This window comes from Bactrocera dorsalis, chromosome 6 (assembly GCF_023373825.1).
Source record: "Bactrocera dorsalis isolate Fly_Bdor chromosome 6, ASM2337382v1, whole genome shotgun sequence".
Taxonomy (NCBI): domain Eukaryota; kingdom Metazoa; phylum Arthropoda; class Insecta; order Diptera; family Tephritidae; genus Bactrocera; species Bactrocera dorsalis.
Genome location: NC_064308.1, coordinates 13,357,473 through 13,429,561, shown reverse-complemented (window position 1 = coordinate 13,429,561; position 72,089 = coordinate 13,357,473). Strand labels below are relative to the sequence as shown.

At 37.3% G+C, this 72,089-nt stretch overlaps 2 protein-coding genes across 3 annotated transcripts; one reads left to right on the top strand and one right to left on the bottom strand.

Annotated features, from left to right (window-relative positions):
• The first annotated feature begins 21,671 nt into the window (after nt 1-21,671).
• Nucleotides 21,672-23,059, top strand: LOC125779146 (putative nuclease HARBI1). 2 transcript variants are annotated; one of them, XM_049459787.1, is made up of 4 exons: nt 21,672-21,799; nt 21,856-22,288; nt 22,349-22,493; nt 22,556-23,059. In XM_049459787.1, exons 1-4 carry the CDS (start codon nt 21,672-21,674, stop codon nt 22,846-22,848), a joined length of 999 nt encoding a protein of 332 aa, XP_049315744.1. In that variant the 3' UTR covers nt 22,849-23,059. The 2 variants fall into 2 exon arrangements, with proteins under 2 accessions (XP_049315744.1, XP_049315743.1); XM_049459786.1 differs by having other exon boundaries at nt 21,856-22,291; nt 22,556-23,055.
• Nucleotides 23,060-29,244: 6,185 nt separating this feature from the next.
• On the bottom strand, nt 29,245-53,217 carry LOC125779101 (ephrin type-B receptor 1-like). The gene is made up of 9 exons (XM_049459629.1): nt 52,400-53,217; nt 52,256-52,335; nt 52,017-52,197; nt 51,861-51,965; nt 51,420-51,800; nt 50,799-51,358; nt 50,414-50,726; nt 49,872-50,056; nt 29,245-29,508 (listed from the first exon to the last, which is right to left on the bottom strand). The coding sequence occupies exons 1-9, from the start codon at nt 53,079-53,081 to the stop codon at nt 29,437-29,439; spliced, it is 2,559 nt and encodes an 852-aa protein (XP_049315586.1). The 5' UTR covers nt 53,082-53,217; the 3' UTR covers nt 29,245-29,436.
• Nucleotides 53,218-72,089: the final 18,872 nt, after the last annotated feature.

Below are 72,089 nucleotides of genomic sequence, written 5' to 3'. Positions count from 1 at the left end.
CTATATGGTGCAGAGGCCTGGACGATGTCAACAACAGATGAGTCGACGTTGCGAGTTTTCGAGAGAAAAGTTCTGCGAAAGATTTATGGTCCTTTGCGCGTTGGCCACGGCGAATATCGCATTCGATGGAACGATGAGCTGTACGAGATATACGACGATATTGACATAGTTCAGCGAATTAAAAGACAGCGGCTACGCTGGCTAGGTCATGTTGTCCGAATGGACGAAAACACTCCAGCTCTGAAAGTATTCGACGCTGTACCCGCCGGGGGAAGCAGAGGAAGAGGAAGACCTCCACTCCGTTGGAAGGACCAAGTGGAGAAGGACCTGGCTTCGCTTGGAATATCCAATTGGCGCCACGTAGCGAAGAGAAGAAACGACTGGCGCGCTGTTGTTGACTCGGCTATAATCGCGTAAGCGGTGTCTACGCCAGTAAAGAAGAAAAAGAAGGCAATTTAAAGAAAACAAAATAACAACGTAGAATCGTAAATCAGGGTGAAAGAGTAGTGAAAGAATTGGCGGCTCCGTACCGAGGTAGTGGTAGAAACATCTGCATGGATAACTTCTTTACTACTGTAGCAGTTGCTGAACATTTACATATTGTTGTGGAATATTACCATTGTTGGCATGCTGAAAAATAATAAACCTTACATCCCTAGTGTTATGGGAGCGAATAAGACACGGGAGCAGTATTCGACAGTTTTTGAATTTCTTGTATGTGCACCCGCAAACATACTAACATATTAAAACACACACACGCACTTGTATGTGCACCCGCAAATAATCAAACACACTCATGTACTTGTATGTGCACCCGCAACCAAATTACCAAAACACACACGCGCTTAAATAAACACCCACAAGATAAAAACTCATGAAAAACAGAACTGCACTTACCCAGATATAATGTCGGTACAGCATTCCCTTTAAGATTTCTGGTTCCAATTGCATCTCTTTCGAAATGTTTTTCACAAATGAATGAGTTGGTGGGTGGAACGTGGTCAGTGGGAGAAATTTTTAGATTCTCCTTCCACTTTTCAGCCAGCTCCCTTTCATTTGGGAAACGAAATAGGCGTAGTACCCCACCGTTGGTACTATCGCACCCGCGCACGCGACACTTACGAATTTTCGGCATGGTTCACTTTTTAAAATTAATTAATACAAAATTCACGACTTAACCGCACAACAACAGGTCTTACCTGCACAAAATCAGAAAACTTTATGAAAATTGGCACAATTATTGGCACTTCAATTTTATATAAAGTTTAAAACATATTTACATAAGAATACATAATATATTTCATTTTGACGCAATTATCGACACTTGTCAATTGGGCCAATATATATGTAAGTAGGAGAAAGAAGGATGGTTACTTTCATATGTGTGTACAATACTTATTTGCATATCTATACTAATATTATAAAGCTGAAGAGTTTGTTTGTTTGAACGCGCTAATCTCCGAAACTACTGGTTTGAATTGAATAATTCTTTTTGTGTTGGATAGTCCATTTATCGAGGAAGGCTATAGGCTATATAGCGACCAATAGGAGCGAAGAAACAGTGGTAAATGTGTAAAAAACGGGGGAAATTATTTATCTTTGAGGGCTTCCGTTCCTTGCGCTGCGAAAGCGATTTTGAACCGAGTACACAAAAGTTATGTATGAAAGAATTATTTCTCTTTTAATGATCTAAAAAACAATCCGTGAGTTATAACTAATTTGGTAGAAATTATTTGTTAGAGTTGTATTAACATAATAATATTAATTTTACTATATTTATTGTTATTTTCTTCTGTCGTTACATGCAGTATAAAACTATTCAAATTTTTGAGGTAATCCGTAATTTTTGTGGTTAGCAGTCATTTCATTATTTTAGATCTTACTCGCTGATGTTAATTCTTACTCTGCTTTTCTTAGAAAATGCCTCGGAAGCGGAAATCTGGTATATCCAAAATGGCATGGTAGTTTTATTGACTGGTGATTTCCGTCAAACCCTCCCAGTGATTCAGAAGAGGACACCAGCAGATGAAATTCAAGCGTGAATTAAATCAGCACGCTTATGGTCGACAGTTGAAAAACTCCGCCTGAAAACGAATATGAAAGTGCATCTTCATAATGACGTGGATTCAGGACTTTACGCAGAAATGTTGTTGAAAATTGGTGATGGTTGTTTAGATGTTGACGTTGAAGGCTACATATTATTGTCAAGAGAATTTTGTAATTTAGTAGAAAGTGATGTGGATTTCATTGCTAATGTTTTTCCGGAATTGCGACAAAATTTGTGTAGTGATCAGTGGTTGTGTGCAAGAGCAATATTAGCACCAAGAAATGAAATTGTTAATAGGATCAACACTGATATTTTAAACGCGGAAATGAAGGAATATTTGTCAATGGATACAATTATAGATACGGAAATAAGTACTTCATATCCTGTGGAGTTTTTAAATTCACTTGAACTATCGGGTGTACCGTCACATAAACTTCAATTGAAACTAAATGTACCAGTAATGCTTATGCGAAATCTAGATGCTCCTCTGCTATGTAATGGAACAAAGCTTCGGATAACAAAATTGGGACAAAACATACTTGTTGCTACTATTTTAACAGGTGTCGGTAAGGGAAATAGTGTTATAATACCTCGGATACCAATTGTTCCCACTGACTTTCCATTCAAATTTAAAAGAGTTCAGTTTTTCGTCAAGCTTAGCTTTGCTGTCACTATAAATAAGGCACAAGGACAAGCATTACAGGTAGCAGGAGTGCATTTAGAAAACCCATGCTTCTCTCATGGTCAACTTTATGTAGCCTGTTCACGTATATCTAATGCCCGACGGGAAAACTTATAACATGGTCTACAAGAATATGCTAGATTAACACTCTGTATTTTATTTTTTTAAATTGTTAGAATTCAGAATTATTTATTTTTGTTACGGTGAAATATATTTTAACATTTTTTGTTGCATTTCAATGCGCATATTTTAAGGTGTTGAAACTTCATTGTCTGTAGTAATTTTTAAAAATTGTTGATCTCAGCCAAGCAATAAAATTTAGTTATTATTTTGACTCATTTCTATTATTATACCCTTACCCTTTATCTCTCATACTTATTTAATGGCTCCACTGCGAGCGAAGCCGCGGGTAAAGAGCTAGTGACATATACAAAGAACTTGTAAGAAGAAGATTTTTACAGGTTCCCTGGTATGTGATATGTAAATATTTATTTGATTTCGGCGCAATTATTGACACTTATCTATATATATAAAAATCAATGCCACTTTCTTTGTAATTTCATCACTCATAAACGGCTGAACCGATTTGGCTGATTTTTTTTTGTTGTATTTGTTATTATTAGGAGAAGGTTCTTATGTAAGAAAAAATTACGAAAGTTGCCGAAACCCCTAAAAACAGCCCTTTTCTTTTTCCCATACAAACGTTTTATTTTGTATATACATACATACATACATATGTAAGTAAAAATGATTGTACGTTTGTTAATAACGCTAACGCTCGAGAACGGCGGAACCAATCTTCATGAAATCAGAAGTTGTTCGCTGTGGATCTGGAAAGGGTTAGATATAAAAAAACCATATACTTTTCATAAGGAAAAGTCGAAAAATTGGAAATTTCCAAAAAGTGACTTTTCATACACTTCTTTTTTGTTTTGTTTTTCAATATTTTGATTTGTAAATTATTTGAATCGTTCAATTTCGGTCGCTTACTTTTTTATTCCGGAAAAATTATTGAAAATTATTCAGTGAAAACTTTATGTGTGTTTCAAACAAAGTGATCAATTACAGATTGAAATTTGTTACGAAGCAACGAAGACATCGCGCTAATATCGGTCGGCGTTTTTTTTGCCATCAACGTATGGCAGTTTAAGACACAAGAACTTCATGAGACTCCCACGATGCGATGACATATGTGTAGAATTATGGATCGCTGTCAATCAGCAAGCGATCATCGGTGTTTGATGAACTTTATCTTGAAGCAACGTATGTATATACGAGTATGGTGCAGTCAGATGCTGGATGTACTCTGTTGAGTTGCAAAAAAGAGGTTTGTCCCAGGCACACATTTTTCTTTGAATGGTGGATGGTGGTTACACCAGATCAAATTGATGAAATCATTTCTGCCGAAATTCCTCATGCAGAGAAAGATCCATTATTCTACGAAGCGATGAAAACCAATATGGTGCATGGACCTTGCAGACACCACAATTCCACTTGCAATAAATGCACGAAACACTATCCACGTGCTTTTCTTTCGGAAACGCAAACTGGAAATGATGGATATCCACTCTATCGTCGTAGCTCATCAGACGACAATGGCAGGACATTTACCATTCAACTTAGAGTAGTGAATATCGAAGTTGAGAACATATTGATCGTACTATATTCTCCACTGTTGTCTAATTCACATTCAAAACTCATATCAATGTTTAGTATTGCAGTTTGGTGTAATCTATAAAATACGTTTGTAAGTACGTCATCAAAGGAACCAATATGGCGGTTATTGGTCTTGAACGATACGGTCGATACGTGAATTGCAATAAAGCGCTTTGTAGGGTATTTACTTCTGCAATTCATGAACGTTTTTTGACTGTTGTGCGTCTCGCAGTTTATTTGAAGAATGGCTAAAGAGTGTTTTTCAACCCAGAGAATACAGTACAGCCAGCGGAAACACTTCCAATAACATTGACATTTTCCATAATACAATTGCTAAGTATTTGGAATAGAAGAAAAGAACTGCAACCAAATACGCCGTGAAATAGATTATAAATGGTTCAGTAATCAGTCGTTGAGTATGTATTATACCACGTGCATCCCTAAAGACTGATGTCACAACCTTTCCAGCCGCCTTTTTCGTTTTTCCACGCCTGAAAACCATCACCACCAACTTCATCATATGCAGTCCACTAGAATGACTGTCGATCGGACTCCAGCGGGAAATGATGGAGCTATATTTCTTTATTTATTGCGATTAGAGAGTACTTAAACACTTCTCAGAATTAGTTGTTTTTGTTGGATTATGAACTTGCGAGCACCTACTTTGCAACTCAACGGTGAATTTCCCTGAGCCCAAATTCAACAGTATTTTTCACAAAAAAACAATGCTTTATTGACACATGAAATGCTTTATGATCGATTTTTTTAAATTAACGCAAGTTGCTTCAGAAAAATGCTATATCTCATTAACTAATAGTTATAATCCAACTAATAGAAATCATATAGACGGTAGTAGTAGTATTATCTATGTATCAGCCACAGTGAAGCGTGGACGGGTCCTCTAGTCTTAATATAAAAAATTGTGCCGAAACGAAACAAAGAAATACACAATTACTTTTATACATATGTCAATATGGAAATGCTGACGGCAAAAAAAGCAAAGGCATATATTGCACATACATACAAGCAATTCCTTGGTTGAAAGCAAAAATTGAAGTATGAGAAATAGAAATGCCGACGGCAAAACGCTGGTTGAAAGCTAACATGAATCGTGAAAATATCATAATGGTGTTAGGTAAATCTTTTATTTATTTAAAATGACTTATTATAAAATAAAATTAACATAAAATATTATGAAAAATAATAAATAAAAGTTCTACATACATTTATATTTCCATATATAAAAGAACATATTTTCTATGGAATATCAAAGATATTATTTTTCTTCAATATTCTCTGTTTACGTTCTCTGTATTATCATGGGCATGCGTACATACATATATTTATGTCTCTTCATATTCTCGGTTAGAATATGTGAGAGAATTGTAAACAATGTGTTTATGTTCTCTGTATGAGAGGTATATAAATATAAACGAAAAGCAAAACGAAATTCTTCGTTGGGAGTGTATTTCTGTCTCTTTATATTCTCAGCTTGTGCATATATGCCTTGTCATCATATGCCGAAAATACATATGTAGTTATATTTACTTCTCTTCATATTCTCTGTTTGAGTATGTGAGAGAACTGTTAAAAATGTTAACATTTCACATCGTGAATTCTGAGGTGAATTCCCTTCCAAAATCCTACAAAATGTTCGCTGTCGAACCTGCACCTTCTCTATACTTTACATTCTCTGATTGGGGCAGCAACAGTTTCGACCGCAAATCATACGCATGGTCTATAGTTTCCCTGGGAAGTGCATTCCCGTGGAAAAATAAGCGTCAAAGCAGCGTGGCACTCAGCAGTACAAAAGCCGAGTACATCGCATCGTCAAAGGAAGCAATATATCTACAGAGCTTAATGAAAGGCATTGGTATGAGTGGTTCCAAATGGTCGGATCATTTAAGAGTTTACGATGACAACTTCTGCGCGCAGCAGCTAGCGAGAAATTCAGTATATCATTCCAGGAGCAAACATATAGATAATAAGTATCATTTTGTTAGAGAAGTCATAAATAAGAGAATTATTGAATTGAAATATATATGTATTAGCGAAATGATAGCTGATGTTCTAACTAAGAATTGAAGTAAATTGAAACATGAGAAATTTGTAAGACTTTTATGTTCTAAACAATCATAATCTATATGAACTACTCGTGTTAAGGGCTTACATGGGTTTCACAGTTTCAAAAAATCGAAAAAAATTTTTTTATCTTATTAAATTCTATAACATTTCTAGAATATTGTCCTAAATTTTCAAGTTGATCTGATCAATACTTTCGGAGATACAACCCTGAGAACTTGTGCACTCGAGGCAATCTAGGCTAAGTGCGCCGTCTTTAAGCGCGTTTTTCTCGAAACTGTGTTTTCAAAGACGGTTGTCAAGATTTCTCGCGAACTACTCAACCGATCTTGATGAAATTTTACACAGGTCTTCGAGATATCATTTACAAGATCTTGAACGAAGGATTTTCTTTTTTTTAATTACAACTATTAAAAAAAAACATTTCGAGAAATTTTCATCGAAATTTGCATTTTTTTATAAAACGTCTGCTAAAAATCCAATTTTAATTTTTTTTTCTTTTTCCTTCGTCCAATACCCAGTTTATTGTCTTTACTAAAACACGTATTTTTTATTTTTATTTCTGATGATCCTGAAAGAAGTTCTGCTGACAACGCAGATGCACCACTTTTCCGAAGGACTTCCGGAAATGGCGTCGTAATGATGGCAGTCATTATATTTTTTTTTTGAAAATTTTACAAAATGTTTACTAAATATGAGTCTTTTAAATAAAAAAAATTCATTAAAATATTTTATTTTTTATATGTAAAAAAAAATTATTGAAAAAAGGCCGTTTTTTGCCCGAGGAAACCCATGTAACCCCTTAAGGAAGAGTGTTAAAAGTAAGCAGTTCGGACGAAAGAAAGCAACTCTGAATAAATTATCCTTTCTGCACGTTACCTTTTTATGCTTGCTTGCAATGTCAACACTATTTTGAATACACTCTTTGGATAAAAGCCATTGAATACAGTCGGTCTTGATTATACTGCGGGTAAACATCTCGTTAAGATCTTTTCCAGATAACAAGTGTGGCAGCATTAGGACCGAACGAGTTTCATACCAGTGATCGGGAGTAGCTACTTCATATCCAAAGGAAATCCGTCAACACTTTCGACGAATTTAATGTATAAGCTAAATAAATAAATGTTGTTAATATTATAAAAAGTAACGTTATTCTACAATTTCGATCACAATATTTGATACTTCTTACTGGTTATAGCCGAATTTACAACAGCTCGCCAGTCGCTTCTTTTCTGTTGCTTGGCGCCAATTGCAGATTCTAAGGAAAACCATGTCCTTTTCCACCTGATGTTTTTAACGGAGTGGAGGCCTCCCTCTTTCTCTGTTTCCCCCGGCGGGTACTGCGTCGAATCATTTTTAGTCGATTACGGACACCCAGGCGGCCGTGACGAAGGTACTCGCGGACATCCCAGTCGAAGCGTTCCAGAAATGTTACGAAGCATGGAAAACGCGCTGGAATCGCTGCATAGCTACCCAAGGGGACTACTTTGAATGGGATGGCAGAGTTGTAGAATAATTTTCAAATATACGGTTTTTATGGAATCAGTCTCATTACTTAGTTGTCATACCTCGTGTTTTGTGAGCTAATACGCAAAAATCAGTCATTTTTCATATCAGTTCTCGTTCACGCTTTATCTTGATTGCCAACTTCAATACAAAAGTTAGTAGAATACAAGAAGAAAACAATGTCATTAACTATATAGCAAAACTTGTCAGGGTCATTACTGCAACTACTCGACTTACTTTCCATAAAAAATGTGTACTATTAATCTCATAAAAGTGATTATCAGACAGACCTTGAATAAAACCGAGAAAAATTAAAATAAGACTTATAGCTAAACCAGAGCTGTCAGCTGACATCTAGTAGCAGCAATACAGTTAATGTTACCTACTTTACCGACTACAGATACGGACAGAGCTGCATGATGAAAGCGCCAGGCATTGTGAAACTTTCATGGAAAATCGTTATTATAGTTGTAAAAGATTATTCCACTTATTTCTATTTTACAATTATTGAACGTGATTAAAGCATTACCTTTTAACATTAATTGTCTTTCATTACATGTATTATTGACTACTGAGTTGACATGGTTTTTCAGAATTAACAAGCCTGGTCGTATTTCCCTAGTTTCTACCTTATGATTTTTGATTCTCAAACAAGTTTTTATGAATATACATACATAATTGTGATATTTTTGAACTTTTTAATGAAGATTAAATATTATAATTATACATACTTCCATTAATTTTTATGACTTCTTGTATTTCAAACAAAAGCTCTTCCTGTTTATAATTCGGAATTAGTATAAATAAAGATCTTTTTACTTTAATTATTTCATTTGGTATTTGTATAACAAAAATTATTACATTATTTTTATATTAAGCTGTGCTAACTTTAATATTTTGCATTTTATATAAATCTATGTATATTGTAACGGACTATTTCTTCTCCAGTTAATATGTTTTTATTCATTATATTCATTTTTGCAGCCACAATGTGGTTTTGTATGTGATCAACATTGGCTAATAAAATTTTAATTTTTAACAGAGTATCAAGATACATTATTTTCCTTTCTAGTTGTTGATCACTTGCAGCAATTTGATTAAATTTTCTTGTGAATTTTTCCCTATCTTCATCTATAGCTTCTTTAAGTTTTGCAATTGTTGCATTAAATACATTATTTATTTCTATATTTTGATTTGAATTTTCTATTATTACATGGTTATCCTCGTCTATTGTTTGAAGATGTTGTTCTGTTTCTTCTCTGTCGCTATCGTCCATTGTACTATATAGCCATTTCATACCCGATCCTATGATATTAATTAATCCTCTTCGTTGTCTATGTGAGTTAATAGTTACTAATTTCGATTTAACCTTATTTAATTCTTGTATCTAAAAATGTATTTCCTCATTGTCTGTGATTTGTTCGATACTATGTTTAAGAGTTTCAGTAACTTTAATAATTTTTAACGGATTGCTAATATGTAGTATTGTGCTGTAATTGACTGTTATCTTTGCGTCTTCAAGAGAAATTTCAGCAAAACCGTTTGTACCATCAACGTTTTCTACCATCAGGGTTGCGTTGCTCAATATCAGAAATGTCATTAGTGTTGTAATTGTCAATATTGATTTTACCTGAAAATTCGCGTTCAGAAGTCTAAGTGTACGGTCAACAATCGAGTGTGCTCCTCAATTTGTGTTAACTTACGTGAATTCCAGGCTGTGAAAGCTTACAGGCAGATTCGCTGGAGATCTTCATCATCGTTGGCACCTCGCGCACAACAATTTGCTTGGTGCATTGGTGTTTGGAATCCATAAATTGATTGTAAAATCTTAGAATTATAAAAAAAAAAAACACTCAATTAATTTTTTGCGGAAAAATTCTCCTTCGCATATCTGAAGTGCTTATCAGCTGTTTCTGTCACACGGCAAATCATCTGCCTACGCAGAGTTGTAAGTGATCAGGATCATTTCTACACCCACAGTCGGTAAAGCAGTTGATAAGGCAGTTCATATAACTTAACGTAACCTGAGAACGTTAAACGTTAAACATAAAGAAACACTTACGTGTATCTTAAAATAAAAAAAAAAATAAAAATAAAAAATAAATAAAAATATTAAAAATATATATAAAAAAAAAAAATAATAATAATAAATAAATAAATAATAATAATAAAAAAAAAAAATTAAATGATTCAATGATCATGAGCCAAAGCGATATCCGTGCCCAGAGACAACGCGAACAAGATGCACGCCGGCTCTCCGTCCAGCGCAACAATGCATACTTTTCGATCAGGTCTCAGAGTGACAGTGAAAGCGCAAAATCAAACTCATCGTCCACGCTTCAACCCCCTCCAAATTTAAAAGTCCGATCTTGTTCATCGTCAACGATTCCAACGCCAGAGCTCGTTATGGCTGATGTTCAAGTTGAGGTCGGTGCATGCTCTGACTACGGCAACAAAGCGCAAGATAAGAAAACCCAAACACCTAAAAAAGTGGCTATACATACCGGAATGGATCGGTACATTACCATTAAGCGTAAGCTTAGTCCGCAAAACTCAACAAACGCTAAGCAAAAAATAAGCCGAGGAAATGCATCTGAGCCATTAAGCACAAATCGATTTGCGCTTTTAAGTGACAACGTTGACGGTGAGAGTAACAAAACTCCTGAAAGTCTTACAAAAGTCACCAAACCTCCGCCAATATACGTAAGAGAGGAAAACTCTGGCGCTCTCGTTAAAATATTTACTGAACTTATCGGCAATAATAACTTTCATATAGTTCCGCTGTCGAAGGGAAGCATTCGAGAAACGAAAGTGCAAATATACTCCGAACATAACTTTCGTACATTGTCAAAATACCTAAATGAGAAAAAGATTAAATTCTACACTTATCAACTTAAAAGTGCGAGAGGCCTGCAAGTTGTTATTAAAGGTATTGAGCCAAGTGTAGAACCCATGGAAATTCACGAAGCACCCCAAAAATGTTGCAAATATTTTTAATAAAAAGAAAATCCCACAGCCTATGTTCAAAGTTGAGTTAGAACCAGAAAACAAACAACTTGAAAAAAATTCTGTGCACCCCATTTACAAACTACAATATTTGCTACATCGTAGGATCACGGTGGAGGAACCGCATAAAAGAAACGGCCCTGTACAATGCACCAATTGCCAAGAGTATGGTCACACCAGGTCTTACTGCACACTTCGCGCAGTATGTGTAGCTTGTGGAGAGTTGCATGATTCTGCCACCTGCACGTCAAACAAAAAAGACCCAAATGCAAAAAAGTGTGGAAACTGCGGTGGAAACCACACAGCAAACTACAGAGGATGTCCAGTCTACAAGGAGCTAAAAAATCGGATCAACCAACGTGTAGTCTCCGAACGCAATCATAATGTACCGATTGTATCTTCCAATATGAATCCGCTGACAGCTCCATCAAAAACCGTCACGGGCGTATCGTTTGCAAACGTCCTAAAATCAGGCCTAGGAAAACCCATAACTACTGCAACAGCGAGTGTTATTGAGCCGCAAGAACAGCAGCCCCACGTTCAATCTGGTAGTCAATCGAATATCGATCGATCAATCGAATATCAATGCAAAATAGCATGATGAACTTCATAACATTCATGCAGAACACAATGCAAGAACTCATGCGAAATCAAAACACATTGCTGCAACTGCTTGCTAACCAAAGTCCAAAATAATGAGCTCGCTTAAAATTGTTTTATGGAATGCAAATGGTATACCTCGCCATAAACTGGAGCTGGCAAAATTTCTCAACGACAAGGAAATAGATATAATGCTTCTTGCAGAAACTCACCTAACCAATAAATACAACTTTAATGTATCGGGATATACCTTCTATTGTACGAATCATCCAGATGGAAAGGCGCATGGTGGAACTGGTATCTTAATCAGAAGTCGCATTAAACACCATTCTTTAACTGGAACTGCTGAAAATTATCTGCAAGCAACATCAATATGCGTGCAGACAAAGCAAGGTGACATTACTTTGTCCGCCGTTTATTGTCCCCCACGTTTCCCGATTACAGAAAAGCAATTTATAGATTTCTTCAGCTCGCTGGGAGAGTGCTTTCTTGCTGCAGGTGATTATAACGCGAAACACCCTCACTGGGGTTCCCGGTTATGTAATCCTAAAGGCAAGCAACTATATAACGTCCTTATATGCAAAAGAAACAAACTGGACTACGTATCTCCTGGAAAGCCTACATATTGGCCGACAGACCCGAATAAGCTGCCAGATTTAATTGACTTCGCAGTAACTAGGAAAATTCCTCACAGCCTTATTCCTGCAGAAACAAGAGCAGACCTCTCATCAGACCACTCACCAGTTCTCTTCACTTTGCGGCATCAGTCAGACTATAAAGAGCTACCTTATATGCTCACGTCAAAAGCTACAAACTGGTTAAAGTACAAAAAATACATTAGCACACACATAGAACTCGAACCAAATTTAGATACACCGGTCGATATTGAAAATACCATCGCAGCATTCGAATCAACCATTGTAACAGCCGCCAAAATTTCAACTCCTCAAAAAGGTTACATGGAAAACAAAAAGCATAGCTTAACTAATAGGGAAATTGAAATACTCGTATTACAAAAACGACGCCTACGAAGGGAGTGGCAGGTTCATAGATCACCAGCCTCAAAACAACTGTTGAAAGCGGCCACACATGCACTGACGAGAGCCCTCAGAAGTGAGGAACAGCGTGCGCAGTACCAGTATATTCAAAAGCTGTCACCGACTAGTACAAAGCACCCATTGTGGAAAGCACATCAAACTCTAAGTGCGCCAATAGAGTGTGAAATGCCAATACGTGACAATAATGGCAAACGGAGTGATGCAGAAAAGTCAGCAACTTTCGCTGCTCACCTAAAAAATGTCTTCCAGCCAAACCCAGAAACTAATGACTTTACACTTCCAACCGTACCCTATTTGATGGAATCTGAGCCAGTGAAATTCGTACCTGAAGAGATATCAAAAATAATTATGGAGAAATTAAATCCAAGAAAAGCTCCTGGGCACGACTTAATTACTCCAAAAATGATTATTGAGCTACCAAATTGTGCTATAATCTGTATCTGTATGTTTTTCAATGCAATCACAAAACAAGCTCACTTTCCTCAACAATGGAAAAAGTCAACTATAGTGATGATACCTAAGCCTGGAAAGGACAAAACGCAGCCATCCTCCTATAGGTCCATCAGCTTGTTATCGTGCATGTCGAAATTATTTGAAAGACTTCTTATGCTCCGCATTAAGCCACATCTTGAAACCCACAACATAATACCATCTCACCAATTTGGCTTCAGGGAAAAGCATGGAACGATCGAGCAAGTACATAGGATCACATTTGAAATTCGAACAGCTTTTGAAAAGGGGAAGGGGGTTCTGCAATATTTCTTGATGTCGCGCAGGCTTTTGATCGAGTATGGCTAGATGGTCTTATGTACAAAATAAAAATGCTACTCCCGCAAAACACTTACGAACTGTTTAAGTCCTACCTTTATGATCGAAATTTTGTAGTTCGATGTAACACCACTACATCTGAAGCCCAAACGATTGAAGCTGGTGTACCACAAGGCAGTGTTCTTGGCCCAATGCTATATGTTTTATACACTTCAGATATCCCAGTAAGCGACCGCTTGACTATGTCTACTTTTGCCGATGACACTGCAATAATCAGCCGCTCCAAGTGCCCAATTCATGCAAATGCGCTGCTAGGAAATCATATCGTAGCTGTGGCCAACTGGCTCGCAAACTGGAGGATAAAGGTTAACGAGCAAAAATGTAAGCACGTTACATTTACCCTAAACAAGAGCAGCTGTTCGCCTTTGACACTGAACAACGTACAAATACCACAAAGCAATCATGTTATTTACCTAGGGGTCCATCTGGATAGGCGACTTACGTGGCGAAACCACATAGAGGCTAAAAGGACTTACCTTAAGTTAAAGGCACGTTCTTTGCACTGGCTTATTAACTCTCGCTCAGCCCTGAGTCTGGAGTATAAAATCAATATATACAACACTGTTTTAAAACCAATCTGGACCTATGGGTGTGAGCTGTGGGGCAACGCGAGTAGCAGCAACATCGAAATTCTTTGTCGTGCGCAATTAAAAATTCTTCGTACAATCACCGGAGCACCGTGGTATATCCGAAATGAGAACATCCAACGCGACTTAAGAATTCCAGACGTACGAACTGAAATAGAACAACGAAGCGCGAAGTATGCATTGAAACTTTCGGTTCACCCAAACCAACTAGCAAGATCGCTATTGCGTGTGAACAGGAGCTCAAGATTACGTAGAAACGACTTACCAGCCCAGACGTAATATATTTTAGGCCCAGTTTAACAAAATAATCACCCATGTAGGGTGTAAATTAAGTGAGTAGTTTAAGATTCGAAAACTTATTGTTAGGCTCTTAAGTAGGGTAGATTCAATAAATAATAGGAAAGTTAATAAAAAAAAAACCTGAAAATTTGGTAGTTTCTTTAATATTTGCTATGTGGATGTTGTCGATTGCCATTTTTTGTATCTGGGTTCCTGTTTGTGTCTAACAGCTTTATATTTTTTCACATATCCCTCCCTGTGGGTGTGTTGGTAATTTTCTCTTCTAGTGTTAAGCTTTTCGATTTGTTTTTCTTTTACTGTTTTAAGTCGTTCAAATATTTCATTTTTGTCATAATTACCGTTTGAAATATCTATTTGCTTTTTCCCTGTGGTTGAATGTATAGATTTTTTATACCTTTATATACTTTTTCCTGAACTGACAATTCCGGCGTTTCTATTTCTATTGTTCTAAATCTTTCGCCTATGGAATTTTCGATGTCAGCATTGCCAGTGTGAGAATTAGGTTTCGTATAATGAATTTCTATTCCTTCTCTTCTCATGAAATCCTTTACATTAGTTGAGTTAAATTCATTATCAGCAATTAAGCATTTTGGCCTTGGTTTCAATGAAAAATATAAACGATTTTTTTCTATTATACTCGTAGTTATGCTGGTTCTGTCTTCTAAATAAATCGCTGTAGATAGTTTAGAAAATTCATCTATGAACGTAAAGAAACTGTGATTTTTTTATGACATATGTGTCCATATGGATTATTTCATTTGTATCTGTAGCAGTTTCTGTTAAAAAATATTTTGGTTTATTTGGTCTACAACAAATATCGCAAATATTAATGTATTTTTGGATAAGTTGTTTTAGATTTTTATATAGTATAGTTTTATAGTTTTTTATAGTAATTTAAATTTTTTAATCCTTGATAATTTTCATTGTTCCCGCCATGCTCTGATTCTTCTTTGTGATATTTTTTAATATATCTAAATGTTTCTTTCTCATTTCTCATGTCTTTCGCATGATATGTACATCTGGCAAATTTTATCTATTATTAAACATTTCTATTAGTTTTAATTCTTCTTCTTCTTCTTAATTAGCGTAGACACCGCTTATGCGATTATAGCCGAGTTAACAACCGCGCGCCAGTCGTTTCTTCTTTTCGCTACGTGGCGCCAATTGGATATTCCAAGCGAAGCCAGGTCCTTCTCCACTTGGTCCTTCCAACGGAGTGGAGGTCTTCCTCTTCCTCTGCTTCCCCTGCCGGATACTGCGTCGAATACTTTCAGAGCTGGAGTGTTTTCGTCCATCCGGACAACATGACCTAGCCAGCGTAGCCGCTGTCTTTTAATTTGCTGAACTATGTCAATGTCGTCGTATATCTCGTACAGCTCATGGTTCTATCGAATGCGATATTCGCCGTGGCCAACGCTCAAAGGACCATAAATCTTTCGCAGAACTTTTCTCTCGAAAACGACGTCGACTCATCCGTTTTAATTGAACAATATTATAATCGCTATCCGAGATACCTGAGTATATGCCTACTTTTCCCGTTTTAATAAATCTTCTAAAAATATCGCTCATAAATACGCTTTTTATGTCGTCTAAGCTTATATATATTTTTCGTTTATTTTCAATTATTTCGATTTCTCTGATTTTACTTTCTTGTGTATAATATAACAAAGTGGTTCTTGTTGAGAATGTATTGTTACGAGTTTACTCTTGCTAGTTTACTTTGTTAGGTTTGTATCTCTGGATTGACAAATAAAATCAACACTGTTTAATTTAATTCAACAACTCTTTATTTCACAGCTCGTCTACACTATAGCAGTTTACTCTTAGCACTGATTGATTACGTTGGCGTTGCCACGGCTTATATAGCCACGCACTTCTCGCTGATGCCGACGTGTCCTTCTAGAATATCGCGTCTGGAAATTACCAGAACATAATGCCGCGGCGCCAGACTCTGCAATTGTTCAAGCAGACGGCTGTGGCGCCAGATGTCTATTGTTTCGACAAGCAGACAGTGCGGCGCCAGACGTCTATTGTTTCGACAAATGCTATTCCATATACCTACAACTATTGTTCATAATAAGGGATGCATACAGCAATACAAATACAACTTAATACTACTTTTTGTAACACTGCCCTCCACTAAAGCCTAATCGTCCCGATTAGGCACAAATCCTCTTGAACCAAATGGGGCGAGCCTCTCCAAATGTACTACTTTCATTTTACATCGTGCTTTCCCATTTCTTTGTATGCGGTATACCACGTCATTAAGTCGTTTCATCACCATATAGGGTCCTTCCCAGGCTGTCTGCAGTTTCGGGGACAAGCCTTTCTTTCGAAGTGGATTGTACAACAGGACCAGATCACCTTCTTCAAAACCTTTTGAATTTGCCGCTTGATCGAACCGGTCCTTCATCTTATTGCTCATCAGATGCGTATGCTGTCTTACCATTAGATGCAATTCATTCATTTCTTCCTTTAAGGCAGAACAATAATCTCCATCATTTCTTACAGCTGTAGGATTCGTTCCAAACTTAAGATCAGCAGGGAGTCGCAGATCAGATCCAAAAATAATCTTTGCTGGCGTGTAACCAGTTGTCTCGTGCTTTGCTGAACGATACGCCAGCAGGAACATCTGGATGCACTTGTCGCAATTCCGTTGATCTTTATTAACGATTTTCGGCAGATGTTCTTCGAGCGTTCGGTTGAATCTCTCTACCATCCCATCTGATTGTGGGTGTAACGCTGTTGTCCGTGTCTTGTGGATGCCCAATAATGTACAGACTTCTTGGAAAATGGAAGATTCGAAATTCCTGCCTTGATCTGAGTGTAATTCGACGGGCAATCCGAACCTTGTTATCCAATTTTCTACAAACGCTTCGGCTACTGTCTTCGCTTCTTGGTTTGGTAAGGCATATACTTCTGGCCATTTACTGAAATAGTCCAAGACAATCAGTAGATATTTATTTCCGGCCGTACTGGTTGGGAACGGACCTGCAACATCCATTGCGACTCGTTCAAATGGTGATCCCACGTTGTACTGTTGTAGCCTACCGCGACTTTTGGCCTTAGGACCTTTAGCTGCCACGCACTCTACGCAATTACTTATCCATTCTGCTATCGAATCTCGACAACCGATCCAGTAGAACCGTTGTTTAATCTTCTCTATAGTTTTTGTAATCCCAAGGTGCCCTCCACTAGGTCCATTGTGATATTCTTTCAATACTTTCGGGATCATGGACTTCGGTACTATGATCAGCAGACGAGACTGTTTGCCATCTTCGCTTTCCCAGGTACGATGAAGGTATCCATTAACGAGGTTTATGCTGTTCCATTGGGCCCAATATGCTTTTGCCGTTGGACTCTCGTTACTTATTTGTTCCTTTGGTGGTCGTACCCCATTTTCTTTGGCTATTATCAGCTTTGCAAGATCAGGGTCCTCCAGCTGATTGATTCTGATGCGGTGAGGAGTCCAATCATCCTCAGGTTCTATATTCAGTAATCGCACGTCGATTATACCTTCTTTTCCTTCTGATTTGGAGCAATGTTTAAATTCCAGTGCACAATGGCGACGTGATAATGCATCCGCATTTTTGTGGTGAATCCTCTTTCGGTGTTCTTTTGGTTGTTTCCATTTTGATGGGTTTACTTTTATCTTGCAATTTCGGGCAAAGTGACCCGCTTTTCTACAGTTGAAACATCTGCCTGTTGTATTTACTCGCTGTGCAGCAATTGTCTTCAGAGTCTTCAATATTTCTTCCATCAGCGCCGGTTGTTCCATTTCAACTCTTTGTACTTTGTGTGCTGGTTTACTTAGAAGCGAAGCTGTTTCCTGTGTGAGGGCGTGCGAAACTGTTTCAGCAAACGTTCTTTTTGGCAATGCATATGTGGCGCGTTTGGTGTCCACATCACGAATTCCATTTATGAAACATTGAATTTTTACCCTCTCAATGTATTCCACAGGTGCATCTGCATTTGCCAAATGAGCCAGTCGTTCGATTTCAGTTGCGAACTCTTGTAATGACTCGTTCATTTTCTGACCCCTATTTTGCAGTTCGATCTGGTATATTTGTTTCCGGTGCTCACTACCATATCGTCTTTCTATCGCACTCATCAATGCCTCATAGTTGTCCCGTTCACAGTCTGGAATAGTCTGAAGGATTTCTGCCGCAGGTCCTTTCAATGATACAAACAAGGACGCCACCTTGTCCGCTGCATTCCAATTATTGGCCATTGCTGTCTTTTCAAACTGAAGTTTGAAAATTTGAAATGGAATACTTCCATCGAATGTGGGTGCCTTCAATCTTTGATTATTTGTTGATGGTGCAGGGCCATGTAGTTGCAGTTCTCGCACACGATTACTCAGTTGAAGAAATTCTGATCTTAAATTTTCTTCGTCATTTTTTATTGTGCTTAATTCGTCTTCAAATTTTGAAAATTTCTCTTGCACTTGTGTATTATTTTCTGTTATCTGTTGTACCAAACGCTTTTCTAACTGCGTATTATTTTCAGTTATTTGTTGTGTAAGGCGAGACTCTAACTGTGATGTATTTTCAGCTATTTGCGTTATTTGCTGTGCCAGACGATTTTCTGCCTGCACTGCATTTTCTGCATTTTCGGCCAGACGATTTTTTGTTTGCACTGCATTTTCTGCCATTTGCTGTGCCAGACGATTTTCTGTTTGCACTATATTTTCTGCCATTTGCTTAATAGCCACTAACAACGTGTTCATGTCTACACTTGATGATGTTCGTTGTTCTTCTACTTTCTCTTCTACCCGCTTATCGGCAAATTACGCTCCTCCAGTTCCTTTTTTAATTGCTGAATTCTCAATTCTCCGAATTTAACCATCTTGAATTTGGATTATTTGACAATCCCACTTCTGACACCAATTGTTACGAATTTACTCTTGCTAGTTTACTTTGTTAGGTTCGTATCTCTGGATTGACAAATAAAATCAACACTGTTTAATTTAATTCAACAACTCTTTATTTCACAGCTCGTCTACACTATAGCAGTTTACTCTTAGCACTGATTGATTACGTTGGCGTTGCCACGGCTTATATAGCCACGCACTTCTCGCTGATGCCGACGTGTCCTTCTAGAATATTGCGTCTGGAAATTACAAGAACATAATGCTATACGGCGCCAGACGCAAGCAGACAAGCAGACAGCCGCGGCGCCAGACTCTGCAATTGTTCAAGCAGACGGCTGTGGCGCCAGATGTCTATTGTTTCGACAAGCAGACAGTGCGGCGCCAGACGTCTATTGTTTCGACAAATGCTATTCCATATACCTACAACTATTGTTCATAATAAGGGATGCATACAGCAATACAAATACAACTTAATACTACTTTTTGTAACAGTATGTATAGTTGCACATGTACTCATATTGTCTACTTCGTTTTCTCTTGTGCCAATGATTTCTGAATTTTCAGATTCTATTGTTCATTTAAGTGGGTGATGGTCAGTCATGATGTCAAAATTTCTGACATATACGTATGGTCTGAAATAATTAATGTCCCATACGATAGCCAAGAGCTCCTTTTCTGTGGTTGAATATTTTTTTTTCATGTTCATATTGGAAGATGGTCTTACGTAAAAACTGCACCAATCACAACTTCACTTGCATCTGTACACAATTTAAATTTTTTCTTAAAATCAGGGTAACGAAGAATTGATGTGTCAATTAGAAGTCGTTTCAACTTATAGAAAGCATCTATATATCGTGGGTAATTTTTTCTTAACTTAATATCCTTTTTTAAATACTTTGTCATACCATGTGCAATTTTCGCATAGTCTTTTATAAATTTTCTGTAGTATCCAGTGACACCAATTGTTAATTTGTTTACAAGTTTCGGGTAACTTTATATTTTGGATTACTGCTATTTTGTTTGAGTTGGGCTTGATCCCATCAGTGGTTAGAATATGTCCTAAATTTATAAACAACACACGTTTTATTTATATAGTCCCTTCATACAAAATTCGTTAGCCTCTGAAATGTGGAGGGGGCGTTTTTGAGTCCAAAAGGCACACGGACGAGTTCGTAGTGTCTGTCCTCTTCTTTAATGAGAATTTGGTGAAAACCCTTTGCAAGATCAATTTTTGTAAAATATTGTGCACGTCCCAATTTTTCCAACATATTTTCTATGTTCGGTATTAGGAATTTGTCACTGATCATTCATTTAGGGCTCTGTAATCAATTACAATCCTCCATTTTTCCTTTCTGAATTGTCCAATTTTTTCGGAACAATCCATTAAAGAGAATTGTACGGGGATGAACTTTCTCTAGTGATACCCTGGCTCAACATATCTCTCATTTGCTTATTAATTTCCTCTTCATGGATTTGAGGATTTCTATATATTTTAGAATATATTGGTCTGTCCGTTGTGATTACTATCTCATGTTGTATTTCATGAGTATGGGTTAGTGAATGCCCCTCTTCAAAGAATAAATCTGACCTTTGGTTTATCAGTTTTTCCAACAAGGATTTTTGCTCTGCATTCATTTCTTCCCTCGTTAATTTTTCTAACGCTTCTTCATTGAGTGGTGAAATATTGAACGTTTATATTTCGTTATATTGAAATGGACAACTTTCAACGAATTTAGTTTTAATATTATTTATTTCGACGTACTCTTCATTTAGATTAATAATTGCAGAGAGTGGTTTAAAATATTTGGACCTATTATAGCATCAAATTTTTTATTCCTAAAAATAGTAAATTTCTAACACATAAAATTTTTTTCTTTAAATTCGATTGGCAGGGTAGTTATGATTTCCTTTTTGATACTAAAAAATCCGTTAATAGTGTTAAAAGTCGTATAAGTCGTTTGCGTTGATGTGTAGTAAAGAAGTGGTAGATCCCGTGTCAAGTAAGTAAGTAACCTAATTCTTGTGTTATTTATTGTTATTGTGATTATCGGAAAACTATATTCTCGGCCTGATATTGAAAATTTACCTCTTCACCATTATTAGTTTCAATGTGGTCCACTTCCATTTGTGTTATTTTATTATTTTGACTTTGCCTAGTTCGTTGCGAATTTGGAACTTATTGACGAAACGACCCTGAGTTATTCACCCCTATCATGCATTTCGATTACGTTCCCGCTCTACGCTCCGCCGGAGTCGAAATTAGGTATCATGCGTTACGATTGGATTGAAAGAAGAAGAGGAGCTATAACTCTTTCGAAATCAGCTGTTTGCTTTGAAATATGTGAAACTGGAACATAACAAAGCAAAAATACAAAATTACTGCTGTTCAAAGAAAATAAATAAAAGTAAAATTTTTATATCGTTATTATTTTTATTAAACGGAAATATGGAATCATTATCCGCGGCGATATTACTGGTTGAGGAGGAGAGCAGCGCATCTCAGAATGCTGGGGTGAGAATTGAAAGAAGAAGATTAAGAGATATGTGCGATCCCTTCCAGATGAATGACGGACTGTAAGTAATTTCACGTGAAAGTAGACAATTTTCTTACAATTTGTTTACTCATTTAGATTCAAAAAAAACTTTCGTCTGAATAAGGACGCATTCAAGTATGTCCTTGATGCGTTTGCGGAAGAAACGACGGCAAGTACTTTGTCCTCGTTATCTCCGCTTAACATTGTAGTATCCGCTTTAAGATTTTTTGCGGAAGGCAGTTACCAGCATGGAGTTGGCGCAGATCACAATGTTGGAATGGCACAGTCAACCGTGTCAAAGTGGCTGTCAAATTTTCTGGAAATAATGCAGCAAAAGCTATGCCCACAGTGGATAAAATTTGAGCAAAGTGAAATAGAAAAGCAGGAAGCAAAACAAAATTTTTTTACGAAAGCTGGTTTCCCAGGTGTTATCATGTGCGTTGATGGTACGCACATAAAGCTAATCAAGCCATCCGATGAACCTTTTCTTTATTACAATAGGAAAGGATTTTATAGCATCAATGCTATGGTGGTGAGGATTGTACATATTTCATGAAATCAATTCCATAATTGAATATTTATTTTTTAGGTGTGCGATCACAAATTACGAATAAGAAGCATTGACGCTAGGTATCCTGGGTGCAATCACGACGCCCATGTATGGGGATTGAGCAAGCTTAGGTGCTATATGGAACGACGATATTGTGAAGGTGAAATGAACACATGGCTGTTAGGTATTTGGGTATATATGTATGTTTCTTAGACAATTTAAAATAGTTATTTGCTTTTTTTCAAGGCGATGCTGGATACCCATTACAACCTTGGCTAATGACTCCATATCGTTCCGTAAGTCAAGGCAGCCGACAAAGTAATTATAACATTAAGCACTCAAAAACTAGAAACATTATAGAGCGAACGATCGGTGTTTTAAAGAACCGCTTTCGATGTTTGTTGGGAGCTCGAGAGCTGCATTACTCGCCTCAAAAAGCGAGTCAAATTATAAATGTTGTTTGTGCACTACACAATATTTGCATTTTCTACAAAGTAGAAGATTTGAATACGATAGAATTTGATAATGAAAACCGTTAAGAGGAAGAGGAACAAACCAATGACCCTGAATTTACTTCAACAGCAAATCGTATTCGTGACAACATACTTTCTTCTTTGTAAAGTGTATAAAATTTTATTTCTATACTAGCTGACCCGGCAAACTTCGTTCTGCCCAAAATAGATTTTTTTTCATTTCAAAAGTTACACTGGTATTGGTTTTAATAGAATATGAACGATTTTTCCTAATTTCATTGTGTATACTTTAACAAAATTTTTACAAATCTTTCTTTTGAAAACATTGAACGGGCAGATTTTCGATATGATCCAAACATTCAATATATCGCATCTGTTCAAATCGGTCAGATGTCAGTAGTTTGTCAATATTGCAATGCAGTAAAATTTAAAAATGAACCGCCAGGGTTATGTTGCGCCGGGGGAAAGACGTTGCATTCCATGTATAATACCGAGGCGTCTCCGAGTAAAGCAATGTTCTCGCGAACAGATCACTGGCGCAAGTTGCAAAGAAACTTGTTAAAGTGGTTGCTGGTGGTATTTCCGTTCGCTGTACTATGTTCTCTGCGTTGAAATAAACTCGCTGGCCATTCTCCAAATGAGCTGACAGATGCACAACAGTAGGATGCCGTTCATGAATTGCAAATGAAAATATTCTCCAGATTGCTTCATTGCAGTTCACATATCTGCCCATTTGAAATTTGCTAATTTCATCTCGTTCAACGCCAATAACCGCCATATCGATTTCTTTGGTGACATATCTGCAACCATACTTAATTGATTTTATTGAACTGCAATACTCAACATTTATATGTGTTTTGAATGCCTTAGACAAAATTGGCGAATATGGAACGATCCATGTGTTATCAACCACGAAATTCTTTCCTTTCAATTGAGTGATGAATGTTCTGCCATTGTCAGCGGGTGAGCGACGCCGATAGAGAGGGTATCCGTCGTTTCCAGTTTGAGTTTCCGAAATAAAAGCACGGGGACAGCGTTTTTTGCGTTTACTGTCCGACATACAAACCGAAGATGGATCATGTTCTCCGCATGGCCCATGAACCATATTGGCCATCACCACTTCGTGCAACTCTGGATCTATTTCAACATCAGGAATTTCGACGGAAATGATGTCATCAATTTGGTCAGGTGTAATTTTCTCCACCATCCAAAGAAGAATGTGTGCGTGGGGCAAACCTCTCTTCTGCCACTCCAATGAGTACATTCAGCATCGAACAGTGCCATATACACGTTGTTTCGTAATAAAGTCCATCAAACATCTGAGTTTTTGTTTAAACACGCGTGCTGTAACATCGTGGCGATCGCTTGGTGATTGACCGGGATGCAATAGGTTCATAATGTCTGGCCATTTTGGATTGCAAGTTAATGTAACAAACAAATCCGGCCGTCCATAATTGCGCACGTAAGTCATCGCATCCAGGGAGTACTCATGCATGTGTCTAGGACTGCCAATGTATGTCGATGGTAAAATATAGAGTCGACCAATATCTGTAATATCCGCATCACCATTCATTGCATCTCTTAAGTGAATATACTCTTCAAATCGCAACTTCGACTGATTGTATTGCATGTAATTAAGTCGTTCTGTCTCAACTTTAACATACATGTCAACTGCATACTGTTGAAATAACCGTCCATATCTCAGTAAATGGTTGTCATAGGTTTGGCGAATCATCATTCGATATGCGTAAAACTTCATTGAACTGACTTCTTTATTTGTCTCGACACCTAAAAGCTTAAATTACCTATATGAAGTAGCAAACAAAATTTTTTTTTACTAACCATTCACCGGATTTATCATCTTATATCCTAAGTGATATCCGTCTTCTCTACGGCAGAACATGAGCCGATATTGCATTGCGTCGTAAGACCGATGTGTCTCACTTATCCGTTTTAGTGCGTTTTGATTTCTACATTTGATAACAATATCACGCGACTGCAAATTTTCTCCAACAACAACAACTGATATTTCGCTAACTGTAGGTGCATTATATTGTCTTTCATGTGACCCTGTTGGTCTTTTGTCCGCTTGTATGATTATACTATGATCATCTGTTGGCATACGTTCCAACGAAATCGTAAGCAGTTTAATGAGGCCATTGTGTTCGTGTAACATTTGCTGCAATTGTTCGATTATTTCTCTTTTCGTTGTATTGAAGATAGCACAACGCTGATTTACTTCATCATGTGAATCTCCCAGAAAGTAAATTTGGAGATATTTGTGTTCTTGATCTGGATGCGGCAACAGCGATCCAGCGAGATGAAACATTTGCCCATGAACGTGTATAATTGTAGGAGAGCTCTGTAGTTTCTGTCGAATATTGTTTGGCAAAAATACCTTAAACGTTGGATTGTAGTTTTGTTCATTTACAATTTGCTTTAAGAAATGGCCCGAGTGAGGAGATTCACCGTAAAGCACCTGGAACAATGGCTGTGGTGGTGGAAGCAATTCTGGCAACGGTTCATTTTTAAATTTGACTGCATTGCAATATTGACAAACTACTGATATCTGACCGATTTGAACAGATGCGCTATATTGAATGTTTGGATCATATCGAAAACCTGCCCGTTCAAAGTTCACAAAAGAAAGATGTTGCCGCTGTTGTCGTCGAATAATCGCATGTTGTGATCTTACTTCATCACTTTGGCGAGCACGAACTTCCTTTCTTCTCGATCGTTGTTGCTGATTGTGAACTTCCCTTCTTCTCAATCGTTCTTGCTGATTGTATGTTTGGTTGACATCTTCTAACTGGTGCGTGCTACTCTCCAGCAGTCTATTTTGTGGTGATACCCTCTCAATAACACTTTCCCTTTGACGTGCTCTGCTATTTCGTGTTCTCCTTGCGGCCTGGGAACTCCGAGAAGTGTTACCATACGTACTGATTCTTGACATCGTAACAAATATCTAATTGGAAATGATCATTCATTTGCATAAAGTTCATATAAGGTTTTACGGACCAATAACTTACCTTTGAAAACTCCAAAAATGAATGAATTCAACTAAGGAAGCAGACCAATTGAATGATAAATTCCAATGTACATAAATCGGTATTCGCCAACACGCTAAATCAGTTTCACTAAATAACTCACTTTTTAAAACAAAATATATCAATATATCAGTAAAGCAAGGCGCATTTTTATTGCCCTCTAAATTTTGCGTGTTCGATTGCAAAGCAAAATTGACGTTTAATTTAATTTGTGTTTGTTTCATAAAACTGCCATTTCCATAAACCAAAAATAGTACGTAACACAAAATTGGCGAATATGGAACGATCCATGTGTTATCAACCACGAAATTCTTTCCTTTCAATTGAGTGATGAATGTTCTGCCATTGTCAGCGGGTGAGCGACGCCGATAGAGAGGGTATCCGTCGTTTCCAGTTTGAGTTTCCGAAATAAAAGCACCGGGATAGCGTTTTTTGCATTTACTGTCCGACATACACACCGAAGAATATGGTCCATGAACCATATTGGCCATCACCACTTCGTGCAACTCTGGATCTATTTCAACATCAGGAATTTCGACGGAAATGATGTCATCAATTTGGTCAGGTGTAATTTTTTCCACCATCCAAAGAAGAATTTGTGCGTGGGGCAAACCTCTCTTCTGCCATTCCACTGAGTACATCCAGCATCGAACAGTGCCATATACACGTTGTTTCGTAAGAAAGTCCATCAAACATCTGAGTTTTGTTTAAACACGCGTGCTGTAACGTCGTGGCGATCGCTTGGTGATTGACCGGGATGCAATAGATTCGTAATGTCTGGCCATTTTGGATTGCAAGTAAATGTAACAAACAAATCCGGCCGCCCATAATTGCGCACGTAAGTCATCGCGTCCTGGGAGTACTCATGCATGTGTCTAGGACTGCCAATGTATGTCGATGGCAAAATATAGAATCGACCAATATCTGTAATATCCGCATCACCATTCATTGCATCTCTTAAGTGAATATACTCTTCAGATCGCAACTTCGACTGATTGTATTGCATGTAATTAAGTCGTTCTGTCTCAACTTTAACATATATGTCAACTGCATACTGTTGAAATAACCGTCCATATCTCAGTAAATGGTTGTCATAGGTTTGGCGAATCATCATTCGATATGCGTAAAACTTCATTGAACTGACTTCTTTATTTGTCTCGACACCTAAAAGCTTAAATTACCTATATGAAGTAGCAAACAAAAATTTTTTTTTACTAACCATTCACCAGATTTATCATCTTATATCCTAAGTGATATCCGTCTTCTCTACGGCAGAACATGAGCGGATATTGCATTGTGTCGTAAGACCGATGTGTCTCACTTATCCGTTTTAGTGCGTTTTGATTTCTACGTTTGATAACAATATCACGCGACTGCAAATTTTCTCCAACAACAACAACTGATATTTCTGGCAACGGTTCATTTTTAAATTTGACTGCATTGCAATATTGACAAACTACTGACATCTGACCGATTTGAACAGATGCGCTATATTGAATGTTTGGATCATATCGAAAACCTGCCCGTTCAAAGTTCACAAAAGAAAGATGTTGCCGCTGTTGTCGTCGAATAATCGCATGTTGTGATCTTACTTCACAACTTTGGCGAGCACGAACTTCCTTTCTTCTCGATCGTTGTTGCTGATTGTGAACTTCCCTTCTTCTCAATCGTTCTTGCTGATTGTATGTTTGGTTGACATCTTCTAACTGGTGCGTGCTACTCTCCAGCAGTCTATTTCGTGGTGATACCCTCTCAATAACACTTTCTCTTTGACGTGCTCTGCTATTTCGTGTTCTTCTTGCGGCCTGGGAACTCCGAGAAGTGTTACCATACGTACTGATTCTTGACATCGTAACAAATATCTAATTGGAAATGATCATTCATTTGCATAAAGTTCATATAAGGTTTTACGGACCAATAACTTACCTTTGAAAACTCCAAAAATGAATGAATTAAACTAAGGAAGCAGATCAATTGAATGAAAAATTCCAATGTACATAAATCGGTATTCGCCAACACGCTAAATCACTTTCACTAAATAACTCACTTTTTAAAACAAAATATATCAATATATCAGTAAAGCAAGGCGCATTTTTATTGCCCTCTAAATTTTGCGTGTTCGATTGCAAAGCAAAATTGACGTTTAATTTAATTTGTGTCTGTTTCATAAAACTGCCATTTCCATAAACCAAAAATAGCACGTAACACAACCAAAATTACCATATAACCGCTGCAGCAAGAACAACCAAAATGTCGTGCTAGGTGGAAAATGAGATAAATATATGGTGGATTAACAACCAAAATAATTAAAGATTGTAAGGGAGGTACCACGTCCCCTTTTTCGATAACGCCAAGCTTTATGGGTGAGAATGGTGTTGTTTCCTATAGCTCTATTCCAATTTTCATGTTCCTACCTTAAACACTTTTGAAGATATTCACCTTGAAAAGTTCAGTTTGTATGGGAGGTGCCACGCCCCCTTTTCCGATTATCCCTTCTTTTATGTGTAAGAAGGCTTTTGATACCATATGGGTCTATACCAATTTTCAGGTCCCTACCTTGAACCCTTCTTCCCTTCACAGATATTCTGCTTAAAAAATTTAGTTTGTATGGGAGGTACCACGCCCCCTTATTCGATAGCCCTCGGTTTTATAGGTGAGAGTGGTGTTGTTATCCTGTAGCTCTGTACCAATTTTCATGTTCCTACCTTAAACACTTTTGAAGATATTCGACTTTGAAAATTCAATTTGTATGGGAGGTGCCACGCCCCCTTAATATTTTATTCTGATTTTAAGACATGACCTGCGCGTGGTAATAACAAACAAATCCCCCAAAGGAAGTATTTCATTTGGTTCAGCCGTTTTCGAGTTTTAGCGTTACAACTATACACCATTTCATTTTTATATATATAGATTTCAATATTTTCTTTAAATTCAAAATTTATCTAATTTAAGAATAAAATTCAGTGGACATCACATTTCGTTACATAAAAATACAGTTTATCTTAAAGATAATACAAAACAAAATTCAGTCTTTATAATTAGGATCTAATTTTAACATTTGTAATTTAATATCTAACTTTTCTTGATGAAGTTTTGTTTCGGCATAAAATTCTTTCTGGAGATCTTGTTGCTCCCTTAGTAATGATGCTGCGCTCTCCTTTTCTGGTCGTCTCTCTCTGTAAGCAGCTCTGCTGGTTGACGGCACATCGTCTGATTGTGCCGAAATGTCCATTTCGGAGGTTCGGGCTGCGTCTTGCGTGCTATCGCCATAATCGAAGGTATTTTGTATCCCACTTGTACTTATTTCTAACCCTGTTAAGCGCACAATTTTCTCCTCCAGTGGACTTATGCGTTGTAGACGACCTCCTCTTCCCCCCCCCCCCTGTGCTCAGCATTTCCTTTTTATTGCTGGTCAGCTTGCGTTTGATGTAGCACTTCCAGTCAATCCAAACCTGTAACGAAACGTTAGAATTTAAAAATTCGTTTTCACTTACTTACTTTTCTCCACGCAAGTGAGTCCTTAGATGGTGGACCAAGTGCATTTAAATTAGAAGCCACCTCTTGCCAAAAAGCCTGCACATCTTCCTTAGGTCCCTTGTGAAAACCGTTAGCTATATCTGGCTTTTTCTCCATTATTTCTGCTAATTTTACGTACTGTTGTGGTGTTGTTGTTTTTGACCTGAAAGAATATCAAAAAGTATCATTAGAGCGCAAACTTAGCAAAACGGAGCTACGATCGAAATGCATGATAGGCATAATCGTAAATTTCGAAGTTGAACTGAACGGGAACGGAACGCATGATACCAAAGTTGCCAAACGGAGAAAATTTCAATCCGAGTCGAAATGCATGATAGGGATGATTATTTAGACTATTATTACTTTGCCGTAACTGTCCCAAGTTATAGTTGTTGTTATCCGTATATGTTTGTAAGAAATTATTTTGAGGAACTCTATGTTGTGGTAAATACTATTGTGACTATTGTCTATTGTTTGGTATAAACCTGTTCTGTATATTCTGCCTATTGTCGTATCCTCAGTATATACAGTAGATAACCTTTGCTTTGTTTACATACATAGACTCACCTCTAAGAAATCTTAAGGTGTTGTGTAACACTTTTTTTGCTACTTTCATGGTAATCAGGGTTTTGTGTTAGCATTTGAGCTACATATAAATTTTAAATTTTGATGATCAACACTTTAAAATATATTAAATAATGCAAGTGTTTACGTTATTTAAGTGATTATATTGAATTATTTTGAATCTCTGTTCAATTTTATTAGGATATTACTTGTTGTTTGATGTTAGATCAGTTGTTTTTTTTTTGGGCAATTTTTAAACACGCTTCAAGTATTTCTAAATTTTTGCATGCAGTAGGATACAATCCTGGGTGGTAATTTGTCGTTTGACATATGTGTACAAATTGACAATTCGTTAGCCGTTATAGGAAAACATCAATTGGAAATTGAGTTTAAACCAGAGCTCGCAAATAACTGTCGACCGTTTCTCGTTGTCTGCAAATAAATGTCTCTCCTAGACTCTTTACGAAAAGACTCAGAAAGCAACCGTTTTATGGGTTCTTGAATGAGCTCGCTCGCGCTCAGAGCGAAACCGTTTTTTTTTTTTAATTCTGCTTTGTTCTGTTTGTTCCAAGACCGTTTTGTCGTGTTCAAGGAAGCAAAAAGTCTTTTGAATATTTATTAATATAAACGTCTGTTTTGCAGACGAAATATATTAATTGCGACCGTTAATTGAGTGTGTGAAGTTGTGAAATATTTGCTGTATAAAATGGGTAGAGACATGAATAAAAATGTGCACCAATTCTTTAAATTTAATTTGGAAGAGAACAAGTCAATTTGTAATGTTTGCGGTATTAAATTGTCCGGCAATCATTCAACAAACTTAAGACGGCATTTAACAACGAAACATATGGACATTTTCAATTAGTGGAACAATTCTGTATATTCAAAATTGACTCAATGTGAAGAAAAACGAAGAATATCGTATCAAACGAGCGAAAAAGCAATTGTTTCTTCTTTGATTAAAATGGTAACCATGGACGGAAAACCATTTATATTTCTAGACAGTGAAGGGTTCAAAGAAATAATGGATCCAATATATAATGCACTTGGCATGAACCCTGTAACGTCTCGAAATATTATGAATTTTGTGTCAGTCAAAGAGGAGTTTGTCAAAGAAAACATAAGGGCATTTGTGAAGGGAAAGCTGGTGTCGCTGAAAATCGATGTTGCCACCAGAAAGAATAAAACCATTCTAGAAATAAATTTGCAAATCATCCACGCAAGGCTGGCTAAAACCGAAATTATTGTAAAGACTTTGGGAATGATTGAGATCGGGGAATCTCACACTGGAATGTATATGAAGAACAAAATTCTAGAAATCTTAGATGATTATGGAATTTCACTGGATCAAATCTACAGGTAAAATTTGAACTACATACAATTTTTAAAATATGTAATTTTTTTAAATTTTCATATTCATGCACACAGCATTACGCCTGATAATGAGCGAAACATGATAAAAGCCGTCCAAGTGTTAAATGATGCGACAGAGGAATCCCTTTTTGAAGAAGACATAGAAAGTGAGAATCTTCTGAATGAATTGGATTCTATTGAACTTGCTAATATACACCTTGTGAGATGTGCAGCACACACTCTACAACTGTGCGTATTCGATATGAACAAAACAAAACAAAATAACAAAATATATATAAGTAACGGGTGATTTTTTTGAGGTTAGGATTTTCATGCATTAGTATTTGACAGATCACGTGGGATTTCAGACATGGTGTCAAAGAGAAAGATGCTCAGTATGCTTTGACATTTCATCATGAATAGACTTACTAACGAGCAACGCTTGCAAATCATTGAATTTTATTACCAAAATCAGTGTTCGGTTCGAAATGTGTTTCGCGCTTTAATTTTGTTCAGCGATGAGGCTCATTTCTGGTTGAATGGCTACGTAAATAAGCAAAATTGCCGCATTTGGGGTGAAGAGCAACCAGAAGCCGTTCAAGAACTGCCCATGCATCCCGAAAAATGCACTGTTTGGTGTGGTTTGTACGCTGGTGGAATCATTGGACCGTATTTTTTCAAAGATGCTGTTGGACGCAACGTTACGGTGAATGGCGATCGCTATCGTTCGATGCTAACAAACTTTTTGTTGCCAAAAATGGAAGAACTGAACTTGGTTGACATGTGGTTTCAACAAGATGGCGCTACATGCCACACAGCTCGCGATTCTATGGCCATTTTGAGGGAAAACTTCGGACAACAATTCATCTCAAGAAATGGACCCGTAAGTTGGCCACCAAGATCATGCGATTTAACGCCTTTAGACTATTTTTTGTGGGGCTACGTCAAGTCTAAAGTCTACAGAAATAAGCCAGCAACTATTCCAGCTTTGGAAGACAACATTTCCGAAGAAATTCGGGCTATTCCGGCCGAAATGCTCGAAAAAGTTGCCCAAAATTGGACTTTCCGAATGGACCACCTAAGACGCAGCCGCAGTCAACATTTAAATGAAATTATCTTCAAAAAGTAAATGTCATGAACCAATCTAACGTTTCAAATAAAGAACCGATGAGATTTTGCAAATTTTATGCGTTTTTTTTTTAAAGAAAGTTATCAAGCTCTTAAAAAATCACCCTTTATATATATATATATATATACATTTATAAAATCTATGCAGACGTGTCTTAATTGAGAATGAAAACAACATACCATCGCTCGACGTTGCTACAAGGTGGAATTCAACCTATTTAATGTTAAAAAATTATTGGATTTAAAGGATTTCCTGCCGCGCAGTCTTATGCTTGTGTAGATGCCGATTGGGATTGGATCGGGACGTACATTGACGCTTTCAGTGATACATATGTACCAGGCAACCCTAAAGCTACAAGACAAAGGTTTAGTTTATAGTGAGTTCTTCGTAGTATGGATGGAACTAAAATTGAAATGCGAGAATAGCCACAATTTAATAAAAAAAAACAATCAGCACAGATAAAAATAAGAGAAAAAAAATTGTAAGAAAATGATGCATTATTGGCAACGATTTACATGGATCCTCGGGTAAATTGTAAAAAGGCTAATTTAAAAAAAATAGCTTTTGGTTTATTTGAGTTGAAAGAAGTAAGCTGTATGTCATAGAATGTTTGAAATTTGGGTCCTGTTTTGTTTATGTTGTAGTTTTGAGAAACTATGTTAATAATTAAAATTGTCTTCGTCAAAAACTAATACTTGTACTAAACTAAAATCCAAGAAACATTTCATACTTTTTATTGCTTTATTATTTAAGGCACAAACACGAAATGTCCAAGCGCTCGAATATCCTGTGCGTGAAGAGATGTTTGCTTCCCCTCTCTTGTCAATTCTTTCAACCGCATTCTCATCTGAAGAGAAGTCGCTGTTCTCGGCATTTTTGGACGATTTTCAGACAGTGTCAGAAAACAAAAAAGATCCTGTTTCGTAACATTTGGTCGCTTGCCATTAAATTCAAATATATTGGAATTTTTTAATGATTTGCAGCTTAAGATTCCGCATATAAGTGCACTAGCGCAGGTTGTGCTGGCTACACCTGCAACGCAAGTGTCCGTCGTACGGACATTCTCAGCCCTACACTTTATATTAAGTGAACGAAGAAGTTCGATTAGTGCAGAAAATTTAAACGCCTTATTAATTATAAAGCTTAACACATAATATCTAAAAAATGTTACAAAAAATATATACTACTATAAATATATAAAAATGCAAAAAAAAATTAAAAACAACATTGTCTGAAACTTTTTTTTTTCTTTTTGATAGCATTTTGTTATATGGAATATGGAATCTAAATGAAACTTGTTAACAAAAATATTTGAAAATAAAACTAAATTGTTCTATTAATCAAATTATATTATTTCTTTTTTACAACAACAAAAGTAAATGTGAAGACCGTTTGCGTTGAGTTTTTCGATCAATCGGTCTTTTGCTGACTCTCTTTGTGCGAGCGTTTCTCGTTCTGCTCTTTATTCACTGCTCATTGAAATGCGAAATACAAAGAGCTCAACGAAAAGCGCTCAACAGAAAACATAAATGAAGACAGCAAGAGTCTCTTGCTCAGAGCGAGAGCGAGAGAGTATGAACTTTTTCGGTTGTGCTCGCAACGAGAGCACAAGAAAAAAAACGGTCGACAGTTATTTGCGAGCTATGGTTTAAACCAGCGTTGTCCACGGCCTATGCGCACAATAGCGCACGGACAGTGCCAGACACCTCACACCAACATGTCGCGACAAGTGTCTGTGAAAGCACGATTGTGCTTCTGTATTCAACTTCGTAGGCAAACAAAGCAGAATTTTGCGATCAGTTGACGCTAGAATAACCAACACAAGCATAACGTGCACACAGTCACGTTGGACAACACTGGTTTAAACACAAACGTATTGTTACAAAAGTAGTATTAAGTTGTATTTGTATTGCTATATGCATCCCTTATTATGAACAATAGCTGTAGGTATATGGAATAGCATTTGTCTTGTTGTAGACATCTGGCGCCGCAGCTGTCTGCTTGTCTACTTCAACAATTGCTGCGTCCGGCGCCGCGGCTGTCTGCTTGTCTACTTAAACAATTGCTGAGTCTGGCGCCGTATAGCATTATGTTCTTGTAATTTCCAGACGCAATATTCTAGAAGGACACGTCGGCATCAGCGAGGAGTGCGTGGCTATATAAGCCGTGGCAGCGCCAACATAATCAATCAGTGCTAAGAGTAAACTGTTATAGTGTAGACGAGTTGTAAAATAAAGAGTTGTTGAATTGAATTGAACAGTTTTTGGTTTTATTCGTCAATCCAGAGATACGAACCTAGCAAAGTAAACTAGCAAGCAGTAAATTCGCAACAGTATGTATGTTAAAGATTTAAACAATACATATTAGTGTTAATTATAAGATTATATTTTTTATATTGTGGATAAGTTTTGTTGCTGAAATAAAGCTAGTTTAAGGTAAGGTGTATAAATATATTAGAAATATGTCGAAGTTTTTAATAAGTTTATGTTTACAGAAGAATGCCGAAATCTTGTGTGTGCGGATGTGCGGCAGCTGAATCATTTTACTAATTCCCATCGGAACGTGAATTAGCAAGGTATGAATTTATTTTGGAATATGTGTTAGGTTTTTTATTGATACTTGGGTTAATTTATATATATATGTGTATGTATGTACATTCATCAAATATTTAAGGGGCTATACCAGTGATACCCATGGAAAATTAAGCGAATTTCGTGATTTTTTAAAGAAAGTACTCAATCGAATATTTCGAAGTTCTTTGGGCATAATAAGGTATATTTTCGGCTATATTTTAAGTTTTTTTTTACAAAAATATTGAATAATAACGAAGTTATGTGCTGTCTTCGGCGGTTCCGAAAAAAGTGTCTTTCTTAGGTAAACAATTGTCGTTTTTTAATGACAAATTGGCAATTTTCAACCAATCAAAAAGATCGTAGGTCATTGTATAGTAAATAATATACTATAGAATACTCAGTTTCAATTTGAAGTCGATTGGTCAATATCTCGTTGAGTTATGATGTCAGCAATTTTGAAAATGTCGTTAAAACTATCAAAAAAAAATGAAAAAGAACCAATTTTTTGAAAGTGTCACACTGGTATAGCCCCTTAATGCGTATGAGTTCTTATGCATACATAAAAGTGTGCATTATAAAAATTTAAAATCTCTTTTTTATTAATTCAAAACCATTTTTTTGCCACATGTGTATTATCTACAGGCAGCCTTTCCACCAATACAAACTACCCAAGTGAAGTGGTTATGTTTTTTTTCGGGATGGCCTACGGGATACAGTTTTAGTTAAGAACTTGTTTTAAGTATAATGAAAACTGTATTAGTTTTAATTAGCTTAAAGAACAAAAGGCTTACAAAATTTTTGTTACGAAAGTGTTTAATTATAAATATAATTCATTAAGTAAATATTATATTAACTTATAAGAGCGTAGTTATACAAAATATGACTACATGTTACTTTTAAATTATCAATATCATAAATAGTATTAATTACTTAAGGTAATTCATTTTGTTAAACCTTAAAAATTAGTCAGAGATAATATGATAGTTTTTAAAAGATAAGTTTTTTTGTATGAAAATCTATATATATAAAAATGAAATGGTGTATAGTTGTAACGCTAAAACTCGAAAACGGCTGAACCAAATGAAATACTTCCTTTGGGGGATTTGTTTGTTACTACCACGCGCAGATCATGTCTTAAAATCAGAATAAAATATTAAGGGGGCGTGGCACCTCCCATACAAATTGAAATTTTCAAGTCGAATATCTTCAAAAGTGTTTAAGGTACAAACTAAATTTTTTAAGCAAAATATCTGAAAGGGTTCAAGGTAGGGACCTGAAAATTGGTGTAGACCTATATGGTATCAAAAGCCTTCTTACACATAAAAGAAGGGGTAATTGGAAAAGGGGGCGTGGCACCTCCCATACAAACTGAACTTTTCAAGGTGAATATCTTCAAAAGTGTTTAAGGTAGGAACATGAAAATTGGTATAGAGCTATAGAAAACAACACCATTCTCACCCATAAAGCTTGGCATTATCGGAAAAGGGGACGTGGTACCTCCCTTACAATCTTTAATTATTTTGGTTGTTAATCCACCATATATTTGTCTCATTATCCACCTAGCACGACATTTTGGTTGTTCTTGCTGCAGCGGTTATATGGTAATTTTGGTTGTGTTACGTGCTATTTTTGGTTTATGGAAATGGCAGTTTTATGAAACAGACACAAATTAAATTAAACGTCAATTTTGCTTTGCAATCGAACACGCAAAATTTAGAGGGCAATAAAAATGCGCCTTGCTTTACTGATATATTGATATATTTTGTTTTAAAAAGTGAGTTATTTAGTGAAAGTGATTTAGCGTGTTGGCGAATACCGATTTATGTACATTGGAATTTATCATTCAATTGATCTGCTTCCTTAGTTGAATTCATTCATTTTTGGAGTTTTCAAAGGTAAGTTATTGGTCCGTAAAACCTTCTATGAACTTTATGCAAATGAATGATCATTTCCAATTAGATATTTGGTACGATGCCAAGAATCAGTACGTATGGTAACACTTCTCGGAGTTCCCAGGCCGCAAGGAGAACACGAAATAGCAGAGCACGTCAAAGGGAAAGTGTTATTGAGAGGGTATCACCACGAAATAGACTGCTGGAGAGTAGCACGCACCAGTTAGAAGATGTCAACCAAACATACAATCAGCAAGAACGATTGAGAAGAAGGGAAGTTCACAATCAGCAACAACGATCGAGAAGAAAGGAAGTTCGTGCTCGCCAAAGTGATGAAGTAAGATCACAACATGCGATTATTCGACGACAACAGCGGCAACATCTTTCTTTTGTGAACTTTGAACGGACAGGTTTTCGATATGATCCAAACATTCAATATAGCGCATCTGTTCAAATCGGTCAGATGTCAGTAGTTTGTCAATATTGCAATGCAGTCAAATTTAAAAATGAACCGTTGCCAGAATTGCTTCCACCACCACAGCCATTGTTCCAGCTGCTTTACGGTGAATCTCCTCACTCGAGCCATTTCTTAAAGCAAATTGTAAATGAACAAAACTACAATCCAACGTTTAAGGTATTTTTGCCAAACAATATTCGACAGAGCTCTCCTACAATTATACACGTTCATGGGCAAATGTTTCATCTCGCTGGATCGCTGTTGCCGCATCCAGATCAAGAACACAAATATCTCCAAATTTACTTTCTGGGAGATTCACATGATGAAGTAAATCAGCGTTGTGCTATCTTCAATACAACGAAAAGAGAAATAATCGAACAATTGCAGCAAATGTTACACGAACACAATGGCCTCATTAAACTGCTTACGATTTCGTTGGAACGTATGCCAACAGATGATCATAGTATAATCATACAAGCGGACAAAAGACCAACAGGGTCACATGAAAGACAATATAATGCACCTACAGTTAGCGAAATATCAGTTGTTGTTGTTGGAGAAAATTTGCAGTCGCGTGATATTGTTATCAAACGTAGAAATCAAAACGCACTAAAACGGATAAGTGAGACACATCGGTCTTACGACACAATGCAATATCCGCTCATGTTCTGCCGTAGAGAAGACGGATATCACTTAGGATATAAGATGATAAATCCGGTGAATGGTTAGTAAAAAAAAATTTTTGTTTGCTACTTCATATAGGTAATTTAAGCTTTTAGGTGTCGAGACAAATAAAAAAGTCAGTTCAATGAAGTTTTACGCATATCGAATGATGATTCGCCAAAACTATGACAACCATTTACTTAGATATGGACGGTTATTTCAACAGTATGCAGTTGACATGTATGTTAAAGTTGAGACAGAACAACTTAATTACATGCAATACAATCAGTCGAAGTTGCGATCTGAAGAGTATATTCACTTAAGAGATGCAATGAATGGTGATGCGGATATTACAGATATTGGTCGATTCTATATTTTGCCATCGACATACATTGGCAGTCCTAGACACATGCATGAGTACTCCCAGGACGCGATGACTTACGTGCGCAATTATGGGCGGCCGGATTTGTTTGTTACATTTACTTGCAATCCAAAATGGCCAGACATTACGAATCTATTGCATCCCGGTCAATCACCAAGCGATCGCCACGACGTTACAGCACGCGTGTTTAAACAAAACTCAGATGTTTGATGGACTTTCTTACGAAACAACGTGTATATGGCACTGTTCGATGCTGGATGTACTCAGTGGAATGGCAGAAGAGAGGTTTGCCCCACGCACAAATTCTTCTTTGGATGGTGGAAAAAATTACACCTGACCAAATTGATGACATCATTTCCGTCGAAATTCCTGATGTTGAAATAGATCCAGAGTTGCACGAAGTGGTGATGGCCAATATGGTTCATGGACCATATTCTTCGGTGTGTATGTCGGACAGTAAATGCAAAAAACGCTATCCCGGTGCTTTTATTTCGGAAACTCAAACTGGAAACGACGGATACCCTCTCTATCGGCGTCGCTCACCCGCTGACAATGGCAGAACATTCATCACTCAATTGAAGGAAAGAATTTCGTGGTTGATAACACATGGATCGTTCCATATTCGCCAATTTTGTGTTACGTACTATTTTTGGTTTATGGAAATGGCAGTTTTATGAAACAAACACAAATTAAATTAAACGTCAATTTTGCTTTGCAATCGAACACGCAAAATTTAGAGGGCAATAAAAATGCGCCTTGCTTTACTGATATATTGATATATTTTGTTTTAAAAAGTGAGTTATTTAGTGAAACTGATTTAGCGTGTTGGCGAATACCGATTTATGTACATTGGAATTTATCATTCAATTGGTCTGCTTCCTTAGTTGAATTCATTCATTTTTGGAGTTTTCAAAGGTAAGTTATTGGTCCGTAAAACCTTATATGAACTTTATGCAAATGAATGATAATTTCCAATTAGATATTTGGTACGATGCCAAGAATCAGTACGTATGGTAACACTTCTCGGAGTTCCCAGGCCGCAAGGAGAACACGAAATAGCAGAGCACGTCAAAGGGAAAGTGTTATTTAGAGGGTATCACCACGAAATAGACTGCTGGAGAGTAGCACGCACCAGTTAGAAGATGTCAACCAAACATACAATCAGCAAGAACGATTGAGAAGAAGGGAAGTTCACAATCAGCAACAACGATCGAGAAGAAAGGAAGTTCGTGCTCGCCAAAGTGATGAAGTAAGATCACAACATGCGATTATTCGACGACAACAGCGGCAACATCTTTCTTTTGTGAACTTTGAACGGGCAGGTTTTCGATATGATCCAAACATTCAATATAGCGCATCTGTTCAAATCGGTCAGATGTCAGTAGTTTGCCAATATTGCAATGCAGTCAAATTTAAAAATGAACCGTTGCCAGAATTGCTTTTACCACCACAGCCATTGTTCCAGCTGCTTTACGGTGAATCTCCTCACTCGAGCCATTTCTTAAAGCAAATTGTAAATGAACAAAACTACAATCCAACGTTTAAGGTATTTTTGCCAAACAATATTCGACAGAAACTACAGAGCTCTCCTACAATTATACACGTTCATGGGCAAATGTTTCATCTCGCTGGATCGCTGTTGCCGCATCCAGATCAAGAACACAAATATCTCCAAATTTACTTTCTGGGAGATTCACATGATGAAGTAAATCAGCGTTGTGCTATCTTCAATACAACGAAAAGAGAAATAATCGAACGATTGCAGCAAATGTTACACGAGCACAATGGCCTCATTAAACTGTTTACGATTTCGTTGGAACGTATGCCAACAGATGATCATAGTATAATCATACAAGCGGACAAAAGACCAACAGGGTCACATGAAAGACAATATAATGCACCTACAGTTAGCGAAATATCAGTGGTTGTTGTTGGAGAAAATTTGCAGTCGCGTGATATTGTTATCAAACGTAGAAATCAAAACGCACTAAAACGGATAAGTGAGACACATCGGTCTTACGACGCAATGCAATATCCGCTCATGTTCTGCCGTAGAGAAGACGGATATCACTTAGGATATAAGATGATAAATCCGGTGAATGGTTAGTAAAAAAAAATTTTTGTTTGCTACTTCATATAGGTAATTTAAGCTTTTAGGTGTCGAGACAAATAAAAAAGTCAGTTCAATGAAGTTTTACGCATATCGAATGATGATTCGCCAAAACTATGACAACCATTTACATGAGATATGGACGGTTATTTCAACAGTATGCAGTTGACATGTATGTTAAAGTTGAGACAGAACGACTTAATTACATGCAATACAATCAGTCGAAGTCGGCGTCGCTCACCCGCTGACAATGGCAGAACATTCATCACTCAATTGAAAGGAAAGAATTTCGTGGTTGATAACACATGGATCGTTCCATATTCGCCAATTTTGTCTAAGGCATTCAAAACACATATAAATGTTGAGTATTGCAGTTCAATAAAATCAATTAAGTATGGTTGCAGATATGTCACCAAAGAAATCGATATGGCGGTTATTGGCGTTGAACGAGATGAAATTAGCAAATTTCAAATGAGCAGATATGTGAACTGCAATGAAGCAATCTGGAAAATATTTTCATTTGCAATTCATGAACGCCATCCTACTGTTGTGCATCTGTCAGCTCATTTGGAGAATGGCCAGCGAGTTTATTTCAACGCAGAGCACATAGTACAGCCTACGGAAATACCACCAGCAACCACTTTAACAAGTTTCTTTGCAACTTGCGCCAGTGATCCGTTCGCGAGAACATTGCTTTACTCGGAGATGCCTCGGTATTATACATGGAATGCATCGTCTTTCCCCCGGCGCAACATAACCCTGGCGGTTCATTTTTAAATTTGACTGCATTGCAATATTGACAAACTACTGACATCTGAGCGATTTGAACAGATGCGATATATTGAATGTTTGGATCATATCGAAAACCAGCCCGTTCAATGTTTACAAAAGCAAGATTTGTAAAAATTTTGTTAAAGTATACACAATGAAATTAGGAAAAATCGTTCATATTCTATTAAAACCAATACCGGTGTAATTTTTGAAATCAAAAAAAAAATCTATTTTGGGCAGAACGAAGTTTGCCGGGTCAGCTAGTAAACATATAAATAGTTTATTAAAAATTTCGGCGACGTTTTAAATGATGCCTCTAAAGGTTGGTTCACTTGATGCATTCATTTAATGCTTTTCATGGGTTTCCTTTTTTTTCCACCATTTTAATTTTTATTAAAAAAAAAAAAAACTAACCAAGATTTGTTTGTTTTATACTAACCATTTTGCTTTTATATTCTTTCGTTAAATTTATGAAAATTTTCATAGGCGAGGAAAATGGATGCAACTTTTGGGGGTAACAGACACCCCAAAAAAGGAGCTATTCGCCTGCCAGCGCCATTTCTCGTTCCGGATGAGGAACAAATTAAGGTTAAGTAAAGGGGCAGTCCCCGATTCTAATTTGTACGCACCCACAGTGGATGTAATTCCAAAAAAAAAATAGTGTTTGAAATAGGTAGCTTAGTCGAACAGACGGACGCAAATGACGGGGTAATTCGATTAGGGCCTGAGGATTTTGCTGCTCAGGAGGAGGGTTTTGATTATTTTAGGGAAACAGAAAAAGTTAGGGCAGAAGTGATTCCTTGTTAGCCATGTATACAACGGGTCACCTAGATACATCTCAGTCCCAAACCCTTTTAAATACCGCGGAGTTTGTATTGTTTTTCGACCAACTCTTCAATATTTTTGATAGTAAATGCCTCGGAGCATTAAAAAAATATGGTGAACCCTTTTCGGGCAGCTTAGATCAAATGAATTTTTTAGTAGAAGCCGAAGAAGCACTTAACTCTATCACCGTTTGTGATATCTTTGGTCGAGATATCACAAATACATTTTCGTTTATTAGAGGTTGGCTTCTTAACATTCGCAGTTTAAGACGATTGTGGCGCATATTGTCCCGAGAGGGATTTAAATATATCAAGGCAAGAAGACTTTGCCAAGACGAACTAGAACACTACTTCGGACAGATTAGGAAAGGGGGAGGATTGAACACAAGAACAACTACGTCTATGTTTTCTGACCTTTTCTGCCAATCTTTGGGCCTTTGACATGTCAAATTCGTGACACGTGGCAATTGTGAATCTCTGCAGGGTAGAGATTTAGAGCTACTTTCTTTCAATACCCTTGAAAGAGTATGTAATGACCCTTTGATTCAGGATAGTCCTTGGTTTGCCAAGACCGTTCTTAGATAGCCCTCTATAGTGTTAGGAATTGTATCGAAATCGATGCAATTGAAAGCGATTTCCTACAGCGAAATTAATTTGCATATTTTTGTGGTTATATGTATTATGAATATTTTAAATTGCATAATTGTTCCCAACCTTTGCCACTTTTTGAAAAAGATCAGATCCCTGAAGACGCATTCACTTTTACAAAAGAAAAAGTGTACGATTCGTCAAATCTGGTAAAAGCTCCTGAACCCTTCATCGATTTTTTGAAAAAACTTGATGCTATATTGAATGACAATTTTGATTCTTGTTGTCATCTTATAGGATTTTCAAAAAAATTGCATAGTATGATGGGAGATGTAGAGCCTTTTTATTGCTGCGAAAATTCACAACCCAACTTTCTAAAAAACCCTTTTTATAAGGATTAGAACATATTTTTCTTTAAGAATTTTTAATAGGCAGACAGCCAACCCTCATTTTCGGCACATCAAATTTTTGTGCACTTCACATAGGTAACTACCTCCCCCTTTTAAAAGTTAGTTTCGGTATTTTAATATATTTAGTAGAGTTATAGGATTTTGGATACATCTATTGTGGGAGCTTAAAAATCTTATTAAATTATTTTGTGCAATATTTTTATTTAAATTATTAATTATGTTTACTTTATGTTGTAAAGGTGAAAATAGGCCTACCGGGGAACCGAACACTTAAAAAATGTCGGTAACGCGCCTTATTGCAAACCTCAGGGGGTGTGGAAAATACAAAACTTAAAGATTCAAAAATAAATTATTAAAAATATTTATAATGTTAATAAAATTTGTTTAATTTCGTTGGAATAAAAAGTTTATGAGAAATACATATTGACTTATCTTTATTAAAAAGTTCGCTTACTATTACAAGTTAAAGTCCACAAATTTGCATTTTTTTACAATTAAATGTCTTTTAACAAAAGTCTCACCAACAATCAATGGCACTACTAAACTAAACACCTTAACTGGTGAAGCTTCTTTCTTTATTTTACTCTAAGAAATAGCCTCATCTGGTCGAGCACCACTGTCACTGCCACCGAATTCCGAAGCTGTGTTAATAAAAACGGAATAATCGGCTCCTATCTCATCAAATTCGCATTGCATATGTGATGCTTTATAATACCGCCACCAATTATAATCATTCCCGATTTGGTGGCTTTCACAGCCATAGTGTTTAGACGTCGCAAATCGGACAAAATATCTACCACTAATCCGGGGTGACGGAAAGAGAGGAAATACATCATGTCACCTAGGCTACCATCTGTAAGCGCAGGGCAAAACACAGATATTTTATGTTTCGCAGCCCAGTAGTATATTAAGCTGGTGTCGTTTATCCTTTCCCCCAAGTCGTTGTATAATACGAGAAGGAGACCAAATCATGCCTTTCCTTTTTTGCTCTTCAACCATTTCATCAAGTAGCAGCATGAGCCAATTCTCGAACTTGCAATTACCTATACGATTTATACCACGATCCCGTAAAGATCGGCCAGATAATTCGAATGATCCCATGTACGTGGGAGCTAGGCATTTAATAAAGTATTCTTCAACGCTACCCGCTGTCGTTACTAGACAATCCACCATTTGATGTTCAACGAGGAATCGTAATGTCCCCAGTAATCCCGACGACACTAGATTAGATGTGAATCCAAGGAATATTGTACAGCTATGTTTTCGTCTAATGAATTCATCCGTTTCATGAAAATCGGCTTCCTTAAGGTTTCAACGGCTGCTGCCTACAATAAAGCTAAGAATATTTTAAAATACATAAACCTTTGCATAAAAAAATGGTTACATTACTCGTACCATTAGATTGATTTCTCTTATTGCCAACCCAAGATTAGTAGCTTGAAACTCCGTATTAACATACGACTCAAATAATTTTGAGTAATCAATTCCTTGATTCCAATAATAGCCCGTACGATGGGTGTGTTTTCTTGTATATTTTCACTTCGTTTAAGTACCGCTTCTTTGGCGATAGCTGGTTCAACGGACATAAAACCTATGTTCTCTCCAATTATTAAACTTTAAATAAAATATCTAGTAACTTTATACAAACTAAACTTTGTTTTGATTTAATTTGAATGTTCGAATATGGAAAGCTGCACCTTTTATGTTTTCTGTCGGTCAAATGTAAACGAATACATTCAGAAGAAAACTCACCACCGAGAAATCTAAAAACAGGGCTGCTTTTTATTAATAAGAACTCACTACATAAAGAATATCTGACTATCAGTAAATGATATTTTTATGGGCGAAACATGACACACTATGAGGTTTAAATCATTAATAAATAATTTCCTTTTATATTAAGCAACAATATTTATAGTTTTTTTTATTTAATAGAATAAATTTGCTAAGTATTTACTACCTCAATATATACAGCACTGTGTTGCTACCTCTGAAAATCGAAGATGGCCGCTATTCACCCCTCAGAAAGCTACCACGAAAAGGTTATCTACTGTATATACTGGTATATACTGTGGTCGTATCTCTTTACCATTCCTGTTTCTTCGCTTCTAAGGCACGTTATATTTCTACTATGGATAATACTTGCTAGATTTGGCTCAATGGCTCGTTTTTCACTTAGTTCACTTTTTAATTTATAAAAAAAATTAGTTTTATTTTTTAATTAATATTTAGTGTACTGACGTATTTTTAGTCTTATCAATCTTTGGATTAATGCCGACGTAATCTTTTGATTACTGCGTGGGTTTCCAACTGCGCCACTTTCGTAATTAAAGCCGAACGAAAGATTAAATTTTAACATTTTTATTTATTGTGTAACTTACAGTTCGGTTGCTGCTTAAGAACTAACAAACTTTCTTTAAAAATTTCTTATATTTATATAGTTCTTAAATTTACGACTGTGGTCTCAACACAACGTTAGTTGAACTCATACATCTTCTTCTTAATTGGCGTAGACACCGCTTACGCGATTATAGCCGACTTAACAACCGCGCGAGTTATGTTCCGTACCCAAATAAAAATATTGTAAACACACTATAATAGTAAACATACTTTAATCCCACATTCCAAATTTCCCAGACACTCACTTCCCACAATTCACAAGCATTTTTTGAAGTTACTGACTTACTATGATTCATTCTTTCATAGTCAGTCTTAAGATTGCATCAGAATAAAAATTATAATGAAGAGAATTTGATCTATTTGATTTTATTTAATACTCTGCAGAATCAACCTAAGTTGAGTCTAAAATATTAGTGGCGCAGTCGGCAAACGACCCGAAAAAGTTCCCATACTAAAAAGTTTTAACACAAAAGTGGTGTAATAAAAATTTATTACAAATAAATAACTAACAGATTAATGTGTCCTTAATGTGCAAAACAAAAAAATACATACATATATCAACATATATCAATAAATGACACACAAATTTGATAGGAAAATGGATAGTGAACAAATTGAAGAGCTTCAACTGATGATCAGTCGACAAGAAGCTATTATTGAGCAACAACAATTAAAAACAAAGAACAAAAAAAGTAATTGACCTTCTCTTAGAGAAAATACATCCACTAACTAGAACTCTTATGACTGAAACGACTACACTTGACCAAATAAAAGAAAAATATACAAAATACAAGCTTTTATATGAAAATAATACGATTGCTTTTGGCCACCGTAAGACCACAAGTAAACCTCAATACAATTCGATTAATAAGATACAAAATAACAATTACACCAACAATAGAAACCAAAATTACGACTGCTCGAATAGCAACAATTACAAATTAAACAGAAATAATTACAGAACAGATAATAATTATCAAAAACTTAATGATAATAAGTCGATCAACACAAAACAGTGTAATTCGTAAAGTTCAACTCAAACAAAAATGTCCTATATGACTATTGACCCGACTGAACGAATGGAGATTCAAAATATTGAAGATCAATATAAAAATGACGGAACAAATGAAAGCATACATTTTCACGAAGAGCCTCGGAATCAAGATTACCAATAATTACATTAACCATAGACAACCAAAATATTAGATGTCTTATAGACTCGGGAGCCACCAGTGTAATAATAGACCCGAATACTCTTAATAAATTTGAGTTAGAAAGTCCTAAAACCCCAATTTACTTTTCTACAATAAATGGAAGAGATAAAATTACAGATAAAATAATTACACCTTTTCCGAAAGAGTTTCCATCATTCGGAACTATATCTTGGAAAGCGGTCAACTTGAAAAACAAAAATTACACCGTGATCTTTGGCAGAAACATTTTGAAAGCCTTCAAAGCAACCATGAACAATGATGACAATTATATAGAAATAGGCAAAAGAAAATTATTTTTTGAAAAATACCCTTTTGATGTAAATATTGGGTTGTCAAAAAAGTCTTGCGGTATTTTTATTGAATCAATTCGTGTGGCACCCATACATCGAGCTTCTTAGTGACTCCAAGCTTCTTCAAATGGTTTATAACGGTTTGATGACTACTACATATGCCGGTCTCTTTCGACCAATTCAGCGATTTTATCGCAATTTTCGACGACAGGCCTTCCGGAGCGTACACCAGAACGAAAACGTTGAAACCATCGTTGTGCGGTGGAAATGGAAACTGTATCGGGTCCATAAACTGCACAAATTTTATTGGCGGCTTGAGATGCATTTTTGCCTTTATCGTAGTAGTACTGTAAAAGATGCCGTATTTTCTCTTTATTTTGCTCCATGTTTGCGACGCTATAACTCACGAACGACTTAAAAAAAACGACAATCAATCAAACACGTGTTAGCGCGTGAAATGAGCTTTCCAAAAAGGTATAGCACCCGATGCTACGAATAAAACTAGAACTACGCGCTTTCAGCGCCAACTAGCGAAAATACAGCAAGACTTTTTTGACAACCCAATATAAAACAAATCGTTTTGTATTCTTCATGAATGTATTTATTTATATAAAAATAGTTAATTTCAACACTAAAAATAAAATTCGCGAAAATCAGTAATTTTTCGGAGGATCACACTGGGACGATTCCTTAGCGTTAATATCTATAGTTGCTATTTGCCTCCCAGCATAAATGACGAAATATTATCGATTGTCTAATGGCTACTGCCCGAAGTAACCTTAATCTTATTATAGTTGGCGACTTTAATGCTTGTGCTATCGAGTGGGGATGCAAAAAAAAAGAATAGAAAGGCCAAATCCTTACTAGGAGCTTTTGCTTTTATACCTTTGCGAAACATTTTGAACTGATGGCACTAGACTTTATACGAAAGAAATTACAAGTACATTAACGGAGTCAAATAATTTCTAAGGTTTGGTATGTTTTCATAAAATAAATAATTATTCTTCAAATCTGAGTGATTTGGTTATATTTAAAATGATAATTGTGAAATATAAGAGATGTTAATGTAATTAGTAGGTAAGTATAAGTCTTACAGCAAACGACTTTTTCAAAGCATACTTGAAACGTTTCGAACATGTAAATGGTTGAATAAAAAATGGAATGCGGTGTGCGAAATATCCGCCAGAAAATCAAAGACCCCGAGGTAACAGCGGAGAAGAGAACTCCAAAACTAAATGGACCACTAGAACGCGAACCAAGTGAACGCATATCACAACAACCATATCATCAGGGAAGAGTTTGGCGACGAACTGGGGTCAAGTAAATGCAACTTACAAAGGTATGAGCATTGCTCAAACATCCTCCCGACGACTTGACTGTGGCACTTGGGAAACGGTACATTACGGTAAGAGGTGTTTTTGTTCGGATAAAGGTTCCACACTGACAGGCTTTCGATGATTCAAAAAAATACGTTCAAATAAAATGTTGTTAGTTATTTCTCATGTGGTTTTCAAAATAAAAAATTTACATTGACTTTTTCTGTATCGACAACTTACACCCGCTTAAGAAAACTTTTCCTTAAAAATCGCTGGCTCGTAACCGGGTTTAACCCTCATGCTGGTCGGAATTAATTTTCGTTGAAAAACAGTAATACACAATATGAAAGATTGTGAAGGAAAAATAAAATTTATTAATTATTCTCAAAATTTAGATACTTGTAATATAATATGTTTATATTTACATAAAAATAATATTTTATAGTTCTTCGTCGTGTGGTATCTTTTAAATTAGTCTCCAATATAAAGCCCTGGTTTTCGAGAACATGTGTCACAAAAATAGTTAGTTTGGCGTGTTCCGCCTGAAATTTTTGTGTTTGAACATACGGAACAATTTTTACTTTTTACATCTTCATATTGCCGCAATATATATTGAGTTTTCTATTTAGCCTTTCCTCGGTATATGAGGACGACGGTCATCCAAACATAAAAAGTGACATAGGCGTCTTGATTTCTCTTGTTGCTGACTCTAATCCCCAGAAAAACATTTTTCTCCACCATTTATATGATTTTATCATACAACAATATGAATTTGCATATTGATCACTTTTATCGACACCTCCCATTTTCAAACTGTAGTTTATGATAACTTTTCATTTGCTAATGTTGACGGTGCTACCTCCTTTTAATGTTCTTTGAATAGTTTTTATACCTGAGGCATCGTAGCTGCTTCTAATAATAAAATATTACCTGATCGATAGATGGTAAAAAAGCATTGGTGGTTGAGAGCAGACATACGGTCGCAAAGGGTTAAACCCATAGTATCTTCAGCATAGTTGGTCAGAATGTTCCGTAAAACATTTCCCGCATATGCTATTTTTCCGTTTTTTGGCATCCAGTAAATCGACCTGTTCTTGTCGTAGCGGCAGAATTGTATTCAATTGACAGTCCATGGACGGAGAAAAACTTCAGGTACGTTCCGATTACATAGACCCGATTGTCGTGGGAATACATCGACTCGCTCTAATGCTTACTGATCTGACTACCTTTTTTGGAAAAAACTGTTAACTATACTTTACAGCGTTCGCAACTTAGTGGAAGAATACTTAAATTAAAACAATAAACATTGGAAACAAGGGAATACTGGCGCTGGCTTCACAACACAGTAAGATTAATAATAAAAAATATTGCAGAATAAAAATTTGTCATATAAATATCTCATACTACAAATTTAGGCAGTTATGCAGCGTAAATTTTAATTTTAGATATACGTAACAGAAACAATTTTATATATTTAATTTGAGTACAAGAAGTATAGAAATTGTCAAATTGAGACAGGAACATTTTTAGTTATGAATTGATATATGCCAAATCAATGAAAAAAAAAAACAAGTATATGATGAACATTACCTTCATTGCTAGCGTAATCCAGAGGCAATGGCAAGTAATTGCTCGACTTTTTGTCAAGATCATCTTGATTTTTCGACCGCAAGAACAAAACTGTACTAGTAACAAAACAATTACTAGTACTAATATAAAAACAAGAGCAACAGTAGCACCAGCAACAATTCGCATATGTATAGAGTCATCGTACCCTAGAAATGTAAAATTAGGTATTAACATACGACAGAAATAAATTTTGTGAATATTGTGCCACTATTACATATATACGTACTACTACAAAACTCTGCTTATTGATAAAATTAAGGGACAACAATACAATAAGACATCAAGTGTAAACAATGACAGATAAATTGCTAAATCAATGTTTTAAGTAGGTTTAAGATGATACAATGAAGTGTCAGTGGAAAGAAAAATTGAAAGCAGAGCCAGAGAAAACATATATTAAATTAAATACAATAAGAAGATATAATGTAATATAAATGTATTATAATATTTTTAGATTGTATATACTCCATAATATTCGAACTCACAATATGTTGTTTATTTACCTGAATTCATGCTCTGGTGTGTTTGAGCATAAACAATGTTACTGTAAGTGCCGTATCCATTCAATGTTTTGCACCGAACTTGAAACCCATATTCCGTATTTTCAGTGAGTCCTTCGATATGAGCTCTAGTTTCCTTTGTATTGAATACAGTTTTATTAACTGAATCCAGCTCCGGTTTGGGAAACCAACGCACCTCATAAAATTCAATAGGATAATCACTTTGCATAGATTTGTCCCATACCAAATCTACTTCCCTACTTGTGGTCGCAACAACGTGAACATTAAATACAGTGGACAGGATTGCAGACTCTGTCTCTAATGTAATTTCGGCATATTCAGTTTATATTTGATTTAGATCGAAAGCCTGATTTTTAACTAAACTAACCGATGATTTTACATTAGTAGACATTAAGGGATTTTCAAGTGTAGCATTGAAAGATCCAAATTGGGCGGTATTTTTATTATCTTCAGAAGAATCGTTGTAATTATTGTCCGCTTCCATCAGGCTTGAAATACCGTTCATAGAATGTATTTGAATTGTGTACGTTGTTACTGGTTCCAAATTAGTTAAGGTTAATTTGGTTTCATTAAATGAATCTAATGCTGGATTGAACACAACGTTGGAGGAGCAGGACAGACATCGTACTTTATACACAATTTCACTGCGATATTTAGTTTTTTTCAAAGAAAATGATGATTCTAATAACTCCCTTATGGGCACATTCCAAGAAAGAATTGCACTTGTTTGGTCCACAAATAACAAAGTTAAATTCGTGGGAGGTCCGGGCGGTTTATTGCAAGGCATGTGCTTTCCATCGTGTGGATGTCGATAATAACCAGGAAGGCATTTACAAAATCCTGCTGCTAGATTTAGCGCATTTGAATTAGGTGGGCATGGTACACATTTATTAACATCTTTTGAACGAAATTTCCCTATCGGACATTCTTAAAAAAAAATATTAAATATTTTGTTTTCATATAATTTGGAAAAGTGCAAAATTATTACCATTACAGGTTTTATTTATGAAATCTGGCTCATATCCAACCTTGCATTGGCAGCCTCCAGTTAGAATTGTCCATTTGCCATCACCTTTACACAAGTGTGTAGGTGTCTCATATGGTTCCGCATTTTCAATACAGGTGTCATTTTGTTTTTCAATTATAGTAATTTCTCTTCCCGTTGGTGTTTCATTGAAATGAGCAAAATTTTCCGTTACTGCAGGACAAGTGATATAGTAAACCTTTACTGCTAACACACTTATGCAGGCTCCTTGATCACGGAATGCAAAGTAAACACCTTTCTTTGTTACGGCAATACTTTTGACTTCAGTGTTTATATCAACGTCAGAATTTTGATTGAAGCGGCCTTCTCCTGCAGCTATACGTGCTATTAAAGACATGTTGGAAACATATAATTTTCGATATATAAGAATGTATTTTTAGTTACCGATCAACTTATAACTATCGGTTTGCCACGGTGGAGGTTCTCGAGTAGCAGCATCAAATTCATAGAATAAAAGGCTAAACGTTTCTTTACAGGAGAGTGCATTTCCTAGAACACGAATAAACTCATTTTACAATGTTAAATATTATTTGACTTTACCTGGAAATAGGGAACAATCACGTATAGTAAACTTAATTTCAATGTATAATCTGTTTGCAGGTCCTCGGTCGATAAAAGGAGACCATAACCAATTATTGACATTGTTATATGCAACATCGCAAACGACATAGCTTCGCCAATTTATACCCTTTACAAAATCTGTAAATGATTCCTCAACCCACTGCAATTATAAAACATATAGAAATGGACACCAAATAAACACAATAAATCATATGTACCCCCGGTGTTTGAGCATGTGGTCCATAAGGATACCGAGTCCACTCCAAAGTAGCTTCTCTTGTCGTATCCAGCAGAATAACTTTAAACGTATCAAAAAATAGCAAAATATAGATTATGACTAAATTTAATAAAAAACCAATTACCTTGATCGGCTAAAACAACATCAAAGTGAAATACAAAAGTAAAAATCGCAAAAGCAATTAATACTTTGCGTACTTTCATTATTAGGAAATTTAATGGCGCTTTCGATGAATTCAATACATAAGATCCTTCTGTCGATGTTATTCTGGTCAAAATTTTTATGAGCAATATTTTCTTTATAATTTCTATAATTTTGATAACCAACATTTTCTGGCTGGAACTTTCTAATTTTGAAGGTGACAATAACGACTTATTTGATACATAATATGATGATAAAGTAGTATTTGCCCTTGATGTTAAAGGCACACTATTTGTAAATAACGTAACATTGGAAGAATATATGCTCGATCTGGAAGTACATATACTCGGTTCAGCACTACCCAAACTGCCGTTATTGGGTGATTGTATCGAGCACGTGTCAGCGACAGAAGACAGTTTTGATTGGAGTCTTCTTAATTTAAAATTAGGATGACGTACAACGGTCTCTAAATTCTTATAGAAAGCTTCTCCTAGATTCTCTATAGAAAAGGTTTTAATCGTCGACGTAGCAGCTCCTCTCGTTATTATAACTTGATGGTTGGTATTTCTTTTTTCATTACATTGCAATGTGACACAAGTTGGTTTGAAATGGAGACCTAATATTTCGGCGCAATCCATTGATAACATTCTGAAATTCATGTACATATCATTGTACAAATATTTAGTTGGTATGTTGTGATCAAGGACTGAAATAAATTTAAGAAATAAAAGTTTTTAATGTTATAATAAGTAACATTATTCTACAATTAAGCTAACAATGCTTGGAACTACTCAATAAAAGGCATGAAATTTACCTTCAATAAAAATAAATGCAATAAAATGTACTATATACCAGAGCATTGGTGTTGTAAATTTACGAAATATTGTTAAATATTTATGGATAAATTGCATTGCAGATAGTGTTAATCCGAAACTGTTTTTTAAATAATTTTTTTTAACTTCTTTTTTACTACACAAAGGGGTAACAACGCCAATTTGGGTGTATCTTGTTGTTGTAACAGTTATCTAAGCGTTTGGTAACGTAATGGTAAGTTGTCATCGAGATCACATAACGGTAGGTCCAGGAAACGTGCTGTTTTAACGGCGTCGGACCATTGAGAGAAGGGTGTTGATTGCAAAAGAGGTGATTACAGTCATGCGGGGACTCGCTGCATTCTGTAAATAAATTTGGTAAATCGCGATCGATTCTGGATAAGTCAGAGTGCGTGTCTGAAGTGCGTTGCGTCCAAAGTCTAGTTGACGCACTTTCTAACGTCATCGACGAAGCTAAGGAAAGACCTCTTGATTTTCTTGCGGCTGCCTAGACTGCAGTTACGGTTTCGGCGAAAACACCCTAGCAGAAACTGCTTGGAGAGAAGTTCGCTATGTTCCTTAACCGGAAGCATACGAACCTGTAAATGTTCGACTGGAGTTCGGAGTGCAGTTTTCTGACATGTTTGAAGCTTCTTCGTTATATTGGTGCGGCGTAGTTGAGGAACAACCGGCCGATTGCTTTGTTTGTTGCCAATAACCTTTCCTTTTTCCCCATGTGGTGTCTTCTAGCACCTTGAGGATTTTGTCGCAGTTCTGTACTTTGGCAGTTAAGGAGCGAAGGCTGTCTAGTGTTACACCTAATATCTTAGCATTATTGACAGATGGAATTTTAACTTCACGACTGCAATGGCAAGGTCTCGTCTGTACTCCTTCGTCGAGTTCGTGAATATAGTCGCCGTGTATTTAGTGAGGGAGAGTTATAGGTTTCTTACAGACAAGAAGCGTGAAAGAAGAGATGTCCGTTTACTTTTGAGCACTTTGAGCCGACAGCAATATCGTGCAATCATCGGTGTACGAGGTGATAGAATTTCCCTCGGGTGGTTGAGGGAGTTTCGATATGTAAAATTTAACAGGAACAGGGAGAGTACACCACCCCGCGAATCCCTGTTGGATTCCTATCAATTTGTGGTTTTTACCTCGAGCCAGGAAGGGTGGATTGTTTAATGGCCTCAAGTAAAGTCGTGTGATTGACTGTGTCAGAGGCTTTTGACAAATCCAATACTACGAGGGTCGGCCTCTAACATGGTGGTTTTTGGGCCATGAACTATCTGAGCGTTTCGCCTCTGCGAATGGCAGGCACCTTGCCGCATTGCAGAGGCTTAACTAGCAAAACATACTAGGCACCTCCGAACCAATGTCAGTTATATTGCATGTTCATAGGAGTTGTCAAAAGCCGCATGTGTGCGCTGGCCAATAGGTTAATTTGTATTAAAACGAAGCCTTCCCAACAATGTGCCGAATTGGGAGGTTACGGTAACCTTACCGCGTCATAGGACACTGGTGTGGCTGACCTTTGTGTTTTCCTCTGCAAACGTAGGCCCGACCGCTCACCAAGTTGAGTAAAGGGTCGTAAGAACAAGATGAAAGACGCCACAAAAAAATACTTCAACAACAACTACGACAAGCCAACAACCACAGAAGACGGCTAAGGTCAACGACAAAAGCACCGGTACAGGTAACGGGTGTTTCTGGATGCCCTATAATCAGAGGAGCACTCGCTGTTTGATGAGCATGGCCAGGGATGACAATGACGACATGCCTCCATGCACTGGCGCTCAGCAGGCGATATCCACTACGGCCGCTGAGTTTGTAGCTAACGACACCAAAACTTTCCTAGTGTAGTAATAAGTACTATGTGTATGATAATACATCCTAACTTTAAGTTATTCTAATTATACTTATATAAGTTAACACACCATAGTAGCCAACAACAAAAGAACAAGAGCAACAACACGCTTCTGGACAACATTTCAATTCCACCGAAATCGCTGATGATGCTAATTATACTTATATAAGTTAATACACCATAGTAGCCAACAACAAAAGAACAAGAGCAACAACACGCTTCTGGACAACATTTCAATTCCACCGAAATCGCTGACGATGCGTCTGGAGCTGAGCGTGCCAAAATTATTTTTCAAACTACAGAAGCCAGGTACTCCACTGCCAACGATATTGCTGACGGCGCGCTCAACGAGTTGCGCGTGGCAAAAACAAACACCTATCGCTGCTACTGCGCTGGCAAGTCACGCGGCAGAGCGTGTGCAGTTTATTCAGACAGGTATTTAGGCGTAGTCGCCGCTGCAATAGTTTTAAAAAAGTTCAATTGTATTTACTCGCTCAACCTTTACGGCTGCCCTTGCTCCGAAGCAAGGGAAATAAAGAACATTATAAACTTATAAACAACCGGTCTTGTCATTGGCGCCCAACGTGGGGCCACAATAAAATCCTTGTAAAGGATAATTTCTTGGCCGCGGTGCTCGGACGCACGCCAAGCCGAGACGTAGCCATCGAGGGACTAAACTATTACTATTACTACAATATGAAAGAATCTATGTAAGTAGAGTGCTCGAGATATTGACATATTCGTTGAATTAAAGCATCAGCTTAAAAAATATTAATATAAATATTAATTTAAGTAAAAATTGTTTTAATTTGAAAATAAAAAATTTTAAAGTGAATAAAGAATAAAAGGAATATCAAGGAACATGGACGAAAATATTCTTCGCGCCGTGCTGGGTGCCGCTGTGCGGACAGCAACGGAGCAGACGAGACGAGACTTCCGAACGACTATTGACGAACTTACCGCTAGGCTAACACTAATCGAAAGACCGGTTCAGGTAGAGGAGTATAGGGAGATTGCAATTGACCCCACTGTTAGGTGCGATGAGTCGCTGGATGTTGTAAAGTCGTTGCCAGAGTTCAATGGTGACCATTCACGATACGTGTCGTGGCGTCAGGCGGCTCATACCGCGTATAAAATTTTTGAAAACGCGCAGGGCAGCTCGAAACATTACCAGGCAGTGGCTATTATTAGGAACAAAGTAGTTGGATCTGCGGATGCGACACTATCGTCGTTTAATACAATTCTCAATTTCAAAGCGGGTCTTAACCACCCGCTGTGCGATATTCTATTTTCGTCAAGGCCAGCTGACATGGCATTGGCCTTGGCACTCGCGCAAGAACTGGAATCCAACCAGACGCGCTCATTATTTGCTCAGAGGTTTTCAGACACTAAATTCCCAGCCAATGGCATGCAATTACGCAATTTCACCGGAATGCCGTTAATAAGCCCTCACTTCTTTAGGCAGTCAGGCGGGCAACCGCAACAGAGACCTATTTCCAGGCCCACTCCAATGGATGTGGATCCAATCCTCTCTAAACTCAGATATCCAACGCAGAATATAGGTTCCAATTTTAAAGCAGCACCACAAGTGGTACAACCATCAACTTCCTCTCCTATCGCAAGAAATTTCCCTTCAGGAAGAACAGCCTTCGGGAACCAATACCCGAGAAATATTATAACTTCTGATACTCAACAGGCACAGAAAAGACAACGCGATAGTGACCGTGCTAACCTAAATAAGATACAACGCTTGAACCATTTAGGACAAAGTACCGTGACGGACGATATTAATGGGGATCCCAACTGTTATTACCAACCCGAATATTTTGATGACTATGCATACAACGAGAACTCTTATACTGACTGTCCACCCCAAGAAGAAACTACAGACGAGATAAATTTTTTAGGGGTAGATCCCTGCTACCATACGTTAGCAGGACATTCGGAGGAAAGCAATTAAAATTATTGATAGATACAGGTACGTCCAAAAACTACATTAATGAATTCAACTGGAAGGGTATCAAACATGTAGCATCACCCTTCTTTGTGACGTCAATTCATGGCAAGAACGAAGTCACCAAGAAATGCACCTTTCTTATAAAAATTTGCTTATGATATCATTCACTTTATTTATTTTGTCCAACATTCACTGGAATAATTTTTGTTGGAATTACTTTAAATATTGGGTTGTCAAAAAAGTCTTGCGGTACTTTATTGATTTTTTTTATTGAAATTGAAATGAATTTTTGATGACTCATGCCCAGCTCTTGACCGATGCTACGGCTGCTACTATGCCGGTCTCTTTCGACCAATTCAGCGATTTTATCGCAATTTTCGACGACAGGCCTTCCGGAGCATGGCGCATCTTCGACCGCCTCTACACCAGAACGAAAACGTTGAAATCATCGCTGTGCGGTGGAAATGGAAACTGTATCGGGTCCATAAACTTCACAAATTTTATTGGCGGCTTGAGATGCATTTTTGCCTTTATCGTAGTAGTACTGTAAAATATGCCATATTTTCTCTTTATTTTGCTCCATGTTTGCGACGCTATAACTCACAAACGACTTAATGAAACGACAATCAACCAAGCACGTGTTAGCACGTGAAATGAGCTTTCCAAAAAGGTATAGCATGACCCGATGCGACGAATAAAACTAGAACTACGCGCTTTCAGCGCCAACTAACGAAAATACCGCAAGACTTTTTTGACAACCAATATATGTCATTTGTCACACATAGAACAGCTATTGAAAATTTAGACTTCTCACATCTAAATAGTGAAGAAAGGGCAGCAATAAAAAAATTAATAACAAAATATGAACCATTATTCTACAAAGAAGGTGATAATCTTACACTTGCTCACAATATTCAACACCAAATAGTTACAACAACAAACAATCCAATCTAATCAAAAATGTATAGATAACCCATAATTCATGAGGAGGAAATATCACGTCAAATAAAAGATATGCTTGAGCAGGGAATAATTACAGAACCTTCGTCTCCCTATAATAGTCCTCTATGGATCGTACCCAAAAAGGTCGACAATTCTTCCCAAAAAAAAATGGAGAATTTTAATTGATTATCGAAAACTCAATGCAAATACTGTAAGTGATAAGTTTCCCAGACCTAACATTGATTCTATTCTTAATAAACTGGGAAGGGGACAATACTTTACTACAATAGATTTCGCTAAGGGTTTCCACCAAATTAAGGTCAAAACAGAGGATCGAAAGAAAACAGCATTCAGTACCCCTCATGGTCATTTTGAATTTGTCAGAGTGCCGTTTGAGCTTAAAACGGTCCAGCCCCTTTCCAAAGGCTGATGAACTCAGTTTTGAAAGAACATATTAATAAAATATGTATGGTATATCTGGACGATATGCTTATCTTTAGCACATCTTTAGAAGATCACTTAAACAGTATATAGTAAAAATCATATTTAATACTGTTACGAATTTACTCTTGCTAGTTTACTTTGCTAGGTTCGTATCTCTGGATTGACAAATAAAATCAACACTGTTTAATTTAATTCAACAACTCTTTATTTCACAACTCGTCTACACTATAGCAGTTTACTCTTAGCACTGATTGATTACGTTGGCGCTGCCACGGCTTATATAGCCACGCACTTCTCGCTGATGCCGACGTGTCCTTCTAGAATATCGCGTCTGGAAATTACCAGAACATACGGCTATACGGCGCCAGACGCAAGCAGACAGTCGCGGCGCCAGACTCAGCAATTGTTTAACTAGACAAGCAGACAGTGCGGCGCCAGATGTCTATTGTTTCGACAAGCATACAGCCGTGGCGCCAGATGTCTACAACAAGACAAATGCTATTCCATATACCCACAGCTATTGTTCATAATCAGGGATGCATATAGTAATACAACTACAACTTAATACTACTTTTTGTAACACTGCCCTCCACTAAAGCCTAATCGTCCCGATTAGGCACAAATCCTCTTGAACCAAATGGGGCGAGCCTCTCCAAATGTACTACTTTCATTTTACATCGTGCTTTCCCATTTCTTTGTATGCGGTATACCACGTCATTAAGTCGTTTCATCACCATATAGGGTCCTTCCCAGGCTGTCTGCAGTTTCGGGGACAAGCCTTTCTTTCGAAGTGGATTGTACAACAGGACCAGATCACCTTCTTCAAAACCTTTTGAATTTGCCGCTTGATCGAACCGGTCCTTCATCTTATTGCTCATCAGATGCGTATGCTGTCTTACCATTAGATGCAATTCATTCATTTCTTCCTTTAAGGTAGAACAATAATCTCCATCATTTCTTACAGCTGTAGGATTCGTTCCAAACTTAAGATCAGCAGGGAGTCGCAGATCAGATCCGAAAATAACCTTTGCTGGCGTGTAACCAGTTGTCTCGTGCTTCGCTGAACGATACGCCAGCAGCAACATCTGGATGCACTTGTCCCAATTCCGTTGATCTTTATCGACGATTTTCCGCAGATGTTCTTCGAGCGTTCGATTGAATCTCTCTACCATCCCATCTGATTGTGGGTGTAACGCTGTTGTCCGTGTCTTGTGGATGCCCAATAATGTACAGACTTCTTGGAAAATGGAAGATTCGAAATTCCTGCCTTGATCTGAGTGTAATTCGACGGGCACTCCGAACCTTGTTATCCAATTTTCTACAAACGCTTCGGCTACTGTCTTTGCTTCTTGGTTTGGTAAGGCATATACTTCTGGCCATTTACTGAAATAGTCCATGACAACCAGTAGATATTTGTTTCTGGGCGTGCTGGTTGGGAACGGACCTGCAACATCCATTGCGACTCGTTCAAATGGTGATCCCACGTTGTACTGTTGTAGCCTACCGCGACTTTTGGCTTTAGGACCTTTAGCTGCCATGCACTCTACGCAATTACTTATCCATTCTGCTATGGAATCTCGACAACCGATCCAGTAGAACCGTTGTTTAATCTTCTCCATAGTTTTTGTAATTCCAAGGTGCCCTCCACTAGGTCCATTGTGATATTCTTTCAATACTTTCGGGATCATGGACTTCGGTACTATGATCAGCAGACGAGACTGTTTGCCATCTTCGCTTTCCCAGGTACGATGAAGGTATCCATTAACGAGGTTTATGCTGTTCCATTGGGCCCAATATGCTTTTGCCGTTGGACTCTCGTTACTTATTTGTTCCTTTGGTGGTCGTACCCCATTTTCTTTGGCTATTATCAGCTTTGCAAGATCAGGGTCCTCCAGCTGATTGATTCTGATGCGGTGAGGAGTCCAATCATCTTCAGGTTCTATATTCAGTAATTGCACGTCGATTATACCTTCTTTTCCTTCTGATTTGGAGCAATGTTTACATTCCAGTGGACAAGGGCGACGTGATAATGCATCCGCATTTTTGTGGTGAATCCCCTTTCGATGTTCCGTTTCGAAGTCGTAATTCTGTAATCTTTCGATCCATCGTGCAATTTGGCCTTCCGGATTCCTAAACTGTAATAACCATTTTAATGCTGCATGATCAGTCCTCAGCAAGAATCGTTGTCCATACAAATACTTGTGGAAATGTTTTACACATTCCACCACAGCTAGTAGTTCTTTTCGCGTCACACAGTAGTTTTTCTCTGGTTTCCCGAGCACTCTGCTGTAATACCCAATTACTCTTTCTTGTCCGTCGATGAGCTGAGACAGGACACCTCCAATTCCATAAGCGCTCGCATCTGTATCCAGGATGAATTTCTTTCCAGGTATTGGATAAGCTAACATCGGTGCCGTACAAAGTAGTTCTTTCAGCTGCTCAAACGCTTTTTCTTGTTCCAACTGCCATACAAACGGGCGATTCTTCTTTGTTAAATCATGTAAACTTCTAGCCACGTTCGCAAATCCAGGTACAAAACGGCGGTAATACGTGCATAAGCCGAAGAAGCTGCGGAGTTCATGTATGTTGGTGGGTTGAGGCCAATCTTTAACTGCTTTTATTTTTCCCTCCTCTGTGTGAATCCCCTCAGTTGACACTTTATGTCCGAGATATGTGACCTGCTTCTTCCATAATGAACACTTTTTGGGATTCAAGCGTAATCCGGCTGATGCTATTCGCTGAAAGACTTCCTCTAGATTTTTCAGATGATCATCAAAACTTTTTCCCATGATGATAATGTCATCAAGATACACCAAACATGTCTTCCAGTTGAGTCCTTTTAACACATGTTCCATCAGTCGTTCGAACGTTGCAGGCGCATTACATAACCCAAATGGCATCACAGAGAATTCCCATAACCCGTCGCCCATACTGAAAGCGGTCTTTTCACGGTCACATTCATCGATCTCGACTTGCCAATATCCACTTTGTAGATCTAATGTAGAAAACCATTTCGTTTCAGACAAGGTGTCTAATGTATCGTCGATTCTTGGTAGAGGATAACTGTCTTTCTTTGTGACATCATTCAACTTCCTATAATCTACGCAGAAACGGGTGCTACCATCTTTCTTTTTAACTAAGACGATAGGTGAGCTCCATGGACTTATTGAAGGTTCGATTACACCGTTTTTGTGCATGTCTTCAATAATTTTGTTAGCATCCTCACGTTTTGCTAGTGGAACCCTACGCGGAGCTTGTCGGATTGGTTTAGCGTCTCCGGTATTTATGCGATGTTTGACAATGCCGGTTCTTCCTGTGTTTCCTTCGTTTGCAAATATGGATGCGTATTTTTCTAATAGTTTTTCTGCTTTTAATTTTTCATTTCCATGCTGTTCGTTCAGCAAATTATTTAGGAGTGTAGGACTTATCTGCTGTGGCTCAATAGTAGGCTTCTGTTGTGACCGTTCGCATCGTGCTATTGCACTTATATTCTGGCACTGTCCAATTACTGCTCCTTTCTTCAGACTTATAGGCGTGTTGAATTCATTCACTACTCTGACCGGAATGGTGGCGTCTTCTCTAGTTTTCACAAGCGTTCTTCCTACCAATATGGGTGTATCTATTTTTGTTGGTTCCACAATCCACAACTCTTCAGTCCCACCTCCTCCATTCACTTTAGCCCATACAATCGCCTCAGATTTTTGTGGAATACTCTGATTATCATCAACAATCACCCTCTTACTTTCAACGTTGGTCACATATCCGGTGTTTATAGGCATCTCCATGTTCTGGCAAAACAGCATTTGCTTGTTTAAATCCAAAGTAACCCCGTGATCAATCATGAAATCTACTCCCATTATAATTTCATCCGTGATTTCTGCTACGATGAAGGTGTGATTAACTTCCAGGGTACCAATCATCACTTTGCAAAACACTTTTCCCGCGACAGCTGCTTCCTCCCCGGTGGCCGTTCGAAGCTTGCAACCGACTAATGGTTCAACCGTTCCTCTTACCACATCCGGTCGGATAATTGAATGTGTGGCACCAGTATCCAAAGTAAGCGTTGACAGTCGTCCATTTACCATGCCGTTGATAGTAAGATTGTTGTCATGGCGACCTATTTGTGATATCGAGATGGCGGGGCAAATAGTTGTGGGAACCAGCTCACGCCCCTTTGAACTGTTCCGTTTTAGTTTAACGACTTGTGAGATGTGGATGCTCCGTCCTCGTTATCTGTTGGTTGTTTCCGTTTTGATGGGTTTACTTTTATATTGCAATTTCGGGCAAAGTGACCCGCTTTTCCACAGTTGAAACATCTGCCTGTTGTATTTACTCGCGGTGCAGCAATTGTTTTCAGAGTCTTCAATATTTCTTCCATCAGCGCCGGTTGTTCCATTTCAACCCTTTGTACTTTGTGTGCTGGTTTACTTAGTAGGGAAGCTGTTTCCTGTGTAAGGGCGTGCGAAACCGTTTCAGCAAACGTTCTTTTTGGCAATGCATATGTGGCGCGTTTTGTGTCCACATCACGAATTCTATTTATGAAACATTGAATTTTTACCCTCTCAATGTAATCCACAGGTGCATCTGCATTTGCCAAATGAGCCAGTCGTTCGATTTCAGTTGCAAACTCTTGCAATGACTCGTTCATCTTCTGACCCCTATTTTGCAGTTCGATCTGGTATATTTGTTTCCGGTGCTCACTGCCATATCGTCTTTCTATCGCACTCATCAATGCCTCATAGTTGTCCCGTTCACAGTCTGGAATAGTCTGAAGGATTTCTGCCGCAGGTCCTTTCAATGATACAAACAAGGACGCCACTTTGTCCGCTGTATTCCAGTTATTGGCCATCGCTGTCTTTTCAAACTGAAGTTTAAAAATTTGAAATGGAATACTTCCATCGAATGTGGGTGCCTTCAATCTTTGATTATTTGTTGATGGTGCAGGGCCATGTAGTTGCAGTTCTCGCACACGATTACTTAATTGCAGAACTTCTGATTTTAAATTTTCTTCGCCATTTTTTAAAGTGCTTAATTCTTCTTCAAATTTTGAAAATTTCTCTTGCACTTGTTTTTGTAGTTGTGTAGTATTTTCCGTAATCTGTTGTGTAAGGCGAGACTCTAACTGTGATGTATTTTCAGCTATTTGCGTCATTTGCTGTGCCAAACGATTTTCTGTTTGCACTACATTTTCTGTTATTTGTGATATATTTTCAGCTATTTGCTGTGCCAGACGATTTTCTGTTTGCACTGCATTTTCTGCTATTTGTGATGTATTTTCAGCTATTATTTGCTTAATAGCCACTAACAGCATGTTCGTGTCTGCACTTGATGATGTTCGTTGTTCTTCTACTTTTTCTTCTACCTTTGTAGAAGTTTCTGGCCCATTAAATTCGAACTCGTCCACATTAATTCCATCCGCTTCCATTGCTTCACGTAATCGTGCCTGCAGATCCGCCTTTTGCCCGCTTATCGGCAAATTACGCTCCTCCAGTTCTTTTTTTAATTGCTGAATTCTCAATTCTCCGAATTTAACCATCTTGAATTTGGATTATTTGACAATCCCACTTCTGACACCAATTGTTACGAATTTACTCTTGCTAGTTTACTTTGCTAGGTTCGTATCTCTGGATTGACAAATAAAATCAACACTGTTTAATTTAATTCAACAACTCTTTATTTCACAACTCGTCTACACTATAGCAGTTTACTCTTAGCACTGATTGATTACGTTGGCGCTGCCACGGCTTATATAGCCACGCACTTCTCGCTGATGCCGACGTGTCCTTCTAGAATATCGCGTCTGGAAATTACCAGAACATACGGCTATACGGCGCCAGACGCAAGCAGACAGTCGCGGCGCCAGACTCAGCAATTGTTTAACTAGACAAGCAGACAGTGCGGCGCCAGATGTCTATTGTTTCGACAAGCATACAGCCGTGGCGCCAGATGTCTACAACAAGACAAATGCTATTCCATATACCCACAGCTATTGTTCATAATCAGGGATGCATATAGTTAGTAATACAACTACAACTTAATACTACTTTTTGTAACAATACTTTATTAAAGGCAGGCTTGAAGATCCAAGTTATTAAATGTAATTTTTTGAGTAAACAAACACAATTTTTGGGTCACACGCTTACTTCTCAAGGAATAACTACTAACGATAAAAAGGTAGAAGTAGTACAAAAATTTAATTGCCAACCACTGAAAAACAAATTAAATTATTTTTAGGAGCAACAGGCTACTATCGGAAATTTTTTCGAGATTACGCTAAAGTTGCTTATCCGATGGTTTATTATCTAAAAAAAGATAACAAAATCAATCTAAATGACGCCAATTTTATCACATCTTTTGAAAAATTAAAAGAATAAATAACATAGTATCCAGTTCTACATTATCCATTTTAACAAGCGATTCAAGCTGGGCGCAAGTATTTTTGCATTAGGTGCTGTACTATCCCAAGATCCGGTGAATAAGGTGGATGGTCAAGCAGTTCGAACCGCAATTCGTGGATTTTCGCCATGGCGACTGTTGAGGTGTGAGATGGTGCGTTGTCTTGGTGGAACAAGACTTTCTTTTTTTGCAAATGTGGCCGATTTTTCGAAATTTCTTTCTTTAGCTTGTCCAATAATGATGCGTAGTATGCTCCTGTTATAGTTTTTCCTTTTTCAAGATAGTCGATAAAAATAATTCCATGGCTGTCCCAAAAAACACTCGCCATCACTTTCCCAGCCGAATACACAGCTTTAGGTTTTTTTGGGGCTGGTTCCCCCTTTTCAATCAACTGTTTAGATTGGATTTTTGTTTCGGGCGTATAATGATGAATCCAAGTTTCGTCTACAGTTATCAATCGGCAGCCAAAACTCGGTCTTATTGCCTCTAAACTGAGCCAACAGAGCGCTGGAAATGTTCATGCGCGCACGTTTGTGGTCTAGCGTAAGCACACGCGGCACCCAACGCGCGGACAGCTTTCTCATGCCCAAATCTTGGTTTAATATGTGACAAACAGTTTCTTTTGACATCTTCATAATCTCAGCTATTTCCCTAACTTTAATCCGGCGGTCGTCTAGTACCAATTGATGAACTTTAGCGATGTTATCGTTAGTGGTTACAGTTTTTGGACGCCCAGGACGTTCATCATCTTCCAAGCTCCTGCGACCACGTTTAAATTCAGCTGCCCAAAATTTTACGGTGGTAAACGATGGTGCAGAGTCACCATACACAGAGTCCAACTCATCTTTGATTTGTGAAGGCGTATTGCCTTTCAAAAATAAAAATTTAATTACAGCTCGATATTCAATTTTTTCCATTTTGGGGAAATCACCGAAATAGACTCACAAAAACGACTGTCAACAGATAATTGCGCAAGATAAATTTCTGAAATTTTGGTGAGTATCTATTATAATATGCACAATTTGAAGTAGCTTCACGTTGAGGTCGGTTATTTATCGGACAACCCTCGTACAAACAGGAAAACTGCCATTTATTCAGAATTAAGCGATTTTTTGTATAATAAGGTCCAACTTAAGTTAAACAAATTGCACTCTACAATACCAAAAAATTTTGTCATGTTGGCATCGTAGCAAATTATCAAAGTCTGAAACATGTAATATATTTTCCAAATTTACTTTATATAATACATAAAGTAATTAATAATTGTGAAAGATGTAGCGCGGAAAAATATGACCGTAATCCGATCAGAAAAAAATTTCGTACGATAGAAACACCATCAACCATACACGAAATTGTTCATGTAGACACATATGTAGTTATATAGTATTAATTCTAAACAAGCTTTTATAATGTTTTTAGATAAATTTTCTAAACACGCAGTCAGCTTCTACTTTGAAGAAACAGTGTAACCTTGGTAGAAAAATTGCGTTTATACTTATCTCTTTCTGGAAAAATAAATAAATTTGTTTTTGGTAATGAATTTAATAATACGAATGTTAAGCAATTCTGCAAAGAACAAGAAATTCAAACACATTTCACTAAGCCTAACAGTCACACAGGTAACTCAGATGTATGTAGAACGTCTCAATAATACAATTACAGAAAAGATCAGAACACAAAATTTAGAAGAAAAACTCCCTATCAAGGAACAAATGTCGAAGGTAATTCAATTATACATATAACCACACTTTTCACTCCACTATCAAAGATACTCCCCATAATGTCCATTATAATAATGCGAATAAAGACTTAATAAAACAGCGAATTAAATTACAGAAGGAAACAGGGAACAATAAACTTAATACAAAGAGAGAAGACTATATTGAAAACAGGAAAATAGGTTTTGTAAAAAGTTATGCCAATGTACGACACAAAGAACAACCTAAGTTTAGGAAACTCAAATTAGATAACATTCACGAGACGAACATTAAAAGACCACTTAAATTTGCAGACTCTTCTACCAATTATTTTATTGATAATAACTAACACCAACAGGACTGAACTCACCTGACATCTTTATCTATAGTACAATAATATTTATACCATAAGCGTATAAGCGTTAGATTTATTACAACTATTGCAAATGTATAAAAATAAAAAAAAATAAAAAATAAAAATAAATAAATAAAAAAATTTAAATTTGAAATATATATGCATATGAATACTTCCTAATATTGAATTACATACCATTCTAAGCTAAGAGGAGAGGAGTAATAAAAAAAAAAAAAAAAAAAAAAAAATTATTATTAAAAAATTATTTTTTGTTATTAAATTACTTACTATTAGTGATGAGCGATATTTCACTACCGGTGATTTTTTCACTGTGATTGAAAAATCGCAAATCGCAACTGCGATCACTTTTTATAAATAGCAGTTCGCTTCTATGAACTGCGATTGCGATCGCAGTTCGAAACTGTGATCGCAGTTCGAACCTGTGAATTACGATCACAATAGCAAATAGCAGAAAAGTAACGTTCTCATGGTTGTAATATTCATAAATATTTAATTTAAGTTTTTAATAACAGTTATTAATAAATTATATGAATTTTAATAAAAATGGAGTTACTTTTACTTTTTTATATTTATTTATTCTTTTATTAAAATCCTCTTATAATTATTTCGTTTAACCGAATATAATTTAATTTAAAACAAGAATTGTAATTAATTAATTTCAGAAAAAATTATGGAATAAAAAAATTACGGGTTTTTAATATTTTCCCAAAAATTAGGAAATTCCCGTTATTAATTTGGTCTTGAAAATATTATTAGCGGGTATTCAAAACATTCTGATGGATTATGGAATTCCCATCATTAGTTTTTCTTTGAAAATATTAAAAGCGGGTATTCTAAACAAACAAATGATCAACCACACTAATGGTAATCCCTTCTGAAAAATGTATGAAACCATCATACCAACATACAAATGAACTATACAATACACTCTACGGGTCAGGTAGCCGAACCGCTCCAACATTTGCGAAAATGTTGTGCAAGGAAAAGCGGAAAAACTTGACTTGAGTTACAGGAGCTAAAAGAAAATTTACCGCCAATAACGACAAAATGTTTCCGTCGTTCCCACGACAGTCGGGTCTACGTAAGTGGAACGAACCCGGACGATCTGCCGCTACAACAACAACAACAAAAGGTCTCCGTTTGAACGTCGACTTAGTTGCGATCGCAATAGCAATATAAAATCACAGTGATTTAAAAATCGCAATATCGCTTATCTCTACTTACTTAAGTGTCTTATTATAGCCACTGTCATTACTTATATCTAAAAAAAAAAGTGATACTGATTCAATTTAAATTAAGCGTTAAGCTATTACGAGATCAAGGAGTATCTCGACTCTAAGAGGGGAGAAGTTATGTTCCGTACCCAAATATTAATATTGTAAACACACTATAATAATAAACATACTTTAATCCCACATTCCAAAACTTCCCACATTCCTGTACACATTACACATATCCTAACTTCCATACCCACACTTTTCCCAGGCACTCACTTCCTACAATCCACATAGCATTTTTTGAAGTTACCGACTTACTATGATTCATTCTTTCATAGTCAGTCTTAAGATTGCATCAGAATAAAAATTATAACGAGGAGAATTCGATCTATTTGGTTTTATTTAATACTCTGTAGAATCAACCTAAGTTGAGTCCAAAAATATTAGTCGCGCCAGTAGTTTCTTCTTTTCGCTACGTGGCGCCAATTGGATATTCCAAGCGAAGCCAGGCCCGTCTCCACTTGGTCCTTCCAACGAAGTGGAGGTCTTCCTATTCCTCTGCTTCCCGCGGCGGGTACTGCGTCGAATACTTTCAGAGCTGGAGTGTTTTCGTCCATCCGGACAACATGACTTAGCCAGCGTAGCCGCTATCTTTTAACTCGCTGCACTATGTCAATGTCGTCGTATATATATATATATCTCATACAGCGTTCCATCGAATGCGTTTTTCGCCGTGGCCAACGCGCAAAGGACCATAAATCTTTCGCAGAACTTTTCTCTCGAAAACTCGTAACGTTGACTCATCCGTTGTTGTCATCGTCCAAGCCTCTGCACCATATAGCAAGACGGGAATTATGAGCGACTTATAGAGTTTGGTTTTTTTTGTCGAGAGAAGACTTTGCTTCTCAATTGTCTACTCAGTCCGAAGTAGCACCTGTTGGCAAGAGTTATCCTGCGTTGGATTTTTAGGCTGACATTGTTGGTGGTGTTTACGCTGGTTCCAAGATGGACGAAATTATCTACAACTTCAAAGTTATGACTGTCAACAGTGACGTGGGAGCTTAGTCGTGAGTGCGACGACTGTTTTAGATTTTGTTTAGATATATTTCGTCTTGCCCTCGTTCACTTCCAAACCCAATTGTTTTGCTTCCTTGTCCAGTCTGGAGAATGCAGACCTAACGGCGCGGCTGTTGAGGCCGATGATATCAATATAATCGGCATACGTCTCTTATAGAAGATGGTACTTTTTCTATTTAGTTCTGCTCGAACTATTTTCTCCAGAAGCAGGTTGAAGAGTTGCACGACAGGGAATCGCCTTGTCTGTAACCTCGTTTGGTATCGAACGGCTCGGAGAGGTCCTTCCCGATTCTGACGGAGCTTTTGTTGCTGCTCAACGTCAGCTTACACAGCCGTATTAATTTTGCGAGTATACCAAATTCAGACATCGCGGCATAAAGGCAGCTTCTTTTCGTGCTGTCGAAAGCAGCTTTCAAATCGACGAAGAGGTGGTGTGTGTCGATTCTCTTTTCACGAGTCTTTTCCAAGATTTGGCGCATGGTGAATATCTGGTCGTTGTTGATTTGCCAGGTCTAAAGCCACACTGATAAGGTCCAATCAGTTTGTCGATGGTGGGCTTTAATCTTTCACACAATACGCTCGATAGAACCTTATACTTCTCCTCCTTGAGGAGGCTTATTCCGCGGTAGTTGGCGCAGATTGTGGGGTCTCCCTTTTTGTGGATTGGGCAGAGCACACTTAAATTCCAATCGTTGGGCATGCTTTCGTCCGACCATATTTTACAAAGAAGCTGATGCATGCTCCTTATCAGTTCGATCAATCGGCCCCGCCCCCAGTTCCCTTATACCGAGTTGTTGACGAGTGCTCTCAGAGAGCAGGTCTGCAAGCCGAGTAGAAAATAGTTCGGCTGTCTGTTGTGATTGCAGCTTCTCGACGTCGAACCTTCCTTGTGTTTGTTGGCGGCCGTTTTTTGCTACACAGAGGCGGGTGCGAATCTTGGCTGCAACAAGATAGCGGTCCGAGTAGATGTTAGGATCTCGGAGCGCACGCACCTCTAAAACACTGGAGACATGTCTTCCGTCTATCACAACATGGTCGATCTGGTTGGTAGTTTTTCGATCCGGAAACAGCCAGGTAGCTTGATGAATCTTCTTATGCTGGAATTTAGTACTACAGATAACCATATTTCCTCGTGGAGGCTGAATTTACCTTCTTTGCCCACCCTGACGTTAAAGTCGCCAAGCACGATTTTGACATTGTGGCGGGGGCAGCTCTCATAAGTGCGCTTCAAGCACTCATAAAAGGCATCTTTGGTCACATCGTCCTTCTCTTCCGTCGGGGCGTGGGCGCAAATCAGCGATATGTTGAAGAACCTCGCTTTGATATGGATTGTGGCTAGACGTTCATTCACCGGAGTGAATGATAGTACTCGGCGACGGAGTCTCTCTCCCACCACGAATACCACACCAAACTTGCGCTCCTTTATATGGCCACTGTAGAAAATGCCACAAGGACCTACTCGTCTCTGTCCTTGTCCCGTCCATCGCATTTCTTGGACGGCGGTGATGTCAGCCTTTATTTTCACGAGGACATCAACCAGCTGGGCAGCGGCACCTTTCCAATTAAGGGACTGAATATTCCAGGAGCATGCCCTCAATTCGTAGTCCTTATTTCGTTTTCCATGGTGGTCATTAAAAGGGGAGTCTCTCATCCGAGGCTGTTGTTAATTTTTCATGGGGGGTGTTTTTTTACGTGGCGGGTCCCAAACCCAGCGCACAACCCTAAGTAGGGGATGTTTCGCCTTCTCACTTTAGCTCGCCTTCAAACGGATGTTCTTAGGCTACCCAGAGGATACTGGTCAAAAACCGGAAGTCGTGAGCTGCTTGAGTCCTATGTAAAAGAATCGATTGTGGCCACTCCCAAGTGAATAGCGATCAGAGAACTTTTCTCACTTGCATGAACTACTACACATGACTTCATCCTCCAACTCATTTATATGTTTTGTGAAATCGGTTAAGTCAACGAAATCGATGGTTGTACAAAATTATTAAAATAAACAAAAATTAAAGTATCGAATTACTGTTGCAGTGATCAATGAATTTTGGTTGTTGTATAAAAAAATAAAATGAATTTGGTGATTGTACAAAGTTGCTGTGCAAGCAAACAATTGAGTATGTAAATTCGAAAATCAATGAATTTGATCGGTCTGTAGTTTCGTTATGGAAAAAACTGAAAGTGTTTGTTCGTCATTTGCCCCAGTTTATTGGAAGCGAATTGAACGACTCATTGGAATGGGAAGTTGACATTACTCGTGCGTACACTCCAAGAGTTTAACAGTGAAGATATGCCTCTGTACAGCAAAGCACGCCCGTCAACAAACACGACGTCGAGAAGTTATATCAGAACTGACGAAACTATTTTCTACTTCAGCAGAAATTACTTGGGGAGAAGTTCCTTGTGTTTCTTAACCTGAAGCCAGCATCTTTTCTTTTTCCCCCAATAACCTATGGCTATTGAGGATTTTGTTGCGGCTTTGTTCTTTGCCAGTTATCGGGAGTGGTGGAGGAATGAAGGAGCAGTGACTGTCAAGTGTTTTACCTTAAATCTTAGGACTATTGATGTGCTGAACACATTGAGCGCGACAGACTGCAAGCGACAGCTGTCAAATATTAAAATACTGTTACGAATTTACTCTTGCTAGTTTACTTTGTTAGGTTCGTATCTCTGGATTGACAAATAAAATCAACACTGTTTAATTTAATTCAGCAACTCTTTATTTCACAACTCGTCTACACTATAGCAGTTTACTCTTAGCACTGATTGATTACGTTGGCGCTGCCACGGCTTATATAGCCACGCACTTCTCGCTGATGCCGACGTGTCCTTCTAGAATATCGCGTCTGGAAATTACCAGAACATACGGCTATAGCCACGCACTTCTCGCTGAT

Coding starts and splice junctions, on each gene's coding strand:
- LOC125779101 (XM_049459629.1), bottom strand. CDS start 53,081: ATGTACATGAATTTCAGAATGTTATCAATGGATTGCGCCGAAATATTA. Junction 51,966..52,016: donor TGATTGTTCCCTATTTCCAG/GTAAAGTCAAAT, acceptor TTCGTGTTCTAG/GAAATGCACTCTCCTGTAAA. Junction 51,801..51,860: donor CGATAGTTATAAGTTGATCG/GTAACTAAAAAT, acceptor TGTCTTTAATAG/CACGTATAGCTGCAGGAGAA.
- LOC125779146 (XM_049459786.1), top strand. CDS start 21,672: ATGGAATCATTATCCGCGGCGATATTACTGGTTGAGGAGGAGAGCAGC. Junction 22,292..22,348: donor ATAGCATCAATGCTATGGTG/GTGAGGATTGTA, acceptor TTTATTTTTTAG/GTGTGCGATCACAAATTACG. Junction 22,494..22,555: donor AATGAACACATGGCTGTTAG/GTATTTGGGTAT, acceptor CTTTTTTTCAAG/GCGATGCTGGATACCCATTA.